Source organism: Pteropus medius, unplaced genomic scaffold, assembly GCF_902729225.1.
Source record: "Pteropus medius unplaced genomic scaffold, Ma_sr-lr_union100, whole genome shotgun sequence".
NCBI classification, from domain to species: Eukaryota; Metazoa; Chordata; class Mammalia; order Chiroptera; family Pteropodidae; genus Pteropus; species Pteropus medius.
The window spans coordinates 9,311,446-9,383,534 of NW_024351730.1; the positions used below are offsets into that span (position 1 = coordinate 9,311,446).

Here is a 72,089-nt window from a genome sequence, read left to right on the forward strand (position 1 = left end):
TCTGTGGCATTGATTGTAGTGTTTCCTCTTTTATTTCTGATTTTATTTTTTGAATCTTCTCTTTTTTTCTTAGTTTAGCTAAAGGTTTGTCAATTTTACTTATCTTTTCAAAAAACGAACTGTTATTTTTATTGATCTTTTTTATTGTCTTTCTAGTCTCTATTTCATTTATTTGTCCTCTAATCTTTATTATTTCCTTTCTTCTGCTATCTTTGGGCTTAATTTGTTCTTTTTCTAGTTCCTTGAGGTATAAAGTTAGATTGTTTATTTAAGATCATCCTTTTGTCTTAATGTACATATTTAATGCTATAAACTTCCCGCTTCAAATTACTTTTGCTGTATCCCAATTTAACTTCTACTGTTACTTAGTTTTTTTCATATTAAGTTTTACTATGTTGTATTTTCATTTTTGTTTATCCCAACATACTTTTTTATTTCACTTATGATTTCTTCTTTGACCCATTGCTTGCCCAGAGTGTGTTTAATTTCCACACATTTGCAGATTTTCCATTTTCTTGCTTTTATTAATTTCTAATTTCATGCCGTTGTGGTCAGAGAAGAAACTTGATATGACTTCAACTTTCTGAAATTTGTTAAGACTTATTTTGTGGCCCAGTGTATTATCTATCCCAGAGAATGTTCTGTATGTTCTTGAGAAGAATGCGTATTTTGCTATTTTGAGGTGGAATGTTACCTACATATCTGTTAGTTTCATTTTGTCTATGGTCATATTCAAATCTAATATTTTCGTTAGTACTTACGAGCTGACTCAGTTATTAGATTGACTGTTGTGGTATCGTAGTGCTTATGTTCAAATAACCCCTATTTTATTTAATAATGGTCCCAAAGTGCAAGAGTAGTGATGTTGGCAATTTAGATATGCCGAGAGCATGTGATATCTTGCTTCCCAGCACTGTCATTAGTTTGGCTCAAATAAACTTTTACAAAAATTCAAAAAAATTTAGATATGTCAAAGAGAAGCCATAAGGTGCTTCCTTTAAGTGAAAAAGGGGGAAGTTCTCAACTTAATAAGGCATTTTATCATCTCGCATCATCACAAGAAGGGTGAGTACAGTGCAATATGATATTTTGAGATCACATTCACATCACTTTCATTACAACATATCATTATAATTGCTCTATTTTATTAGTAGTTATTGTTGTTAATCTCTTACTGTGTATTATTTATAAATTAAACTTTATCATAAATATGTATGTATAAGAATAACCATACTATATATAGGGATGGTACTATCTGTGGTTTTAGGCATCCACTGGAGGGTCTTGAAAATGAATCCCTCACAGTTAAGGAGGGGAAGAACTACTGTATGATGTTTGCTTGGGTGTTCTATAGGTTTGTATGCTATCTTCATTCTTTTCCCTTTTTGTTCCTTGTCTTAGTCTGTTCAGGCTGCTATAACAAAACACAGACTGGGTGGCTTATTAACAACAGAAATTTATTTCTCACAGCTCTGTAGGCTTACTGTGTAGGGTTCCCACACAGTAAGATGAGGGCTTTCTTCTGGGTTGAAGACTTCTCATGGTGTCCTCACATGATGGAAAGTGCTAGGGAATTCTATGGAGTCTTTTCTTGTGAGAGCTCTAATCCCATTCATGATGGCTTTACCCTCATGACCTAATCATCTCTGAAAAGTTCCACATCATAATATTATTACATTGGACATTAGATTCCACCCATCAGAATCTGAGGGGTATATAAACGTTCAGGCCATAGTATTCCTCTAGCTGACTAATTTCAAATGACCTGTATTTGAGTTTGCTGATTATTTCTTCTGCATGACTGAGTATGCTTTTGAAGCTCTCTATTAAATTTTTCAGTTCTGTCTTGAGCTCTAAGATTTCTGATTTTTTTTAATGGTTTCTACTTCTTTATTAAACATCTCATTTTGTTAGTGCATTTTTTCCCTGATTTTGTTTAGTTGTCCGTTTTCCCTTGCTTCTCATTGAGCTTTTAAAGATGATTAGTTTGAATTCTTTGTCAGATAATTCATAGATCTCCATTCCTTTGGGGTCAATTACTGTTAGTTTCCTTTGGTAGTGTCAGGTTTGGCAGATTTTTCATGATCCTTGTAGCCTTACATTGGTGTCTGTGCATTTGAAGGGGCAAACACCTGTTCTAGCCTTTATAAACTGGTTTCAGCAGGAAAAGACCTTTTCCTGTTGGTGCCCAAGCTGATGGGATTGCCTCTAGGATTGTAGTTCGGCATGGTTAAAGCTGGTCCCATGGCTGCTGCCAGGTCCATAGTGAGGTCTGCAGTTAGTGAGTCTGTTACCAGGGGCTGGAGTAGGCATGGCTTCTGTATGGCATCTGGGTGGATGGGATTGCCTCTAGGACTTTGGCGAGTACGGTTGGCACTGGAACAAGTGTCAGCTTCAGGGTCCACAGACAGAAGGCCTGCTATCAGATTAGTGCAGATTAGTGTCGTTTCTGCTGAGTCCATGGGAGGGCTCTGAACAGGTCACTGGGCAGGACCCTGGGCAGGCAGAATCAGCCAGGAACCATGGGTGAGAGAGGCCAGGAACCATGGGTGAGAGAGGCTAGAACTGAATCACAGGGCTGCTTCAGGATCCACAGGTGAGACAGAGGATTTGCAGGCCTGCCTCCAGATATACAGATAGGTGTGCATCCTACCAAGTCCCTGGGTAGGCAGGGCCACTCCCAGACCATGGCTGAGAGGGGCTGGAGCCAGGTTACAGGCTGTTTCAAGCTCTGCAATTAGACCGAGATTGGTAGGCCTGCCTCCAAAGCATGGGCAGGCGTGACTCCTTCTGAGTCCCTGAACAGGCAGGACTGCTTCCAGACCATGGCCGTGAGGGGCTGGAACTGGGTACAGAGCCATTTCAAGATCTATAGTCGAACTGAGGTCAGAGACTCTACCTCTGAGGACACAGGCAGGTATGTTTCTTACTGGGTCCCTGGGTAGGCTGGACTGCTGCCAGACCATGGCAGTGAAAGGCTGGAGCCAGGTTGCAGAGCTGCTTCAAGATCCACAGTCAGACCAAGGTTGGTGGACCTACCTTTAGGAGCACAGATGCATGTGTCTCCTGGCAGATTCCCTGGGTGGGAAGGAGTGTTCCCAGCACACGGCTGAGAGGGACTGGAGCTGAGCTATAGGGCCATTTCAGGATCTTCAGTTGGACTGAGGTCAGAGGGCCTGCTTCAGGGGCACAGATGGGCATATTTCCATGTGGATCCCAGGACTGTTCCCAGACTGTCACTGAGAGAGTCTACAGTCAAGTTACAGGGCTGCTTCAAGATCTGCAGTCAGACCTGGATCCTAAAGTTCCCACAAAGGTACTTCTGTCCATGGATGGCTGTCAAACTATTGTTGCTGAGGGGAAATATAGCAGGGGTCTTCCTATTTCTCTATCTTGCTGACGTCCAGGATTATTGTAGACTAACGGCCAGAGAAAGATTTTCCAAGGTAGTGACTGTTGGGCTGAGATTGACCACAAGAAAGATCTAGCCATGTATAGTGTATTGTTTGCTGTAAAGCAAACAGAGGTGGGAAAGAGACAAATGTACTTTTAGCAAAATCATGTCATGGTTATTATTTCTCAACAAATAGGGCAAAAATCATATTGATAAAAATATTCTTGACTTGTGTAAAATCTGACTATGATGTGTTTATAATAGTTAATATGTACCTTTAAGGAACTGAGGGCGGATTCATGCCAGAGTCTTCACTGGTGCAGAGTGGAGCGTGATTGGATCACCCATATCTTATCCCTAATCATTGTACCAGAACCTATTGCTCTGCCTGTGGGAGCCAGTAGAAGTTTGGGCAGTAGAAAATCTCCATTAACACCTGACTAAAGGCAAAGGCACCAGAATTTGTAAGAAGAGGCAGAGGGCCAGGACAACTTGCTCATGTGGGAAAGGGTGGAAAGTCTCAAAGGAGGGTGAGAGGGAAACTCAGAGGAGAACATAACTACCAAAAGGAGACACCGTGGGCAGACTGTCCAATAATAACTGCTTAAACTTCATCAGAGCCATTGTGAAGATGCGGGTGGTAGAGGAAAGAACTCATGTTTTGCACCAAATAAGCTAGAGGTGGGGCTTGATGGGCATAGCCCTCTACCTCCACCAACCAGCAGAGAGACCTCCATACCAGGTTAGGGGATCCACAGGGAAGCAGTGCCTCCTCTGACCTATGGGAATGGACAGGAAGAGTCACCTGTGCCATATGCATGTCCTTGCTGTCTGCTGTCTGCGTGGTTCTGGCGCAGGCTGAGAGAGTCAGTGGTGAGTATTTTGTTCAATGTTTTACACAGCAGGAAGGAGGCTGAGGGTCCTCAGAAGCCAGGGTGTGCTCAGAGTGGTGAACCCAAATGTCGTAGAGAGCGTGGACTCTGGGAGCAGCCTCCTCTGATTCAGATCCCTGTTCTGTTAGCCTTTTGTAAAGTACTTTCTGAGCCTATTTCTTCAACTGTCACTGGGATAAAGATAGCACTTGCCTCCAGGGGTGTTGGGAAGATTAAATAAGAGGGGGCATGTGAGAAGCTAGTGCAGAGCAGGAGCTCAACAGACCTCACTTATTGCCTTTAGAAAGAAAGAATTCTTACCATCTCAGAAACATAGACTTTACTTTGCATCATACTTCTGGAGATATTAACAGAGCTTCTGAAATTAAAATTGATGGGTCAAACACAGGATAGTCAATTAAAGTTGAATTTCAAACAAATAACTAATAATTTTTCAGTATAAATATGTTCCAAATACTGTACAGGACTCATGCCTATGCTGAAAAATTATTTGTTGTTCAACTGAAATTTAGATTTAATTGGGCATCTTGTATCTTTAGTTGCCAAATTTGGCAACTCTACCTGAGACACAATTCATTTTACGCAGGCTCTGGAACAACAGTCTCCAGCTGGATTTATTAACACTGTTCTTGTGGGTTTCAGGGGACTTAGTCTAGTGCTGCCCAGCTAGTCCGGCAGACAGACTAGAACCCGAGGAGGCTAGACCCTCTGTCCAGGCACTTTCTTCCTGGACACACACCTTCTTCCACCTAGAACCTTCCTCTTCATCACTATCATGCCCCTTTTCAGTGGATGACTCTTGTCTTGTCATGATGTTGTAAGCAGATATTTTCCATATTTACTCCTCTCCTCTCCCTCCCTCCTCCTCTTCAACTCCTTTTTTCCTTCCTTCCTTTTCTTTGAGCATCCTTCCTTCCAGCCTTCCTTCCTTCCTTCCTTAATTTTCTTTCTTACTATCCACAACTAGTTTCTTTGCTGTCTCCTGGAGTTACCACTTAACCTAAGTGTTTTCTTCTCTGCATCTGAAAAGCAAATTTAACACTTTGCACTCACATTTCACCCCCTTGCCTGAATCATGCATTGACGCTAGATTGCTCAGAACAATCTATACAAGCAAATTGCTTTTTAATGAATAGACTTGCCTGATTCTTCCAAGTATGCTGTGATCTCCTGGTGATGGTCAGTCGTTACCCTTTGTTGAGTGCTGACTAAGGGCCAAGAACTATGAAGCAATGCATATACCTGATCTCACTGAAACTTGACTATACTATGATGTCGATGCTCTTATTTGTCTCTTATTTGTCTCTTATTTGTAGATGTTGAGAATAAGACTCAGATAAGTTAAGGAACCGGCCAAGAGCACACAACCAAGAAGAGCCAGGGATGGGGTTCAAACCCAGGGATCCAGGCTGCAAAAACCATGCTCTAACCTCTGGGTGTTTCAACCAGGAATGTTAGAACAGTGGAGAAGCCCTCTTCCTGTATTCTTGTATTTTCACACTGCAGGATTTCATCAAAATCCACGTCAGGTTTCAGTTCTATTACTTTTGTTCACATTCTCTCTCTTAAATTGCTTTAATCTCCAAATCCCTGTTATTACATTCCTTCTTATTACCACTCTGGCTTTTCTAAATATGCCTCGTATCGTGAAATGATTAAGGTCCTAACCCTAGCTCACATTTCTGAATCCTGAAAGCATAAAAGCAAAGATGCCAGAGGTAGAGACAAAGAAACTAAAATGTAATATTAGCATATCAACAATATATTTGGAGCCCACACAAAGAACCAAATGAGGTGTGATACATACAAAGACATCACCCTGTTCTCTAGATGGGGTCTGTTTATGAACTTTTAAAAGGGAGTGTTGTATTCTGAATACCGGAGCAAAGGAGTCTGTCTGCCTGAGCACCTAAGTCAATGAGATACATACAAGTTTTGCATCAAAGAAAGTTATTAGAGAGTTGCAAGTCCTGGAGACACAGGCAAGCTATCGCTCTCAAATACCTGGCTCCTTGGGTGTCTTGAGGGGATAGATTATATAGGGAAAAAATCCTTAGTCATGGAAACTAAGGGAGTAGGGATCGTGGGTGCTACTGATTGGACAAGGCTGAAGTAATTGATCATATTGTGTCCAGTTCTGGGATCATCCACAATGTCATCCCAGCTGGTCTGGTGGTTGGTTGGGCTGTTCTGCCTCCATGGGCCTGGGGCTGAAACACACCTGAAGCCAAGATCATCCTTAGTTTAAAGAAAACTTATTATCCTCATGATCCTTAGACCCAGGCTTTATTCTTAAAAAATTTGACAGTGGCCAGAACCTTATGTCCTAAGGCTTAATGATTAAGAAAGTAGGCATACAAAGGTGGAAGGATAATGGTGGATAAAGCAAGTGAGTCACAACACCATTATACTAGGCAAAACCTGTTTGAATGGGAGAAAAAGCTATCTTAAAGAAATGAAAGCTGTGTGCGGTTACATTCTCATCATGAATTTATCCTGAGATTACTGCTCTTGCCGATCGTTCTTGCTTGGGAGCCTCTGTGGTAGGGACGGCAGGAGACATTTTATTTTATTTTTATTACTATTTTTTTTAACGCCTACAGCACCTGGTATTCCTAGGTAGTCTCCCATCCAAGTACTAACCAGGCCCGACCCTGTTTAGCTTCCAAGATCAGATGAAATTGAGCACATTCAGGGTAGCATGGCTGTAGACTAGGAGACATTTTAAACTCGGAGGGAAGGTAGGTTTATCTCCACAATACCAAAGTCGTTCTCCCAGTGACTGCTCTAAGGGTGTCTGTTCTAAGGAAAAGGTCACTGATTATCATAGGCCAGAATAAGCTTGGAAGTTCTTTTCAAAGGTTACCTAACTCTGACCTGGCTGATGCCCCCACAGCTGTAGGCCTTGGGCCAAGGATTTCCAGAGCACTGGAGGCCATTGCTGCACTCTTGATAAAGGAATGGATCCCAGCTGTTAGGGGAGGCCCTGGGAGGGAGACTGGGAAGGAGCCTGTTCCACAGCCAAGATGGCCTGTGACCCCTTGGAATGCAATGCCCAAGGGTAGTTGTTAACCACCTCGAACCTGCTCAGCTTTCACCGTGTAGTATGAGCATAACTGTATGAGCCCATTGCCATATTCATTCATCCTTTCTTCCTACTTTCCAGTAATCAATTTTATGGAACAAATAGTTGTTGACTGCATCTTATAAACAAACAATGTGCTAGGAATGTAAGATACACATGATGAATGCAGTACTGTGGTTTGAGACCTAGCTGGCAGAGAAAAACAATAAATAAGTAAACACCTAAGTAGGTCATTATAATTAGAAGTATATTTGCTAGGAAGTAAATGAAACATAAGCTCTGGGGTAAGCTTCGAGGTCTCTGGTTTGCCTAGGACCCTTTCAAGGCCCCGAGGGACATTGTGTATGGGTTGGGGCTGGGGCTCAGGCTAGCACTTTATGCATAAGCTCACATGTTTTTGTAAAGTTTGCAAAAATATTATATTTTGGAATTCTCTTTTTTAAAGAAGGCTCCCCAAATGTACCTTCAGCCCGATTGCCATGTAAGGAGGAACTGAGCATAGATCACCACTCATATATGGAAATAAAAACTACATTCTGACCTTTTGGAGAATAGTAAATGTGAGGCAAGCCTGCAGTTGTTGTAAACAAACCCGTTCTCATTTGCCTATTTTCTTTCACAATTACTTCAGGTTTTCTTACATGCAAATAAAAGTCGGTAACACTCAGCTTAGGGTGGCAGAGAAACTTCTCCATCATTCTAGTAGAATTTAAAAACAACCATGAGAATAACCCATTATGAGTATCAGCTTATTTAGACTTTGTCTTTCTTTTTTTTGCTCTCTCAACTAGGGCGGGGAAAAAGGGCAAGAATGCCATTTTCTCCCCCAACCCAATCACTGTCCTCTTCTTCAAAATTCTCTAAAAGTAGAGCACAAAGTGGGGCTTGGAGGAGGGAGTAGAGGAAATAGACTGTGACAATTACATCCTCGGACATGTCAATTAAATTAAAAGTTAAAGTAAAATTCTGTATGGGAAGGAGAAAAAAGTGCCCTGAGGCATACTAGGAATTATAACTTTTCACCTTCAATCTCTCAGGAGAGTTAGGTAGGGAGAGTTAGAGAAAACCCCATTTTAGCCTTGTAGAAGCTCAAGAGATGAGAGCAGAGGCGAGTTTTAAAAACTTATGTCATGGGCATGGATCACGCAGAGCAATCGCTAGCCATCACCTCACATAACTTTACCAGTGAGTACTGCCTCAGTGTAGTTTGGCTGAAGGACTTCTTAGGTACTCAGAGTTGGCATAGGAACTATTTTCTGGTTTAAGTTCACAGCGTTTTAATTGATAGGACTTTGATCTAAGTTACCCGAGTGCCTATATTTTGGTCTTTGTTCTAGCCTGCCTTTTAGCTTATGGCTTACCCCAGTGATTCTTTTCCTTGGTATGACGGAGATGACTTATTATCACCACACAATCCATTTACCCTTTCTTCTGTGGTTTAGAAGTAATAGAAATTGGGATTGCATTTCCCAGCCTCCTTTGCAGTTATGAGTGGCCATGGGACTAGACCATTACCAATAGGATTTGAGCCAAATTTGTGACCTTAAAAAGAGTGGAAACTGCCCTCCTCTCACCTTGTTCTATCATCTCACTGAAATGTGGATGTGGCAATGAAAGCTCAGACAATCATCTTGTCCACAAGAAAGAATCCAGGGAAAGAAATGCAGAGCAACTATAGAAGAAACTTCCTAATCTGAAGATTGTGGAGCTACCCTGTCCTTCTTTAGTGGTTTTTCCTCCCGTCCTGTATTCTACTATGATACCATCAACTGCACCACTCCCCTCAAGTGCAGCAAGGGAACCTCAGCTTAAAAACTATACAAATGAGGTAGACACACATCCCATGCTCTGTTTGATGAACTTTTGTGTGCAGACGAAACGCCTAGGGTTCTTGTTAAAATGCTGAGTCTGTTTCTATAGGTTTGGGCCGGGACCTGAAATTCAGTATTTCTAACAAGCTGTGATACTGATAACACTGGTCTGACCACACTCTGAGAAGCAAGGATCTAAAGCACTGAACCTAGCTTCTAAGAGGTCCTTGCTAGCACTCCACTTTTAGACTGCAGGTCCCTTTAGGCCTTTGAACCAGGGCACATCTTCCCTTCCATCCCTCCTCCTACCAAAGGCCAGTCAAAGACGTGGGTCCTTTCTGGTGTGGTTCCCGGTCTCCTTTCATTGGCATCTGCATGACACTGCTGACACCATGTCTGTCTTGGGCAGAGTGAAAGGCGTGTTCAGATGTGCATTTCAGACAGCAGTCCTAGAATTTGGCAGGTAGTGTCAGAGAAGTTACTCCCAGGTCAGAGTCTTTATACAAATGCTCCCTTCTCAGTAAGGCCTTTCCAGGCCACTTTCTCTAAATTTGCAACCCTACTCTGACATTTTTTTATTCTCCCCATCCCCTTAAAGAACTTATCACCATCTAACATACTATATATTTTACGTGTTTATTTTTATTTGTTGTCTGTCTCCTCCCACTGCAATGTAAGCTTTTGTCTATATTGAGAGGATGAATGATAGACAGGTTTTGCTCAGTAACACAGAAACGGGAGCTCCATAAAGATGCCTGCAAGGAGTAGCAATACGAAATGGTACTGCTATCTGGGGTACCAAGCAGGTCACCAAGGCGTGTACTCAGACATCTCAAATGACACAGTGAACTCGAGATCTCCAAATATCTTGCTACTGTGCTCCTACCACTGCCGCCGATCCTCATTTGTGGGAATCTTTCTGTGACAGCTATCATCCTCCCCACAACTGGAGGGTAGATATTATTACCTCCATTTGATGGATGAAGATACTGAGGCTTAGAGAATGTAGATATCCAAGAGTTGGAATATCAATCCAATTTTATTTCACTCTGGAGATACAAGTATTGGATGTGGAAGTCCCAGCGTGGAGCTAGGTCTGCAGGTGGAGGTCAGATGGCTCCAGTTTGGGGGAAATAAAGGCCGAAGAGGCTGCAGAGCAGGCAATGCATGTACCTTCCAGAGTTCTCCATCCCAGCAATCCTGTTCTTCTCACTCTTTCTCTGACCATGGGCATTAGGCTCCTCTTCCAAGAAACTCCTTCATGACACTGCCAGTGTCCTTCCTTCTGTGAAACAGGTTGTTCTGATGCTGCTTCACCCTCACCCACTTTCAGCTCTTCACAACTCTATCTCCCAGAAATGCCGGACCACTGGGCCCACTTGATAGGCCCCGCCCCTTACATGCTCTCACCTGGAAGTGATGGCAAAGAAGCATAGACCAAGCGGGTTCACACTCTGCCACCCCTCACACTTGCCAATACATTAGGGGTCACCCCTTCACCCCTTAACTCATAATTGCTGCAAATGTCAGTAAGTATTCAGCACAGACAAAAGCATGGCCACTGATCTTCTGAGGAAGATAATTTCGTTAATCTTTACTTCCATTCAATTCTAGGAGAGTTCACTGACTGCCTGCCAGCGAACCTGCTCAGGATTCCCACCTAGGAGCGGGGGTTGCGGGAGAAAGTACTTCAAGCCAAGGGAAGGATTTCTGCCTTCTGCTTTGGTCTTTGCCCCCAAGCTGTTATTAAAGTTTGCACATGTCCTCAAACAGAACCCACACCTGTGACTTGCACCTTCTAAACAGTGAGTGCTCTGCTTCCATTATTAAAGTGTCTCAGCAATTACAGTGACAGGGGAGAGTGCCTGAGAGATGCGCTCTGGAGCCCCTGGACAACCTTGCTCTCCCTCTCCCTGTGACTGACACATAATCATGCCCTGTATTTAGAGATCACCTTTCTCTGAGGAACTTGAATGGCTTTCTAGACATAATCTCATTCATTCTCCCAACAGCCTTATGAGGCTGACCAGAAACAGGTATCCTTTGCCAACCTTTCCTGCCCTGTTTCCAGAGGAGAGAAGTGAGACTCAAAGAACTGAAGGTCAGCATGAGTCAGTGAGACAACTAGTAATAAAACCTGACTCTCTGTTCAGCAAGCTGTCCATTCATCCCTTTCTGACAGCCCGAAAGAAAAGGGGGATTTTTATATCTTTATATACAAGGACTTAAGAAAAAGGTTGGTTTTGTGAATGTGCTTTTCTTTCAGAGTAGAATAGGTAAGCCAGCCTAAATAAAAGACGGAGAACTCAGGGTTTAAAATAAGTGAAAAGCAAGAAGACTGGGGGCAGGCAGAAAAGTGTGGTGGGATGGGTACTAAAGCTCTGAATAGTTCAAATCTCAGTTGATTGTCATACCTGAGGTGTGTGCTCTGTATCTGGTGTGAAACACAATGAACCATGGTCCATGACTCATATGCAAGGACTGATGCCCCATTTATTCTTCAGGGTTCATTGATTTTTGAAATATTCAAAACAAAGGCAGATGGCTGTGGTTTATGGTTCTGCTTTCTCAGATATGGCTGCTCAGATGCCCAGGTTATTGGTTGATAAGTAAGGAGTAGAATGACAGTAACGGCTAACATTTATTAATCAGTTACTCTGAGACAAACATAACTATTTACATGCTTTATATTTAATCCTCCCAACAATTTCATGAGGTCATATTATTATCCCCATTTTACTTTTGAGAAAACTAGGCTTAAGGAATATAGTTAATGGGCTTTGCTAAACTGTTCCTCTAATATTCCCAGAGCTGTTTACATGGTTCTGCAGGGAAAGGCTCACTAATTCATACAGGACACAGTTCCCTGATGGATATTGGAATTTTCTCCTCCCATGAAAGCAAGTGAAATGTCAGGATGAGTAGTCAATACTAGGAAACATATCCTAATTTTTAAAATTCAGTGACAACTTCCTGTCCAGAGAACTTCAACTTCCTTTTGAAAACCTAGTGACAATTTCAAGCATTTAGAGAAGCTCTAACAAGGTCTAGCATAAACTGTTTTTTTCTTTAGTCTCATGGGAAGTAAGCTTTTAGCCAAATGATTCAAATAGTATTTTAGAAATAAATTTGCAATAGCTAGATTATAAGTCCTTCGAAGCAGGGAGTATATTTTTTATATTTCCTAGGACAGGCACTCACCTTTCCCTCACTCTGCACCTGAAAGGGCTAATGAGAACTCTGTACAGCTGCAAAGGCTGATAAGGCAGGCAATTCGAGAGAGTGGGAAGACCTTTAGATTAGGAATCAGGAGATCTTAGGCAAGTCATTTTGTTTCTGTGTCTCAGTTTCTTCATCTGTAAAATGAGAGTTCCGACAAACTATTATTCCATGACTCTAAGAGCCTACTCTGAGGCTCAGAAAATGTTTATTACTGCTGCTAAATGTCAGGGGAAGAATCGATGCCTCATTTTTATACCCTCTCTCTATTGCTTCCACCCCATGTATGTCACAGGGTCCCTCCACTGCTTTACTGCCTGTTAATAAAGCCAGAGACAAAGAAAATGGACTTGTTCATGTCACTTTTCTTTGACAGAACTAAAACTTCAGGAGGACAGGAACTCTGTCTGTTTTGCTCACCAGTGCATTCCCAGTGCTTAGCACGTAGCAACTATTCAATAAATATTCATAAAGAAAGAATGAATAAATATTCGTGAAAGAACAGGTGCATACTGGGACATCTTTGAGAAGTCAAGAAGGGGAGATACCTTTGATTACAAAGAATTCAATTACAAAAACTTTCTTGAGGACATTTTAGTTTAGAGATCTTTAAAAAAGGTTTATAACTTTGAAAGTAAATGGAAAAATATGGATAGATGAGATCCCGAAGAAATACAAATGGCCAATGAGAATATGAAAAATTGTTTAACCTCCAGTAAACAGAGAACCAAGAATGAAAAAACAACAACAAGATGCCACTTCTCTCTATCAAATTAACACACACATATACAAATAAAAAGACAATATCCACTGTTAGAAGAGATGCTGTTGATGGATATGTAAGTTGGTAAAGATCATGGAAAACAATTTTATGTTTCTCTCAAAATTAAATATGAATACCATTTGGCTATCTGCTATGGTCTGATGTGTCAACAAATTTCATATATTGAAATTTAACTCCCAAGGTAACAATATTAGCAGGTGGGGCCTTTGGGAAATGATTAGGTCAGGAAGGCAAAATCCTAATGAATGAGATTAGTGCACTTATAAAAGAGACTCCAGAGAACTAGCTCGCCCCTCCCACCATGTGAAGTTATAAAAAAAGACAGCTTTCAATGAGGAAGTGGGTCCTTACCACTTCCTGCACCATGACCTTGGATTTTGAGCTTCTAGAACTGTGAGAAATAAATGTTTGCTATTATAGGCCAATCAATTTATGGTATTTTTGTTATAGCAGCTCAAACAGACTAAGACATCATCAGTTCCTCTTCTGAGTATCTCTTCTATAGAAATACTTATCATGAACTTAGAGATGTATAGGAAAGATGTTTACTGCAGCATTTTATTTAATAGTAAAAAACTAGGAGCAACCTAAATGCCCAATAGGGGAGTGCATTAGTCAGAATGTACTTGGTTATGTTGTGATTTAAAAAAATCAATGGCTTAACACAGCAAAGGGTGAGTTCTCACTCACTACAAGGTTTGCTCTGTATCCAGGCAAACTCTAGGACAACTTCTTTAATATCGAGATTCAGCAGTCCAGGCTGTCTTGATCGTGTGGCTCTACCATCTCCTTGTGACCTTCCCCACTGTCACAAGGGATAGACTGCTGAACGGTCTCACACCAGCAATTAAATACTTCTGCCCAGAAGTGACACAAGGCTTTTCCACTCTCAATCTACTGGCCAGAGCTAGTAATATGGCTCTGAGTAACTGCAATGGAGCAGCAACTATAATCCTCTCACATATAATCCCCTCAGAGGAGAAAGGAACTTGATATAGGCGAGCACGGAAAGTCTCAACCCCAGGGAACGGCTAAATGGAATACACTGCTCTGGAATATTATGCAGCCATTAAAGAGCATTAGGTGGCTCTATATTTAGTGATAAAAAGATCTTTGAGCTTCGGGACTTTAATAAGTAAATGCCTTAACCAATTTGATCTCATGTTAAAATGAAGTATGTTTGTATACTTTTACATGTGCACAAATGCATAGCAAAAGGTCTGTCTAAAGGATTCACCCAAGCAGTGGTTAGTTCTGAGGAAAAGAGCTGGATAGGAGAAGGATCCATATAGAAAGTATTTTTCAGTTTTCACTGTGTACCTTTTTACATTGCTCACCTCTTTTAAAATGGATTGTATTCATATATTTATTGTAACTTAAAATTGTTTTTACACTTAAAAAAGATAAGTAAACTCATCTGAGAACCTTGTCTCTAGGAGCTCTTGAAAAGGCTTCAAAAAAATGTTTTTCCAAAAATGCAAATATATCAGTTTGAGCCATGGCCAGAAGTTCTTAGGCATAGACGATACTTAGAAAATAATTGTCTTAGGTCTATTCCTGGGAACAGATTCTGACACTCTGAGATTTCTTGGCAAATGTTTGATGAGGAGTGCACTCAGTCAGGAACAATACCTGCAAGGAATGACAGAAGGAAGATTGGGCAGAGAGTTACATGCAGTTCTGTCACGCAGTTACAGTGCAGGTCTCAGTCAATCATGCTGGTTACTCTGGCCCTTCCAAATTGAGGCAAGTGAGCCCTCCACATCCACCAGACATTAGTTGGGGTTGCTTAGGTTGGGGGTGTAACATTGTCCAAGGGTACCCAAAGAGAGACTGAGCTGAGAACTCTTAGCCACCAACACTTCCAGCAGCTGGGATAATGCGGGGGAGGTGGGGGAGGGAGGTGACAACTGGGACCTCACTACCATTGCACATATACCTTCACCTAGAGTAACAGTTGACCTAATTGAACAGTAAGAGCTTGATCTGGGGAGCAGGGATCTGGGTTTTACCTAGCTAGCATAGTGCCCGTCACGTAGTAGACATTTGGTGAATATTTGTTGAATGAATGAATGAATGAATGAATGGGGTTAGCTCTGGCCCAGGCTCATAGAATCCTGAGGAGCCTGTAAAGTGGTTCAGGTCCCAGGATCCCTATGGCTTAATTTCCATGCAGTGTAGAAACAAATCAAGTTGACTCTGGGCCTCAGACTCTGGGCCTCGCCCTGTTTTCTTTTAATCTCATTGTGCTGGAAGGAGTCTCTGGAGGCTTCAGGGAGGCTGAGAACCCAGATCATGGATCATCCGTGCTTCTAGCTTCTCTTCCTTCTCCTTCCTTCCATTTGCCCCCTCTCATCATTTCTCTGTTCCTCAGCACTTTCTTTTCTGGGCATCCAGAGGAAATAAAGCTCTAGACAGTTGCTTTGCTGCTAAAGGGTGGCCCTGGAGAAAATATTACAGCCATCGAAGCAGAGAGTTGGAGTACCTAAACACACCTTGAAATACATGCTCTGACTCATAAGACACCAGCTGATTACCGGTTATAATGGGCTGAAGCCTTGCAATATTCTAGAGCAGTGCTTCCCATATTCCAATGTGCATACAAATACCTGGATGTCTTGTTAAAATGCAAATTCTGATACAGAAGGTCTGGAGTAAGGCCCAAGATTCCATGTTTCTAATGAGCTTCCAGATGATGCCCATGTTTCTAATGAGCTTCCAGATGATGCCCATGGACCACACTTTGAGCAGCTGGGAATTTAGAAAGAGATTATAGATATATGTCATTGATTTATAGTCATCATTATACATTACCATTAACAATTGACCACTTTGAGCCTGCTGGGCACCGGGCTAAGTGCTTTGAATACTTTTTCTCACTTAATTTTTGAAGAGCCCTCCAGATAGCTATTGTAGAAGACAATTCCCATTTTACAGTAGGAGGGACCGAGGCCCAGAGAGATTAAGTAACCAGCCAGCATATGGTGAAGTCAGCCTTTCAAACCAGGTCCATCAGAGCTCCGGTCCTGAGTTCTTAACTCCTCTATAGAAAAGCATTGCTTTGAGCACCCTACCTGTGATTATGTTTTCTGGAAGGCCTCTGCCCTTGACTCTAGTTTGCTGAGAATGGAAAGTATTGGAGTCTTGAACAAAGTCTTTGCATGGCATCCAGAGTGGGAGATTACGCTGATTTGAGAGGCTAACCTGGCCGGATTGGCTGCCTGTGTGTAAACTAATCTCCCTGTGCGTCAATCAGCATTTTGGAGCCAAGGGCATGAGTGCGCCAGAGCCACACCGCCGGCTTCTGGCTGCGGAGCAGAGTGCGCAGCTGCGCAGCAATGGAGCCCGCGCGTCCCCTCTCCTCAGTTCGGCTGCGCGCTCATTTCACACATGGCCGCTGCGCCTGCCTTCCCGGAGCTCAGCTGAAATATTGCTTAGCTCAGCCTTGAAATCCAACCTAAATTCACCCCTTGGGCCGGTAAATACTTCCTCTCCAGATGCTCTTCCCCAGACGGAGATCGAGTAATGGAAAATGACAGGCTGAGCACCGGGACCTCGCGGGTAACGTTGAGCTGCAGCCAGCTAGCTGAGCGTGCTTCTCCCGGGAAGACCTGGACCCGTGAAGGGTGGAGCTGTTTTCTTGAGGCGGATACTCATAGGTCGAGGATCCACAGATGCACCCTGGGGGGAGCAGGGAGTTTAACTTATTTTCAGGCAGAATGCTTCTTCAGATTTGGAGGTTCTCATTGCTGGGGTAGCTCCTACTTCTTAGAGAGTGGGATGTGGGGAGGTGGGGAGTACTGGCCTCAACATCAGAGTCCACTGTGGCAAATCTTAACAGTTATGGGAATTTTCTTAGGGTTTAAAACAAATTGAGGTATGAAAAAACACATTTCCTAGACAAAATGTTTTTCTGTTCAGCCTCCAACCCATATAGCATTCTCGTCAGTTTTAGAAAAAATGCTTTTTCTGGAGCAGGGCAGCAAATGGAGGCAAGACAGGCAAGTGGAAGAGGTTGCGGCCAGGCACAAGGGTTCCGGCTCGGTGAGCAGAGCATGGCCTGGCTTTCGGCAACATTCGTGCCACTCTGTTGGTGCCCCCTTGTGCAGTGAACAACAGCTACAACCGTATCAAGTGACCAAGCTTCCTTTCCTCCTTTTTTTCTCTATATATTGTTTATTGAATATCTTCTCTGTGTTCCATACTCTCTGGCCCTTCCATCTACCCTCCCCATTGTGTCGGTAGTGAAAATCTAAAGACAAATAAGACACCGTGTCTGACTTCAAGAGGCTATAAGTTCAGTAAAGAAAGCAGCCATGTAAACAGATGAACCCAGGATTTTGATATTTAGGACTGAATGATTCATACATGTTTAAACTCGGAATCAGGCTGATGCATATTAGGAATAAGAGCCTAAGAACTTATCTCCTCAGAAACCACTGCTTAGTTGTGGAAGGTCTTGGAAGTGTAAGACGTTTGCTGTCTAGAATCCTGACTTCTCTCTGAGAATCTCAGTGTCAACAGAGAAGACACCTCTGCTGTATGAGCACCTCAGTGGGTTTGCAACAGCATGTTTGGGAGAGGGCTGAATTGCTCTGCTATTGAGAGAAGGAAATTAGAAACGGGTTGGGGACATTGAGGGGTGGGAGAGGAGACAGAATGACAGAACTCTTTGTGGAAGAGAGGCCAGAGAAAAATCCTCATGGAGGATGAATTTTTAAGTTATATCTGCTGTGAGGGGTGCTATTAAAATCTTTACTCCATAACGCCCCTTCTTGTGCCCACAAAAAACCCTATCATTATAGTCCACTCATAATTCCAAACTGCCTGGGGTAAGGGGAGGAGACCAAGGAAAAATTTAGTTCCTTTTAAGTTGTCATGAGTCAAAACCATAGGCGCTAGAGGCGAAGCGGACCATGAGAATATTATTCTATCGGCATTCACACAATTACTGGGAAAGTTAGATTTCTTGAGCTGTGGAAGTGGAGATTCAAGGCAATTTTAGGCAGCTCTTAAGGAGCAGGGAGGTTCTAGCTGATATCTAAGTTGGAGTAATAATATCCATAAAGTTGTTTGTCATGTTTTCAACTCAGAGTCATGTTTAAATGCATACAACAGCCAGGTAGGTAAATGGGTAAAGGAGGTTGGATCTGAAACAACAGGGAGTGGTGGGGACTGGGGCAAGAACACAGGTTGCATCAGAAGCAGACAACTGCCATCCAGATCTAGCTGAGCATTGCCTGGCAAGCACACAAACTGCCCGTTGTCAGATAGTCCACATTTTAAGAGATTCCAAAAATGTAGATGTTTGAGAAAAACCACCATTTTTTAAAAAGTTAACTAATCTAGAAAATATTTTAAACTTTAAGAGTCAAGCAAAAGATGTCTCATGCTATATGCAGTTTGTTTTAGAAGACAGAGAAGATCCACTTTCAGAGCAAGTAATGAAATGAATGGCATTAGTAAGTGAAAAATGGTAGGAAAATTTCTGACCTTAAGTCCTAAATTCAGGGGTCCAGGCTCTGCTTTGCTACTAATTGTCTGTGTGGCCCCAGTGAAATAATTCACAACCTCTGGTCCTTAGTCACTTTGTAAAATGAAGGTATTAAATCTGACACTCTTTTAGAGGTGGAGTTTCCATTATTAAGGGGGCAGAAAGGAAGTTTAAGCTCTGGAAAAACAAACCCGGGGTGTGTTTCAAAAAGTATTGAATTCATTGACGTTTCTTGTGTGTCTGTAATTCATCATGGAATTCTTGCTTACTTTGAAAAAGTAAACACAAACTCCCAAAACACCTTAATTACTTTGCCTGCCTGAGAACAATGCTTTCAAAGTAGGAGAAGAGCCCCCACGACAGGGAGCTGTGTTACTGACACTATCAGCTGGTGAGGTACAGAGTCTGTCAGTGATGATAAGAGCACTGGCATATTTCCTATTCATGCTGACACTGTTCCAAGACGGGAACTTAACTGATGTTTGTTCAATAATACCCAGATATGTCACAGAATCCAGGGAGCGGGGGAAGTTCGGTATCTTTTGTCAGCTTAGAGTAAAACCCTGGGGAAACTATGTCACAGACTGTTGCAGATGTTCTGAGATTAAATGATGTTTCCGTGAAAATGTATGAGGCATAGGCTACTGGTTTGCCTACTGGCAAACTGCCTTTTGTTGGATCAAGACCCTCATACCCTAATCCCCAGGCCACTGGAATAAACAGTCAGTGGAATCTAGGCCTCTGAGCTTTATGTTAAACACCGGGACAACCCTAGACTCTTCAGGAATTAATCAGGTGTAAGGATCCCAAAATGATGAGATAGGGGAAAGATGGAGTAGGCAGGAGGATGCGAAGCATCAGCAAAGACCGAGTGGGCAAGAGGAGACTCAAACAGAGCACTGAGATGGAGTAATTTTAGGAGGCAGTACTGTTTATGGAACATTTGCCTCTTGATAGCTACTGTCACATTCTAGTCATTAGACTGCATTTACTCGTGGGTTGTAGAAATTACTTCTCATGGGAAATGAAAGTAATTCTTTTTTCAAAGGATGCTTTGTTTTCTAGGTGAAGAAAGTAAAGCATATGATGGTGCAGCGTTCATAGCCGACATTCCCTGCTAAGTCAATCCTGGTTCAAATTCACTCTTAGCATGACCGTATGAATAAGTAACCAAGAAATAATAATGATAATAGTAACAGCTACCACTCGTGGAACACTTTCTATATGGCAAGCCTTAAGATGAACATTTACATATGTTTTTTTCAATTAATCCCTAAAGATAACCTGAGCACTCTCATTAGGCCCATTTTACAGATGAGGAAACTGAGGCTTGAAGAAGCTAAAATATTTACTCAAAATAACACAGCTAGGGACTCAAACCTGTCTGGCTCTGAAGCCCATTCTTACAAGTACTGATCTCTGAATATAGTACATTTGTTTGAGAAGTCCTGTGCCATTCCTGAAATAAAATCTCTCCCAGCAAATACTGTAGGAATGTGAGAAGTGATCGAAACATAGGAGAGCACAAAACAGACAACGGTATTTCTGAGATTGGAGTAATCCATGTGGCTTTCAGCTTTAATCTATTATATCCAAGAGGAGGCACCTGCTTCCCTTCTGCCCTCCACATATCAGCATCCAAAGCTTAAAATATCTGCAAATTAAAGTGAGACCATGCTGCTGTCTGAAGAAACGAGAGCTGTAGCTTCTGTTCTCTGCCGCCTCGGCCAGCCGAAATCCCATTCTTGCCTTGTTAGCATTTATATAAGATCTCTAGATGTAGCACCAACATACCGTACCTCACTGCCCTGGGTATTCTTGTCTTGATTCGTTGCAGTGAAGTCACAATAACTGGCTCCATTTCTTCCCTTCATACCCGATAGAATACCAGGAGCTCCCTGGGCTCTAACTGCAGTCTAGCGTCAAGCCAGGCTCAATCCCACCTGAGCGATAATGATCATTAATTAAATCCTTTTATCCTTTGTAACCCGTTTTGCAGTTTTCAAAGAGCTTTCAGACACATCTTGTTTTCCGTGATATAATTCGTCAATGGGACACCAGTGAAAAATCAAATGTGTCCCTGTCCATCGCACACCAAGAGCTCCTCTCTTTTCTCTTGAGAGGAGGGCACGTGGCTGGACTTCAGAAGGGTTTGGTTTTTGTTTGTGGTGCTAGAAGGAAGAGTGAGGGGCCAACTCTTCTCCCTCCCAACTGTAACTCTGTTGGGATCAGGAAAGTTATCAAAGAAGAAGAAGAGGCAAGAGCCACAGTGCCACTGGTGATGTGGCTTCTTAAGCTTGGGTTTCTCCTCTGAGATGCTCACTTCATGGAGGGCACAGGGCAGGGGCCTCTTGGTTCTCTAGGGCCCGCATTTCCCCTCCTTACACTGCACTCCCCTCAGTCTTCCAGCAGCTCTGAAGGATGTGTTTGCCATTGGCCAGCAGTCTCTCCCTGGGCTCAACGCATGGGGTCTTCCCAGCCCATGGATCCCTCGATTCCTAAGTTGGGCTCCGTGTCATCCTTAAATAAAAGAAGAGAAACGTTTCCTTATAGGAAACCATACAGAGAATGTCGTGCATTGTTTAGCCAAGCATATTAATGACGCTTTGGAGATGGCAAGGGAAGCCAGAGTCGAATTTGGAGATAGATGCCAGAAGAGTTGAATTGCTCTGCAAAATGGTTCCTGGAAAATTTTTCTATGCTGCTGAAAACCAAGAAGAGGGCAGAGCGTGGGGCATGAATTACAATAGAAGGCAGTTACCGGTTGCCAGAAATGGCCAAAGTGATTCGCAGAAAGTCCAATATTTAACTTTTAATTGTTTGCAGGGCTGTGATGTGAAGTCTTCTGTTTCCCCAAAACCAGTGTAGCCTGATTTATTAGCATGTGCATGAAGCGAGAAGGGTTTCATGACTAGAAGCAGAGGAAGAGAACCACCTCAAGAGTGAGAGGTAAGCGGGGCAGAGTTTGAATGAAGCCAAAGTTTCCATGGAAATGTGATCCCACCCGGGCATGGGATGGAGAGGGGACATGAAATAGCAGAGTAATGGGGACACTTTGGGGATAACTCATTGGTCCTGTGAGGAAGACAGGGTCAGCGGTAGTATATCCTCTTTTGACAGGTAAGAAAACCAAAATCCAGATAGATTACAGTACTTGCCCAATGTCACACACCGAACAAGTAGGGAAGTACAGATTAGAATGCAAAACCATGTTCTATTCTTAGCTTAAAAGTTCTCATTATTTGCCAGCTAAAAGGCAACCAGAAAACAATAATCAAAAAGTAAATAAATGCCTTCTATATAATTCATTATAACTCATTACATCACCAGCTTTCTCCTTACTGTGTCACTCTACTATAAACTCCACCATCAGTGAGACTTGGAGCAGAAGGGAAGGAAGGGTCATTTCAATGCAAGAGACATTGCCAGAGCAGAAACACTAGGCAGGACATCATAGCAGCAAACATGGGATGGGTGGGCGGAGGATTGGGAACTTAATGAAGCAAGTGGGTGATCTGCCTTGACCAGGTCACAGCTAAGCCCAGGGGAGATGGGGGTCTTTACAGGGCATGTGCTATATATCTGTTGGGAAGACAAGAAGAGATTCCCAGTTCTCTGCATTTGTTTTTTTGCTCTGCAGAAATCCTGCTGGGGTTCTCCCAGTTTGGCACAATACTCCATCTGACAGGCTGCCTTCTGAAACCTCCTTTCAGCCTTGTGACCTTCTCCTCCATTGACTGTTTCCTCTACTCTGAGGACCCGTGATTTGGGCTGTTTGCTTAATCTTTCACCACTAGAACTTGTCTCCTAGGCTGAGTTCTTTGTGGGCATTACTGGGTAATTGCTGGTTGATTCACTGATGTTTTCACCATGAAACTTGTGATACTCACATGATTCTGAACAAGAACCAGGCTGAACCCGTGTCATCTGTCACTTGTAGGTAGCCTTGTGCATTTCTCCCAGCTACACACTCCAGTAAATAAGCATGGTGCTGTCTCCTGATGGCTTCTGTCCCTGGAACTGTCCCTGATGGCTGCTGTTCCCGAGGCTATCACCTAATGACTTTCTTCCCAGAGGCTGTCCATAATTGTCTCTGTCCCTGGGGCTGCAACCAGAACTCTATCTGGTGCTGAGAAAGAAGAGCAGTTGAGCCATGGAATTATAGGAGAGAGAAGCAAGGCCCTCTGAGTTGGCATAGGACTCCATGGTTGGGTGACCATACATCGTTTTGTGTCTGGGATGCTCCCACATAAGTCTGTTGTCCCACTGTAATTATTAATAGCATCTCCTTTCCAATCTCAAAATGTCCCGATGGGATGATAAAATATGTACGATCACCTAACTTTAGTGATCATCTAAAGGAGTAGTTTTCCAGCTTTTATTTAGCCTGGAAGACTTTTTCTTCAACTTACTCCCAATGCCTGATATGTAAAACAGAAATAGGGAAGCTCTTCTGACTGAAGGGAGTAGAGGAGGCTGACCCCCCCAACACACACACACATCACGTGACCCCTTCATTACTGTCGCTCCCACCTGCTGTGCCAGCCCCAGCCAATGGGAGTCTTAGAGCTCAATGCACCACCAGTGATACCTGCTATTTTAATTTTACACATGAGGGAACCAGAACCCATAGAGAGGTAAAGGGGTTATGTAACGTTGTACCGCTAGTTAACGAAAGAGCCCAAGTTAGAAATCTATAGTGATATCTCCACCAGGCCACGTCTCCTTCCAATTTGCAAATGGTCTTAAAACTAATTGGCTATCTGCCTAATTTTGTGCTAGAAGTCCACAAAGCACAATAGGGGATTGCTTTGTGCTGAGGTAACTTGCTGTGAATTGTGTATGTATTATTAAAGTAAACAGTGCTTGGGGACAAATGCCTTTTCTAGAGACTGTATCCTTGAAAATATTTGGATGGACTTCATTAACCCCAACAAGCAGCCCTCAAAAAGTCAAACAGGAAGCAAAGCTCATGCTCTTGTACAAAATAACACACTTGTCCCTCACAAGGCCTCCCCAGCACAGAACCCTCCCTTTGTCCTAGCTCTTCGTTTGGCAAATCTAAATGGAAACAGTGCCCTATCATGGAAGCATATGGCTTCTCCAAGCCCCTCGTCATTTAAATAGCTGTCCACCTTCCGCTCTACCTTCTGCTCCCACCAGCCCTCACCTGGAACCCAGCCAGGCAGTTTCAACTTGAACCCTGTGCAAGAAAAGCAGATACTAAATGCAAATCAGAAAGCAATGCAACCATTTTATGCCCTAAGGAAGGCCAGCAAGAGGCAAAGTCATGTGCAAGGCAGCCTGCTTGTGGCAGCTTCTGGGTGAAGGGTAGGGTTCTGTTTCTTTTATTTTAACCTTGTTTTAGCTTGATCCAGGCACCGATTGTCAGGGGAACACGAGCCTATAACTCTGGCCCACACAAACCAATTTGTCCTCAATCAGAAAGCAATCATTTCCTTCTCCTGTGTAGAAGAAAAACAGCTCAACAAGGTGGGGCTGCATACAGGCTTGTCCTTGCCCTTCTTACCTGCTGACTCAGAGTATTTGCATAGCTGGGATTCTGAGGAAACACCCAAGTCCATCAGTGCAAAAGTTCTGGGTAATCTATGCAAAGTATGTTTCTTTAGTTTTGAGGCAGAGAGAACCAATGGGCTGACATAAGAAACAATAGTAGAAATAAAATCTAACACTCTGGGGTGGTTCCACTACTTCAAGCCTGACTAAAACCCTCTCAGGTGAAAGCTAAGGAACAAGATTTAAATAAAGATGATTTCCCCAGTTACTCAGCAAAGAAGTGGTAGCATGAGGTTTTGAGCCCACGGAGCCCAGATCCAGAGCCTGCACCATAACAACCAAACCCGGGAAACACGTAAGCCTAGCAGAGGCACTCATAATCACTAGAGGCGCTTGTCAAAATGCATGCTCTGATTCAGAAGCTCTGGTATGTCAGACACCCTGCATTTCTAAGAGGCTTCCAAGGGACGCCAGTGTTGCTGCTGGTCTGAAAGATCTAGAACAGCAATCAGCAAACTTTCTGTAAAGGGCCGGATAGGAAATACTTTAGGTTTTGTGGGAGAGGTATCGTCTCTATTGCATATTATTTTTATTTTTATACTATCTTTGGAGTATAACATCATCCTTAGCTCTTGGCTAGGGCTGCATTTGGCCACAGCAGCAGTGTGCTATTCCTTGACCTGGAGCTCTGTAGGTGGTGAGGTCATCATGCTGACAGGCCCAGGTGGAAACTATCTCCAGACAGTGTACATGAGCAACAGTCGGATTCTTCAGCTAGGTATGGTCCTGGGGACATTAAGAGCCCAAGCAGGCTGTCTACACAGTGGCCAGTTTTGGTGACAGAGAAAAGGGAGGCTGACCTATGCCAGAAAGAATCCACTGAGATGGTGAGGGTTCTAGACTCACAGGCATGTGAGAGAGAGAGGGCAGGAGGACTAGGGGACACAGGGCTGGAGGGTGGAGGAGAGCAGGAATTTCCACACACATTACTGGGCTTTTGCCTCTGGTGAAGCAGTGGCGGAAGGTTATCTAGGGGCTCCAGCCACTGGTGGGAGGGAAGTCAAACCCCAAGACCCCATTCAACTCTGAGTTTAAGATCCTGTGATGCTAACGTGTGAGGCTAATCTGGTGCTGTTATGAGATAATCTGCACACACATGATCTGATTCTCCTGGTGTTTATCAGGAACCACATCTCAGAGCAGCTGCTGAGTTGGTCCCTTTATCTCTTGGCCCAGCCAAGGAAAAGGAGGCCGAAATGAGGACCAAGCTCCTGAGCCTCCACCGCTCTGGGGAAGAAAGGAAATAGCCCCAAGTTCCAGGCTCAAAAGTTATAAGTGAGGATCCTCTGCTCAACAGCCTTCTCCAGCCCCTGGAGAACACTGGTGCTTTCCATCTCACTCATAACTTAAGAATGAGGTGAAATTATCTAAATTCCAGGAATTCATTCTATAAAATAATTATGAATATGAATATGGATTTTCCCCTCAGTGCAGAGAAAGGGCTGAGTAATTCATACACCTCTGTGCTCCTCTCTGGTTTTGTTTGTCCTTTTAATCCCTCTCCTTTCTTTAATTCCCCTTCCTTTGACATAAGCAACCGTGCTGCTGTGTTCAAAGTGTATCCTTTTGTTTGCATGGGCTCTTGCAAAATGCATCTTTTGTATGCATATATGTTTTCATTCGCTTAACCAATATGGGTACATAACTTATTCTATTTCTTGCTTCTTCAACCACCACCATGTTTTTAGGATCCAGCCAGTAGCTATGCATAACAATATCTGTTTCTTCTAAATTCTTTATGAACTCCGCAGGCTAACAAATTTTGCTTTTACACTCTTGAGTGATACCCACCCAAGTTATCCCTAACTTCTCGGGATCACATACAGAGCTGTGATGAAAACTCATACTTGTCCTTCTATGGGCATGGTTAAGAAATTCCTTGTGGTATCTATTCAGGAGTGAAATTGCTGGGCCATCCGGTGTGTGCACATTAAATTTGCTTGATCTTGCCAGATGACTGACTCTCCAGTAAAGCTGCACTAGTCCATACTCCCACCAGCAATAGATCAGGGTTCTTATCCCTACATCTCTCCCAGCACTTGACATTAACTGCCTTCTAATGCTTCTAGTTAATAGTTGTACTCATGAATTGGAACATTTCTGCATATGCTTTTTAGCGTTTGGGGGTTTCTTTTTTTGTTAATTGTTGGTTTCTATCTCTCATCTGTTTTTCTAATGCTGCTGTTGATTTTTATCTTCATTTGCAGGAGTTTCTGGTATAGTCTAGAATCTAGAGATCGATCACTAGTGAGTTTTAGGCATCGCTGGTATCTTCTCCCAGTCTATGCCTTGTTCATAGTATTGTTTATCGGACAGAAATCCTTAAAATTGATATAATCAAATATATTAATTTTTTCCTCATGGCTTATTTTTTTTTTTTTAGTATTACACACAAAGTCCATCTACGGTCACAGATCACAAGCTATTCTCCTGCATTTTATCTTATTGTGTGATTTTATATATCACATTTAGGTCGTCACATCATCTGGAGTTCACTCTTTTTCTAAAAAAGGTAATTAATTAATTAATTAATTATTTTTTATGCCTACAGCACCTGGTCTTCCTAGGTGGACTTCTATCCAAGTACTAATCAGGCCTGACCCTGCTTAGCTTCCGAGATCAGACGGGATGGGGCGTGTTCAGGTTGGCATGGCCGTAGAGGAGTTCATTTTTTAGCGTAGTCATAGAAAAGGTTCTAATATTTTTTTTCCCCAGTTTTCCCAATATTACCTACCTAACAAACCTCCACTTTGTCATATATTATGTTCCTATATATACATAGGTCTGTCTCTGAGCTGGTAGGAAAGACTTATTGCTAGTGATATTCATCATATTATTTAAATGTTTTTATTAAAGTATAGTTGTCATACAATATTATATTAGTTTCAGGTATACCACATAGTGATTCTACATTTATATACCTTACGATGTGATCACCACACTAAGTCTAGTAATCCTCTGTCACCGTGTAGTTACTATACCGTTGACTATATTCCCTGTGCTGTACACTATATCTCCATGGCTTATTTATATTATAACGGGAAGTTTGCACTTGTTATTTTTTTCACCTTTTTCATCTATTTCCCACCCTATCCCCTCATTGTAATATTACTTTAATAAACTTGCAAACAACCCTGATGTGCAGCAGCTGAGAACTGATTAAATCAGAGTACATCCATACAAAGAAACTACCATGCAGAAATTAAAACTGATGTAATAAAAGGATGCATAATGAGATGGGCAGTTCTGCCTTGTTGCTAAGTAAAAACAGCAGATTCCAAAGTAGCTTATAGTGAATGATCTGAAGTATGTAATACACCATCTATGCACATGTACATAATTGGTAGAGTAAATACTCAAATAATATTGGTAGTTCTTTATGAACAATAGGATTGTGATGACTGTTGCGTAAAGGAAGGGCCTAATGAGAGAACATTAGAGAAATGTGGCTTACTAGTGGAGCCACATTCTCAACTGCAAAGTCCCACAGTGGTCTACTGTTATCAATGATAAGGTAAATAGGCAATGCGGTATTGGAGATCGAAATTTCTCAAACTTGAAGGTGCCTATTATTACCTGGGAATCCTGTCAAATTGCAGCTTCAGATTAAGTAAGTAGGGAGGGACCTGAGCTTCTGCATCCCTAAAGCACTCCCAGGGGATGCTGATGCTCCTAGTCCGGAACCACTTTGGGTAGCAAGACCCTACATAGTCGATTCAACTATGTGTCTGCTTACCTCACAAGAGAAGGCACTGAGGAAAGGAGCCAACAGCCTTTATAAGTTACTTGGACGCAAAGACTCAGAATGGAGGCTTAGTTTATGTATATTTATGTTGTCTTGAGGTTATTGTTTTTGGAGGGGGCAGAGCATGGGGGTACGTATATAAGAATTAAAATATCACTTTCATCAACAGTAAATATAGCAGACATTTTCCTGACTTCTTCCCCTTTTCCTCCCCAAAGTTGGGTTTAGCCACCCAATCGCCTTCCCAGTGAGCCCTGAGGTAGAGATAAGAAAGAAGGTAAGAGCCATTTGGCCCTAGGCTCGCAGCTGGCCTCATGACAGGGCTCACCTGGGTAAGGCAAGGAGCAACTATAAGCCCCCTCAGAAACATGTCCCCTGATGGTGAGATGGGTGCATACCAGCTTCAAGTCGAGGTCCCAAATTATCACTGAGAAAGGGTCGGTGACCTATATCCACCCAGGTGGTTAGAAAGCCCCTCCCTGTTCACTACCCTCTCTCTGTCCTGCTGTTGCTTTCCTGCCCTGATGACTTGTTTTAAATGAATGTAACCACAATTTTATTTCCTTTACCAAACTTCTCAAAATCGCCAGTACGTGCATATTCTTCTTAACAGGCCCAGCAATTTTAACTGTCAACATGGGCAAAGGGAACACACACAAGAAAGAGAACTTGCACGGTAAAAATCTGTTGACTGGTTGTCAGCTCACTATGCAGACTCTACAGAACCCCCTATAACATTTACTCATGGGCATCTGGAACCTGGTCATCAGCATATACAAACCCACGTTGTCATTACTATTTAACCAACACTTATGTCACATATCATATGGGCCAGATACAAGACTAGGTACTTTCAAATTTGTTATATCGCTTCATCTCTAAAATTCGATAATATAATGAAAATATCAAGGTTCAGAGAGGCTAAGTAACTTGCCCGAGGTAACACAACGTATAAGTGAGAAACCCCCAATTAGTAGAAAGAAGGTGACAAGTGGATTGTGGGAATATGTTGGTGAGTTTGTCTTTAGCGGAGTACTTGGCTCAGAGCCATGGAGAAGCCTGGGAGGTAATGCGTTCCTGTACTTCTAACTGGGATAGACTGTCAGTAATGTCCCCTAGGCTATGGGAGACACTATTGGTTTCCTTGGTTATGGAAGAAGAGTCACTCCCACCTCTTCCTTACTAACAGAACTCCGGTTTTGTTCAAGTGACAATACTTAAAGCCCCAGGATATGATCACTATAATCTAAGCGAGTCTTGACAATCTCCTTCCTCTTTACCACTGATTGATTTAGTTGTGGGCACCTGACCAGACATGAGATGAAAAGATCTATGAGGACTTCTGGGAAACCTTTCCTCCTTGATAAGAAAGAGGTCCAAAGAGAAAGTCCCTTTCCCACAATCAACCTCCCTCCCTTTCTGCTTAGGCTGATGTAATATAAAAATGTGATACTTTGCACTTAAGTAGCCATTTTGTAACCTTGAAGAGAAACGGCCTAACACTCCAACGATGGCAGAATAAAGATGGAAAGAGTCTCTGCTTCTCGATGATCTTGTTCAACAATCAAACAGCCCTGGAACATCCACCTCTAGATTTCTCGAAATGTGAGATAATTTAGCATTTTTATAATTTAGCCTACCGTTGGTCAGATATATTGTTACAGGCAAAAGCACCATACTGATTCAAGGAGCATTCACCCAACTCCCCTTCTGGTAAAGGGCTAAGTATTCCCATACAAATCCCTCTGTCCTAGATTGAGGTCTTGGTCTATAACACTGACAACTGTGTGGTCCTTGGAGAGCACATTCACAGCCTCTGCAGTGAATGCAAGGGCTGTTGGGGTCCTCAACAGTGCCTCCAGGTCCAGTGGCTAGCGACCAGGGCTGGCAGTGGTGGTGGCAAACTTGTGTGCCACACACTCTGCTGTGGGGGCCAGCTGCAGGTACCTGTGTAGTGGTAGGGCTGACTGCAGGCATACACATAGTGGTGGGGCCAGGGCTTACAGCAAGGGTGGGAGCCAACTGTGGGCATAACTGCAGCTGTGGGGGCCCTGGCTGTCAGTGTGCACTCTGTGGCTGCAGGGTCTCACCACGAGTACGTGCATGGTATTGGAGGCCAGTGATGGAAGTCAGGCCTGAGGTGTACACAGTAGGAGGGACTAGCTCCAAGTGTGCACACAGCAATGAGTTTACCTGCAGGGATCTAGGCTGGTGTCATGCACATTCTTAGCCACAACGGCCAGGGATGATTGCCAGTGTGCACCCTGGGCTCCAGTGAAGGGGAGGGGAGGAAGTGGAGAGAAACTAGGGGGCTGGCATTTGCAAATTCAAAAACCTTTGGTGGGAAGGCCTCAGTGGTGAGATCTGCAGGGCATCCATAGTGGCTATGCTGGGGCCCTCTGCAGAGCAGGCCACTGGGAACCACAGTCACTCCCAATGTATAGCTTATACTTGCAGTCCCTGCTCTCATCTGTCATCTCTACGCCTCGCAGCTTTGTGCCTCTGAGTGAGGTCCTTGCACAGTGTCTTGAAAAGCTGGGAAAGCTGGTTGATCACCCCACACTCCCTTTCCCAATGAGGGGAACTCTTTCACCTTGGAAAGTTTATTCTTGAAGCTCTCAACCTAGGGGATGGGCTGATTCAAACAAGATGAAGTTGTTCTTCCTTTTCGTGCAGTTATTCTCTGGTGTTTTCTTCCACTGCATTGCTAAAGTTTCTTATGAGGACTCCTGAGCTCTCCCAAAGCTATTTTTTATTTGTAGATAGCTGTCTAATTGTTGATTAGGGGGAATGAAGGCTGGGGTCTCCTACTCTGCTATCTTGGTCAGGAATGCTTTTAAATGAGTGTGCCTCTGCATCCAGTTTGGAATTGAGAGGCTGTGTGATGTAGTGGGAAAGATCACAGACTCCAAGCGAGATACCGTGGGTTTGAATCCGAGTGGTTGTGTGACCTTGGGTACACAATTCAGCACCTTAGTTCATGATTCAGCAACTTTGTTCAGCTTTTCCCAGGGGCAGACTCTGAAATAACCAGTTGAGAGTACAAGTAGTTTATTTGGAGATGATTCCAGAAAATTTGCATAGAGGAGTGGGAAAATAAGACAGGGAAGGGAAGGAGGCCAACACATGTATGTCACTAAGCAAGTTACTGTTGTGGTCAGCTAAAGTGTAAGCCACTTAGGGGGATCTGGGGACACAGGTGGTACACATGCCTCTGGGTTACCATACTCAAGCGGAGAGGGAGTCAGGGGAATTATATACCAACTCCCAGCAGTCATTCATTGCAGGCTGCTTTTAGTAATTCCCCTGCATGTGTGGCCTGACAAATGTGGCCAGAGAAAGCACTCAGCACAGCAATGGTGGCAGATGGAACTTGGGCTGGCATGCACTGAAATGGTAATGGCCAAAGGGATATGGAGAGGACCCCACAATGACTGCTACGTTTAGATTTCTCATCTTTAAAATGGGACAATAACCTGTCTACCTCATAGGATTATTGGGAGGTTTGTGTAGGTTGACAAAATAAAGTGCTTAGATCAGAGCCTGGCACAGAGTAAGCACCATTTAAGTGTTAGTTATTATTATTTGAAGTTCTTTATCTTTCTGTGATGTAAAAGCTTCTTTTTTTCCTACCACACCCTTCAAATGTGTTTAGTGAAGTTTTTAAACTCACGAATGTTTTGGGAGGAGAGAGGCTTGTGGAACAAGAGGAAAGAGATAACATTTATCCCTGGTCCATGCCACACAGACAGAGGTACTCCTCGCGGAAGCTGGAGTCACGCAGAGAGGACACAGAGGCTGTCAACCCTCGGCTGGCAGATTGCACACAGTCCGGAGGGCTTGGGCCTTCTGTGAGGCATGGATTTAGGAATCTGAAGCCAGCTCTTCTATATCCCAAAGGCCGTGAAGGTCACGGCTGTAGTCTGTGTTATGTAATGGACTGTGTGCTCCCTGAAGACAGAAACTGTGTTCATTGCTGGAGTCTCTCTGGCTCATGGTAGACCCTCAATAATTGAGTGTTGATTAGATGAGCATGACAGGAGCTCAGAAAACCAGAAAATGTTTGTTTTCATCTAAAATCCTGAATAATTGATACCATTTCCATATGTAGCCCCTTAGCTAGTGGCTCTTTCGTTTCCTCTGCCTCTCAGCCACCAGCACCCAGGAAGCAACCTGCACCTGAACCCATGCTGACGTTGGCAGCTTGAGTGAGCTCTTTACTCTCAGTGGTGTCATTTTGAAGACAAAGGACAAGCTGTACATATTTATACCAACAAATACATTTTAAATGGGTCACCACTTGTTCTTGGAAGGAATCCAAAAACTCTGTTGGAACTGAAAACATTTTATATTTATGTATTGCCAGTTATACAGGGAACGCAGAGTACTCTTGTTGGTCCTCACGGCAGCCCTGAAGGAAGAAGCTAGAAAGAATTCTTATTCTCATTAGACAGGTAATAGTATGAGACTCAGAAGGCCAGGTAACATGTGCCAGAGCCACCAAGTGGATGATTAAGGGAGTCAGGATAATGGCAAGAGAGTGGAAAACTCAAAAGAGAAGGTATAAAGACTTTTGTCTTATACGATAGCCCACAGGGTGTCAAAAAAGACATGACCTCCATGTTCACTGCAGCATTGTTCGGATGAGCAAAACCCTGGAAATAGCCCAGTGTCACTCAGTACAGGACCTGATTATTGATCATATTATGGTACAAACTATGAAGTATTATCCAGCTGTTAAAAAAGATCTGTATGTTCTGACGTGGAGAGATGTCCAAGACATTTAAATAAAAAATGCAAGTTGCAAAAATATATACATAATATAATCTTCAACTATTATAAAATAAATGTATAATATTAAGAAAAAGGTCTAAAAGAATGTACACCAAATTATATGTGAAATATAATTGTATGTGTCTTAGTATGTTGGTATTTTCAAGGATAGTCTAAAAGAATGTGTGACAATGGTTACCAGTAAAAGTTGGATTAAAATTACTTTTATTTTTTTAATCATACATTTGTTAAATGTTGGAATTTTTTGCAATGTTGCATCTTTTTCTCTGGTAATCAGACTAAAATTTTCTAAATACCAGGAAAAAAAGGAAATCCTTTGTGTCACCCAGGAAGTATTAAAAATAAAATATAAAACTATTAAAATATGCTCACATTGTTTTCTTTCATTAAAAGATAACACTGGAAGTCTTTTCCTTGATGTGAAGAATTTGGAAAAATTCCACTAGAGTTTCTATTTAGTATCTACTGCAGAGTAAAATTTGGATCAGAGACTATTTTGTAAACATATGGTCTTGCATTTGCAAAATCAAAATACAGCATAAAAATTTTCTGCTTTTTCCTTGATGTTTTTAAACATGTGATGGACCTGACTGTTTAGCACGTTGGATAATAAGCTTCAGTGGAAGAGAAAACAACCCCACCCCCGCAAGAGATTCAAAATGTCAGCAACTAGACATTTTCATGAGCTATTGGACAATAGGCATAAATGGTGGTATGCCATTAAACTTTAACTTTAAAACCCCAGATTGTTATGTTCTATAACAAAGTGAATGTACTTAACAATACTGAACTGTACACTCAAAAATGGTTAAGATGGTGAGTTTTATGCTATGTGCTTCTTAATATAGTAAAAATGAAAAAAGAAAAACAAAAAAAACACCAAAACTAAACCAAAACGAAACACAAAACTCAGGTCACTGAAGTCTAAGATATAGTAGGGTGTGAAGAAAGGAGAGGGTGGGGTCAAGTAGAACTGAACTCAAATTTTAAATCTTCAAATCTGACTGCACTGGGCCTTGGACAGATTGCATTTCTTCATTCTTTTCTTTTCCACATATCCGAGTGGCACAGAGGAAGACACTGGGATATAGTGACCAGCAGTATGGATGGAGTACCTACCCTGGTGAAGGGACCTAACCTCTCTTAACCACAGTGCCCACCTGAAGATAGGGAATAATATAACATAGTCCACCCTTGCTTCTTGATAGGGTGAGGATGTACTACGGAAGCCAGAACTTGTTTCGTGGAGATTAAAATATATCAGTTTCATCTCATGGGGGACAGATAAATGAAGCAATACCTGAATTCAGATGATCTTCCCCCTCAGGAGCAAGGTCTAGGCATGGCCTCCTGCCCTTCCAGCTGGGCAACGACTTGTGAGGAAACAAGAACAAGAAAGGGAAGGTGAAGTGTCATTTGTCCCCTCTTACCAACAGAGTTGGATTAGGTATTAGTTTAGGATGCAAAAACAGTAAAGGTCACAGGGAATCTTCTGGTGAATTCACAGGGGAGGGACATTTCGGTAAGAATGATGCAAGTGTAAGGGAATTACTATGTGTCAGGCGCTGTGCTGAGCGTGCACATTATTACCACGTATCCTCATGACCCCCCTTTGAGGCAGTCTGGATGGTATTGACGATGACCATGGCCGTGTTTAGAAGTGCTTTACCTGTGCTGACTTGTTTGATGCTCACAACAAACCTGTGAGAGAAGTTCTTTTATTATTCCCTTTTTACAAGTGGGGAAACTGAGATGCAGAGAGAATTAGCTAGTTAGTAAGTGGTGGAGTCGAGATTCAAACATAGGCATAAAAATGTACAGCTTAGGGTCTTAACCATTATATCCTATTATTCTTCAGATTTGATGGATAATGAAACTGCCACTCAGAGAGGTTAAGTGGTCTGCTCAAGGGCCCACCTAGAGAGCTAGGTTTGGCTCCAGCCATTTCTGACTTCAAAGCCTGTGCTCTGTAAACCATGACCATCCTCTGTCATATCCTAGGGAATGAAAATCTCCAGGACAATGAGGACCCACCTCAGAACTGTCACTGATAGGAAAAGCCACATAACCAGCCCCATTCCATGTCTGGCTAGGAATAGAGACTGGGGAGGGGTAACGCTTGCTTGGCTTTCTGCCCGTGACAGATGGGGCTCCTTCACCACCATCTGTGAGTGCCTTCATTTCTAGTCCCTGAGCCTTTATCTGGATATTCATTCATTCATTCATTTATTCATTCATTCTACAAATATTTATTGAACTATTTTAGGCCCTGTTCCAGGTGCTGGGGATGAAGTAGTGAGCTAAACTGTCAAAAATGATTTTGTACTTGGGTCCCAGGGTCTGGGAGACCACATTCTGCCTTCTTTCTTCTCACCCCATCCTCATCTGCATCTTACTCCTTTCTGGAAATGAGTCACTGACTTTCTGTCCTGTAAGTCACTGACACGGTCCATCTGCAGGACTCAGCTAGCCCATAGGGTGCTGGATACTTGCAGCCTGATGGGCTCCCCAGCTTGGAGAATGGAGAGTGGGCTGAATTTCAGCTCCCCTCTAACCTACAGACCAGGCATCTTTGGGCAGGGGACAGTCTACATTATAGCATGTAGCAGCCCCCTTGTCCTAACCCTTCCAAGGACAATGCCTTCAAGTTCCACCTGACCCCATACCCTCCTGCTTAGCCAGGTACCCCATCCACTTCAACCCCTATAGGTGGGCCCTGCAGGCCTCCAGGTCTTTATCCATCATCCATCCTGTAACCTCCCCAGATCCCTTCCTCTTCCTCCTTTTGTCTGTCAGCTTCCGGGATCTCCCCCTCCCAGTGGGCTCTGCCCCTCCCTGAGGCCGGGGTCCAGCCATCCTGAATGTGGTTATCACATTCACATTCAGGACTCATTCTAACAATGAGGCCATTGTGAGAGTGTGCCAGTCCCTCACTTTTGTTAACAAAAAAGCACTGCAGACCTGTGTCAATGTCAGGATGGTATAAACACATAATTATCAGGATATCCTCATTCCTGACTCCATTCTGATATTAGATGGAGATGACATTTAATTAACAGGAAGTTGTTTAGGGGTAGCATTCCAAATATACAACAAATAAATTCTTTCTCAAAGTTGGAAAGTTGTGACTTTTAAAATCTAATATTTTTACTTAACCTATGATTTGATCATTCACCTGCTTAACTCCTACTGAATCGTCGGGTCATTTCTTCCAAGAAGCTTTCTCAGATTGCCTCCCCTCCACCACCTTAGGCTCTGGTTGGGTGCCCCATTCTGTACACCTTCCAGAGCACCAGAACATGCCCATCATAACACTCATCATATTGAATTGTAATTACTTGTTTACTTCTGGACCACCCCCTAGTGTAAGTTCTGTAAGATCCAAGGACTAAGCCTTTATGACCTCAGCATCTAACACAGAACCTAGTGGAAACTTAGTAAATGTTTGTGAAATAAATAAAAGGTATTTATTTGTATGGGAAAAAAATTGGTGTACCAAAATGGAGCTTTCCCCAATAATGGAAATCCTGCTTTCTGCTCGGAAGAGTGAGGGAAATGAGAAGCCATGGCTGCTCTCAGGTCTCCCAGGCAAACCCGTATAAGTCCCAAATTAGAACAACATGTAGCAATTCCATCCATCCATTCATTCATTCACTCCTTCTAGGCATTTACTGAGCATTTCTATGTGTCTAGGCACTGGGGATTCTACAGTGAAAAAGACAGTCAAAGTCCCTGCCATCATGGAGCTTATCTTCTAGTGGGAGTGTGAAGGTGTTGGACAAGGAAGGGTGTATGGGGAGGGAAGACAGACATCGATACATTCCCTAATCGGTAACTTATATTATAGTGAAACATAATTTGAATGACTTCAATTCCCCCAGCTACTTCTTAGAATAGTATAATGGTTAATTTGTCAAGCAGTAGAGTCAGACAGCTTGCAAGCAAGTTCTGAATCTATGACTTACTAGTTAAATTACCTTTGGGCAAGCTCCTTGAACCCTATAAGCCTCAGTTTCCTCCTGGGGTGATAGTAACAGAACCTACTTCCCATTACCTACATGCCTGGTTAAAAGGGACTCCAGTAAAAGTCAGCAATGACTATTCCACATCACTGATGTTCAGGGCATCAATTTACATGCACTATACTAATATGAAAACATCGTTTTGTAATTCTTTACTCTCATTGGTTCATACTGTTTTGTTAGGAGGTAACTGGCTTAATTTAGTCTCCTGGGTTGTGTGATGTTTGTGTATGATCTTTTGAATCCATGCTCAGTTTCCAGAGGCCCTTGCAACAGATCAGATGCTGTCTGCAAGCTTCAAGCAGGAACATAGAATAAGCAGTGGTGGGGATCCAGCACGAAGGACTCGGCTTGGGTTCTGGCCATTGACGCTATAACCCAACTGACTATCGTGGAAGTCCTGGAACTAATTTCCCCTTATTATTGAACTTGAAATAGCTAGGACAAATAAAACAGATTTTAATCAACTGCTTTATAAACAAAAGGCACAGATGGCAGGGAAAGATTGACTGACAACAGCAAAGGCCCCTAGGCACTCTTGAACACCCTTGGTGGTGGTGGGAGGGCGTGCTAAAGACTGTGTCCCTTGCTTTGTTTTGCTTTTGCATTTATGAATTCCAGGAACTCCTTTCCTTGAAGTATATAGCTGCCATCAACAGGATATGGGTGAATGCTCTTTGAAGCCACAGAGGAAAAAACTCTCAATTAGGGTATGAATAGGTCAAGAGGGGCAACTGTCTGTCCAAAGGGTATGCAGCAGCTCCTCATTTTGCCAGGAGAAGAGATCAGTGTTCAAATGAACGAGGAGAATACAAACATTGTTGAGTCCAGAAAAATGGAATAAGCAGAGGGGGCAATAGAGAGAATGATGAGGGAAGTTTAATAAATCTTTTAACAGGAGATTCTGGATTTGCCCCACTGCTCTTTACCCTTCTCTCCTACAGAGCACACACACGTACACACCCACACTTCACACACATACACACCAACCTGCCTTATGACTCAAATCTCAAGAGACTTTCACTTATTCCATATTGAATCATGATTTGCCGTGATCCTAACACCATGGTCACTATTGTTTGGTCCAGAAGGGATCAGCTAACTCAAACAAAGCCAACCATCGTCCTGAATTCTGACCCTAATATTTAGCCAGAGTGGAATGGCATGAGGTGAACCAATGAGAGTTCTTTCCCAACAGTTTAGAAGTAGAACTAAGAAAGTGAGTCATTTGCATACTTAATACTTGAGGGCATAAGCCAGATATTTCAAAGTTAAGAAGGTGAAAGAGAGGTAGACTTTGTAGAAATGAGTCTGAGATGAGAACTGACTGAAATACTGGGGCTTGGTTAAACTGGATTCTCTGGGCTATCCAAAAATGCATGGGTCAATAAAATCAAATATTCTAAATGGCTTGTTTCCTGCAACTCATGTATGTTAGAGAAAAGATGGTCCACAGTAGAATAGAGCATGGCTCCAGGCCCCCTGAGCGGGGAGGTGGTGGATACCAAGACTGCAGAATCAGGGGATCTACAGAGTCAAAGCTATTTTCATAATAATACTAAAGTATTATTTGCCTCTCGCTCTCATTTTTTATGAGCATACAGTGGAGTTTTTTAGAGGCTACATGACATGATGAAACAACAGACTGAACGAAGAAGCAAGTATGAGAATCCAGCTATCTTCTATCAAGCCAGATATTAGAGATTTGCAAAAACCGTAGAGCAACGTGACTTTTCTCATTATATATTTTTTAGTTTTTTTAAATAGTTATTTTCATAAAAATTATATTTATGTTAACCTACAATATGTTCATTATTGTTATTCCTGAACAGATCGATAAGTATTTAAAATTTTTTCACTTTAAAATTTAAAACAGCCAATATTCATAGACATAACACAAATCAACACATATCAACAAAAGCTCTTTGGTGTCTCAAATTACTTTTAAGAGTATAAGGGGGTCCTGAGACCAGATAGTTTGAGAACCTCTATATTAGAAGATTTGCAAAGTGTGGCAATACTTTTTTCTAGCACAGAAACAATGTATAATAAACTCAGATACTTGTCTATAATCCCCATCAGCCAGACATGACAAAGGACATTTAAAAGGGAAAGAGGAAAAGAGGTAGAGAAAAGGCTCTTGTATCAGCAGCTATGGTGCAAACTCAGATCACATCCCCTTCACTTTGGTAAAATAATGTCTTGGACTACAAAGATGGTCTCAGGGAAAGCCTGGTTTCTGATGGTTCCTGTGGAGTTGGAGTTGACTGCATCAGGGAGCTGACTAGTAGCTGCCTTCTGCCTGGTCAAGCTGTTTCCTGCTCGGGAAAGATGCACTGCTGAGTGTGGAAGCTGAGGAGGAGTCTCCTACAGGCCCTGGGACTCACCTTGCCTGGGAGACACAGGCAAATACCAGGCCCTACACAACAGGCTGCTAATTTAACAGCCTCTTCTGTCATCATTAGTAATCAGACATGAGCCTATTTGGTGTTTAAAAAAATAATAAATAATAACAATAAACTCGGGTGTACATTGCATGTGTGCAGGAGAGCTCTTCCGCCTGTGGGAAAGTGCAACACAGCTAACTCCTTAGGTCAAGTAGAAACCATGTGCCAAATGGTACAGGGACAGTCTGAGCTTCCAGTTAGTATCTCAGGCTCCGGTTTGGTGCTAGCTGGGTGGCTCTGTCTTTTGCACACAGGGATGGGATCCTGGTCCAGCCAGGGGCCTCTGCTACCAGCTTGGTGGGTGGGAGGATCCCAAACCTCTTGGAAACTCTGCCCACGGGACCTGCTTCTGGTCCTTGCAAGGCTAGCCTCTGTTAAGTAATTAAAACAAGTGTCTAATCGATTTCAGAAAACCCCTCGAGACTTGAAAGGGATCAACAGCCTAGATTGTATTAGGCTTCTTTACTTCTCATAATGGCAATAAACTATTCACTTTGATGGTTAAGAAAAACAAAATGAAGGTGTTTTTTAGGCATTGTACCCACTTGCTCAATAATTAGCCAATCCAGGAAATGATTGAGGAGCTGGGAAATGGACTCAGGACTAGTCATTTTGTTAGTGAAGCAATTAATTGCTGTATTTATATTCCACCTTCTCAAAAAAAATTTCTTAGCTTATAAAAATACACAACAAGATCATCAAAACAGAGGAAGTTAAGCAAATTACTTTTTAAATACTGCAGACTCTCAAATTTAATGAAAATAAAGGAAAAGGAAAACTTGGGGTTTTCCAATGGAGGAAGATATTTAGCTCCAAAAACAATCACCAACATTTCTGTGGAATCATGAACTTGGATCCGGAAACTTATTAAAATGGAAAGGAAGGTTAACCTACAATAGGTAAACATATTTACACATATGATCATCTAGATTTCTTTTGGAGTCTCAATAGCTTAGTCTTGTATACATATTTACATATGCTTTAAACCTTAATTTTAAATTTTCTTTTAAAAAGACATCTAAAATAAATAGATGAGGCTATCAGGCCAAGGGGTCAATAATATCAGAAAATAAGAGAAATCTGGGAGTAAGGTCAGTGTACAAACCGGTTATAGATGGAGGGTTGGTTTCACCTTGAGCTTCCAACACAAAGAAAAGAACATGATAAGCCAAATATTTATTGAGGTTTATTAGATAAAAACAGACCATCTTCAAGGCAAGGAGGCAACGAGGTTCAGCTGTTTAATGGGATGACTTTTTTTTATCTGAATAAATTGAATGTTCTTCATTCCTTATTGAATAGAGATGACTTTAATAACTTAATAAATTTAGTAAAGTAAGAAAATAAATATACAGCCAACTTGTGGTCATCAGCTTTGGGTATATGATTTTCTTCTATTTTCTTCCTGGTAATACTGGTTACTTTAACCTTCTAAATGGAATCTGGTGAAACAGAAAGCCTCTGGGAAAATGAAAATAAACTATTCAAATGAATGAGGTTGTTAGAACTAATACTGAGAACTTTAGAGCAGGAAATTTTGTTAAAATTCTGGCTTTGACTTGTGGGCTGTGCCGTCTGGGCATTTAACCTCTCTGAGTCTTTGTATAGTCATCTGTAAAATGCTAACTATAATACTACCTACCTTGTAGGGCGGCTGTGAGGACTAAATAAATAATGTAAAATAGTTAACAAGTGCCTTATCTGTAATAAGCACTCAATACACATCAGACTGTGATCCAAAGAACTTTCACTGCACAGACTCATTAAATCCTCACCATAACCTTGTTGGTTAAGAGAGCATTTATTATTACCTTACTCTGGAACTGAGATAGAGACATAATTTGCCTAATACACACAGAACTATTTGGTGAAGACAAGGATTACCTATGTGATCTAAATAAATGAGCTACTCTGGAGGCCCTGTGATTCTACAATTAGAGATTTCCTCTCTTGCATTAATCTCGTTTTCTTAATGTGAATAATAACCCATGAGTGGTAGCACATTAAGAGTTTATGGTTTTATTGGGGAGGAGGGATGTGGGCTGCTCACCACAGTTTATAATATATAACTAGAATATAGTAATCTTGTTTTGCTTTCATTGTATTTATTTTTATAGGTAACTTCTATTAATGACAAAGATACTGGTTGTTCCTTTATAGTGGTGATATACAAATTTTTTTTCAATAAATATATTTGAGTTTTAGAGTTGGTTGACTTAAAGGAGAAGATTAAGTTTTAAAAAGTGCAGTTGGTGAATGGATATGGCAAAAAATCATGGTGGCAATGTTTGGATTTCAGCAGTTTGGAAACGGCTACTCTGGGGGGTGAAATATGCACCCTTGGACTTGTCTTGTGAAGCCTTCTCTGCTGCAACCTCTGCCTAAGTCTCCGGTGTCTTTCCTCAACATTCTTGGTACTATCGTCTCCTAGAACTACTCGTTCTTCCTCCTTTTGGAGCTTTTCTGGATCTATATGAGCTAGTTCCACTCACTGGAGCGCTCTTCCCTTCTTCACCTCCTTGACAAGTGAAGTTTTTCAAGTCCTCTCTGCACAACCTAGCCAGACAACACTAGTGACAGCTGCCCTCAGCCATTCTTACCACACAGAGTGGATCGCTTATCCGGTTGCGCTGCTCAGTCAGAGGACAGCCCCACCAGAATATGGCACTTTCTAGTGACCCTGATCTGAGTGTGATTATAAATAATGTATAGTCTCATTTGTTAAGTGTAGGAGTTTGTAAATATTTATGTCAAGCTGTAATTGTGTATTCAAGTCTTTTGTACCTTCTAATTTGTGCATTCTTTATCTACTAGTGTATAAAAATCTATAACTATTATGATAAATTTGTAAATTTCTCCTTATAATTTTACATATTTAGTGTTTTTGTTATCATGGGATATTATTCAGTGCCCACAAGTTCACAATTGGCATCTTTTTGGTTGGTTTGACCACGTTCTATTGTATCTAACAGGTAGCTGGATGTTAATTAAAGGGCAGAATTTGGTAAAAATTAGTACTCTACAAGAGGTTCAGAGAGCCTTGTGGTCACAGGAGAAGAAAAGCATCTGCTAGTAGCAAGATGTCCCCTTTAGAAGGCATAGACTAGGTTCCAGGACCACTCAGCTTTTCAAGGTCCTATAGAAATGGGGAACTATAAAGAGAAAAAAAATTGCCTCCCCAATATGTGAATAAAAACTATAAAATCAAAATGATTATTGTCTTCAATAACAGTTAAATTTAATATTCATAAAATTTTATTATAGATTGAAAATAATCTACAGAGTAGATTTTCTTACCTTACAAAAATTCCCAAGAATAAACAGTAATTTGCCAAAAATTATAGCCAATTGTAAATTAAATAAAAATTTAAATAATAAATAATTTGATAAGCAAAGCTATATTTAAATTTTCTACTGCAAAAACATTGTACTTAATGTGCATTTATTTTAATATCTTTGATGTAAAGGGTGGTAGAAAAGTACAAGAAACTATGAGAGTCTTAAAATGGCCCAGGTTGAGGGAATTTTAAAGATACCTTGAAGAAGGTGGCATTTAAACAAACCCCTAAAGAATGGGTAAGTTTTTGACTGAAACAGTTGAAGAGGAAGCGGGCATTTGCACAGAGAACAGAGGCCAAAATGCACACTAAGATGTGGAAGATGGAGAGGACTTTGCTTGGGAAGAGAGGATGGAGAATGAAAACCTCAAACCCTGAAAGGCCTTGAATGCCTTGGCCGGAGGTTGAAAATTCACTATTTGAGATGTGAGCAACAAAGGACACCCCCGGACTTTGGAAATGCCTCCCAGGGTCATTACACGCTAGAAACATGCTCTAAGGTTTCTCTTCCCAAAGTGAATTTGTTTTCATTTAGGTCTGGGCCATCTGGCTTCTGACAAGACATACAGTAGTGAGAAATAAAGAGGCCAAGAGGCCCGAATACATGATTGCTCCCTGCTCCCTTCCCCACCTGGCTACTCCCCTAACTCCTGTACATCCATCCATTAACACACAATTAATCTGCTGGCTTTTTTAAAGCCTATACCTCCTACCTCTCCCACCCCTTGGAATTAAATCCCTGGCAGTTAAAAAACCAGAGAGAACAGGTGTGTTTCACACTCGGTTTCACTTTCCTGCAAGGTGCCAGACGGGCAGCCTCAAAGACCACAGACTTTTTTGTTCATTTAACAGCATCGGTTGGTTGCCAGACAATCTCTTGGCCTGATGTTAGCCTCAGGTGTGTCCAGGAAAAGTAGGGGAGCCTCGTTGCTCCTGCTATTCCTCTACTTCAAGGCTTGGCATATTGAGAGAAACCCCACCTGGGAAGGTGGCATCCTGAGGGCACTGCTCTGCCCTAGGCATGCACTCATTCATTCATTTATTCATTCATCAGTCAGTCAGTCAATCAACACCATTCACTGAGCCAGGAGAAGCCCGCCATTCAACTACTATATGAGTGATTCAATGTGAATAAGAAATGATCCTGCCTCTTAAGAGATTACAGTGTAGTAAAGGAGATGCAAACACAATTTAATATAACATAGGAAGTCTAGCAATAAAGAAATTTATTTGCAGTTTATTTATATTGGTTGATATACAGCTTATAAACATATATAAATGTATATAGTTCTTATTGTATCAAGTCACCTGTGCCCCTTAGCCCAACTCCCAAATGGTCATCATTTATCAAAAGTATACTGAGGCCCAAATTGGGGCTGTTCAGGCTGCAGGGGTGAGTGGGCACTAAAATCCAACCTAGTTCTGATCAAGGGTTGGCTGCATCAGCTCCGGGGAGAAGGCTTTTAGCAATTGTCTGCCTTTAAAGGAGCATAGTTTTTCTAACTCACACAAAGACACCATATGTGCCTGCCACTGTGCTGGATGCAGATATGCCTTTGGTTGTAAGACAAAGATATGACCAAAAGCTGCTTTAGAGAATTGAGATAATAGACTAAAGTTTCCTAACAACTTCTTTGGCCTTGGTTGGCCTCTTTCTCCAAGCCAGCTAATTACCTGGTTTAGGTTTCACTGTTCATCTGGTGGAAGAGCATTACTTCGAACAAAGAGGAGTGGCTAAGCCTTGAGAAAGGAGACTTTGTCAGGAGTCATTCTTGGCATACATCTAGGGAAGACAACACCACACTCCTTAGAAAGAGTGAACAAGAGACACCTAAATCATGTGGGAAGGACTCCTTGGAAAATATAACATGAACAAGGATCTAGGGGCTGGCAGTCAAGTCTCCTTGTGATTCTTTGAGGTTATGGGAAGAAAAAAAGATTGTAAAGGTAGCAAAGTATTGGCGAGTAATAACAGTTCTCAACCCTCTCCGACCCTGTTTTAGAAAACCAGAATACCAGAGACTGGGTAGCTTATAAACAACAGACATTTATTTCTCACAATCTGGAGCCTGGGAAGTCCAAGATCAAGGAACTGGGAGACTCTGTCTGGTGAGAGCTCGCTTCATGCCGTCTTCTCACTCTGCCGTCATGTGACGGAAGGGGTGAGGGAGCTCTCTGGAGCCTCTTTTATATGAGTACTAATCCCATCATGGGGGCTCCACCTTCATGACCTAATCACCTCCCAAAGGCCCCACCTCCTAACACTGTAACATTAAGGACTAGGCTTCAACATATGAATTTGTGGAGAGAAGGAACCACAAACATTCAGTCTATAACAGACCTAAAGTCTGTTTTTAGTACAAATATCATGTAACTCCTTCTTTATTTTCTTGAAATAAAATGTATGGCTAATATAACCACCATTACACATCATTTTAAAAAAATCAGTATAATACATTAACTATAATATAAAAGAGAGAAATAAAAGGAAGGTAGTTTGTAATAAGGCAACATCTATTTCAGTCCACAAGTGCTTATGCACAACCACGCCAAGATATGTAATGATATCATTAGGTTGCATATATTTTTACCTAGAAGTGCTCTGAATACGGGGTCACAAACGCTGACAAATTCAGCTGAGTGGTGCTGGCAACTTGTATACCATGAAGGGTGGGTGTTGCCATTGGTGACATAATTTTCGAAGATGGTAAACAATTCTTGTTAAAGTTTCCAAATAATCCAAGTGCAATTATCCCTCACTTCACATGACCATTATATTCCTGAAACGATAAGAATATAATAAAATGATGCCCCATGCTCTGTGTTTATAGGTACAACCAAGTTAGTTTGCAGTTTCATAAGCAGAAAGAGGTTTTTCATCTACCTGCATGGCCGGACTGTCCTATGCATTGCCAGTAGAACTCCCTCCATCATTATGGCAGCTAAAGATACCTCGCATGTGTCCAAACCCTTTCTAGGGCTGGTCTCACCCTTGCACTAAAACAATAGTATAAAGTTACTGTGGAAATCGAATAAAACTTATAAAAGATCAATTTCCATATACTCACTTACTCATTCAAAAAACGTTTGCAAATACTTGTTTTGAGTAAGGAAGTTATCCACCTGTTTAGCACTTTATGCTAAGAACTAAGGGTTATCTCAAGATAAGGCTTGCTCCTTCCTCTCAAAGGCTTTGCAGTCTAAAATTCAAGGTAAGTTTAAATATAAAAATAACACATAGTAAGAAACATAATTTTTGGTCTTTGGCCACCCTCCTCTTCCTTAACTGGCATTCAGTGCTTAAAACCCTTCTGGTACCTCCACTGATCACTAACTTTTCTATGTGAGAAGTGTCTTTTTATATGCTAATGAGATGACAGGTAGCTAGGGGTTCCTGGAGAGCCTCCGGCTGGGGGCTGGTTACCAGAGGAAGCAACCACGTGATTATGAACTGGAACTTTCAGGCCCACTTCCTGACTTCTAGGAAGAGAAAAGGGGCTAGAGATTGAGTTCAATCACCATTGGCCAATGATTTCATCAATCATACCTATATAGTGGAACCTTCATAAACACCCTAAATAATGAGATTCAGAGAGCTTCTAGGTTAGTGATCAGTAGAGGTACCAGAAGGGTAGCATGCCCAGAAAGAGCATGGAAGCTCCATACCCTCAGCACACCTTGTCCTATGCATATCATATCTGATCGTATCCTTTATAATAAACCAGTAATCTAGTAAGGAAACTGTTTTTCTTGAGTTCTCCGAGGCATTCTAGTAAATTGTCAAACACAAGGAAGGAGTTGTGGGAAACACCGATTTATAGCCAATCAGAAGCACGGGTGACAACTTGGACTTGCAATTGGCGTCTGAAGTGGGGGTGGGCAGTCTTATAGAACTGAGCCCTCCACCTGTGGACAATTGGTGTCAGAACTGAGTTGAATGTAGCACACTAAGCTGGTGTCCACTGAGAACAAGAGAATTGCTTGATGTGGAAAAACCCACACATCTAACATCAGAAGTGGTGTGAATAGGGATATAGAGCGAAAAGAGTTTACTTAAGCATTCAAATAATAAGTTACTACAAAAAGTAAAAAATGAAAAAGCATAAGATGAGTAGATAAAGATTCATTTGATTGATACTTGCTACTGTACTGCACAGAGAAGTTAGAGATTCTAGTTTCCACTGACCAGGGTTCCCCAACTCTCCCTACCATGTCACAAGGAATGAGATTTCTAGTATTTTGTCACATATGCAACACTCAAACAATACATGCACACATATATATTCATACATCTTTCATATACTTGAGGGTTCCTAAGTTCTGTACCTAGAGGAACTTAAAACAAAAATCTCTGGGCTACAAAGTTGTGACCTTGCTTCCCTGGAGGGGACAGGAAAGCAGAAATACAACTAGAAGACGGCTCAGGATAAAGGAAAATATCCCGTCTCCCTTGCATCTTGGGAGGCTTGAGACAGAAAGATGGTACCTCAACTTCCCTAAGAAGTCTTCCCGGGGGTCCTTTCCACTCCCAGGCAGAACTCTTCTTTCTGTCACAGTATCCAAGACAGCGCCTACACATTTTGTTACACTTCTTTCTTCTTATGTCTGACTCCTCATACCAAATTATGAGGCATTTGGAGGTAGAGGCTCTGTTTACTTTTCATTATTTTAACCCAAGAACCTGGTTGAGAACCTAGAAGGAGTACAGAAGGTAGTCAACATATTTTTGTTAAATGAATAAAAGGAAGGAAGGAATGAAGAGGAAAATCAGGGCGGGAGTGGGGGGCACATCAAACACTTCCTCTGTAGCCTTTCTGTCTGAGTTCCCCTAGATATGCTAACAGGACAAAAAGAGGGTTACTGTCAGAGGCAGTCTGACCAATGAGCTCAGAGGCAAGAAGAACAGAGGATGGATGGATGGATGGATGGATGGATGATAAATGATAGACAGATAGACAGATAGATAGATAGACCATTCACTTGCTGCTGTTTGAGATTCTTTCAGTAGTGAATAAAATCTCTCATTCTGCATTTAGAAGGAAAAGGATTTAAAACACAAATTCCTGAATGAAATATATGTTGACATGACTGAGTTTTAGGCAAAGTATAAATGATAATAGTAGATTTTTTCTTATTTTGAAAGGTTATAGTACAGTCTATTTGGTGGGCAAAGATGATTCTGAAGAGGTGAATGTTCTCAAAAAGGGACCCCGGCCTTTAGAGCCAAACTACCATGTGCACCCTCCTCTGTGCACACAGGTGCTGGCTGCCAGCATGGCCGGTCGTGCTGTGCCACCCTGAGGGGCCCCTGCACCATGCCCACCTCCACAAGCTTCTGCTCCTGGCAGATAATAAACTGTTCATGAAACATTTTTAAGCAGTTGCTTAAAAAGACAGCATCGCGTGACCCTGGCAAGGCTGCATAAACCCCAGCATGCAGAAATCTTGAGATAAGCTTTCCATTTTACTGAGCACTGCTCAAGCACTGTCTAGAATATTGTGTTTGAGCCCTGTAATTAAAGAGGAAAGAGGAGGTCTGGGAGAGGTTCTGAGTAGAACTGTGAGGATATTAAAGGGTTGGAGACAATAAAGCTTACAGAAAAAAGGTCGAAAGAACTGGGATTATTTAAACTGAAGGGCAGAAGGTCAAGGAGCAGAATAGCAATAATCCTCAAATACACTCATTCTGGCATCAGGGAAGAGGGCGAAGTCCTCCCTGATAAAGTAACCTTCTGAGGCCTGGCTGCTCTCTCTGTATGGACTTAGCAAATGAGATAGAGTTCAGCAAAATGAAAACACGGAGTGGTAAGGCTGCCACAGTATACCTGACTGGCCCAGAACTTGGCCATGACCCTCTGGGGGGCTGTAGGGACCCTGGGTAAGCAAGAAGCCTGGGAGGGGGTGCAGTTCTTTCTAGATACTGTAAACTCTTAGCATTAGTGAAAACCTTAGTGTGGGCCTAAGAAGTATCCCCCACCAGGTTTATTTATCCATTAAACAAAAGTTTATTATTTTTCTCATTGTAAAAGTAATACACACTCTTTAAGGAAGCCAGCTGCTTCCTAAATAAAAACAAATCTAGATCTTCAGAGCTGCCAATGGAGGGAGCACTCTGTGTGTGTGTGTGTGTGTGTGTGTGTGTGTGAGAGAGAGAGAGAGAGAGAGAGAGAGAGATGGGTATGTAGAGTAGATGGGGCCAGAAGAGGGTTGAGGGGTGGTCGGGACATTAAAATGAGGCTTTACTAAGGTCTTGAAATAATCAAGAAACTTGACTTACAACAACACAATCCAAGTCCACAAGGCATAGTTTTCTACTCTGCAGCCTGAGGAGCCTTGCAAACTGCCCTCCCACCTGAATCCCACGCAGCCATTGGGAGCGAGGAAGCCTGCCAGCTCCTGTAATGACAAGGTTCCATCCTGTTGGGTGACATCAAATGGAGTCCTCAGAATGGGAATCAGCCATCCATTTTGTCCCAAATCTCTTTCCCAATACTCTCACCATTTCCAACCTTAGGGAAACTGGAATCGATTCAATTAAGAAACAAACATCAAAACCACTTAGGAATAAGAGTGAGGGGAACTTTCCCAGTCTATCATATGAAGACATTTGTACTTGGTGTATTTCTTTATAGTATTTTTTTTCTGTATTTCTACTTTGTTTTACATACTTAATCTGATGATACACACACACACACACACACACACACACACAATTTTGCAACTTTTCTCACCCGTTTTAATTAAGTTAAACTATTTGAAATGGCACATATTTCTGAAACCCATTTTTATAAATATGCATATATAGGCATACTTACATTAAAATGACTATGGGGAATTCAACCAAAATACAACTGTGGTTACCTCTAGATGTGTGATTATAAATTATTTTATTTTGATGTTGTTATTTGTATTCTCCCTCATTAATATATTTCACTTTCATAGAAAGAAGAAACACACCGTTACACAATTATAACAAAAATTTCCATGTTATTATGAACTCCATGAGCACACCTTTTCTAATGGCTATTTGGTCGAAGGTGTGCTCAATATTTCATTTATTATTACTCCCCACATTGTTGAAGTTAAGTTGTCTCAAATAAAAGACAGATTCTCCATAGGATCATGTCCTTGAGCTGGATCTCCAGAGGGGAAACTACTACATTAAATGACATGAATGCTGCTCAGTTTCCTGGCTAGTTTTTGACCACCCGCTCTCTTTGATGACAAACAGGCTCTGGTTCTGATCATCCTGTCTTTAGTTCTCATATTTTTTTCTATCTCTCTTTTTTTTCCATCTCCTGCTGGATTTCAGGCTCACATGATTTCATTGTCCCTGCCTTCCTGTAGTAGTGACGCGGTGGTTCTTCCTGTCCCATTTCTCTCCCTGTCTCCCTTGTGGATACCTTAAGGCACCCGGTGTTACGGTTTTTCCAAGGGCAAGCTTCCTGCCAATGAGATGACACTATTATTAGCATCCAAACCTCCACTTCCATCTTCTTGAAATTTAGGACACAAGAAAGCAATAACAAGCATGCTGAAGTGTCAGGACCATGGCACCTTCCCTGAGGGGCTATCACAAACAATAAATGCTTAACTCTACTAACACCATGAATAGCCTTTAAAAAAATGAATAAACCTCAAGTCATTTACATACTTTTGATGATATTTCTTTAATGCCTTGAATACAGCATATTGTTTTTCATGCCTATCTAGATAGGAAGCCAGAAAAGATGGTGGGTTATTTTTAAGTTTCTCTATTGCATGTGACTTAGACTACTTACAGACTATTATAGACTTAAAGACTCCACTTTTTGCCTGAAAACATTAGCCAAACTGTTCTAGTATGAATGTAAGCATAAGGACCTTGACTCAAACAGATTTCCTATTGCTGAAAGTTCATAATCTAGGCCAGGGACTTCCTTGGCTTTTTTAGAGTTGTGCTATTGTTCATTTTATGTAATAATCCCCATTTGTTGCATTTCCCATCTTCATTTCACAACCGATTCATGGCTTTATTACTTTGGTTACGTTTATAGAATTTCAGAGCTATCAAAAACATTTTTCTAATTGAGGTGAAATTCATATAACATGAAATTAAACATTTTAACAATAAACAATTCTGTGGCATTTAGTACATTCACAATGTTATGCGACAACCATCCCTATCTAGTTCCAAAACATTTTCATCACCACAAAAGGAAACCCAGTATGCATTAAATAGTTATTCTGTTTTATCCCCTCCTCCAAGCTCCTGGCAATCACCAATCTGCTTTCTGTCTCTATGGATGTGCCTATTCTGGATATTTATATAAATAGAATCATACAATATGTGATCTTTGTATCATGCTTCTTTCACTTAACATAACGTTTTTGAGGTTCATCCATGTTGTAGTATGTATCAATACTTCATTTCTTTTTAAGGCTGAATAATATTTCATTATATGGATATACCAAAATTTGCTTACCCACTGTATTCCATTGTATGCATGTATCCCTATTTATTGTTACAGGATGAATATTCCTTGATAGGAATATTCCACCTTTTGAATGTTGTAAAAAATGTGGCAATGAACAAGTATGTACATATGTCTGAGTACCTCTTTTCAATTCTTTTGGCTGTATACTTAGAAATGGATTGTTGGATCATATTGTAATTATCTGTTCAACTTTTCGAGAAACTGCCATAACAGCAGACTCATTCTATATTCCTGTGGGCAATGTACAATGTCCAGTTTCTCCCCATTCTCAGTAACATTTTTTAGAAATTATTATTATTATAGCTATTGTAGTAGGTGCAAAGTGGTATCGTATTGTGATTTTGACTTCATTTCTCTAATGACTAATATCATTGAACATCTTGCCATGTGCTTATTGGTTGGTTGTATATATTCTTTGGAGAAATGGCTATCCAAATCCTTTGCCCATTCTTGAACTGGATTGTTCGTTTACTTGTTGTTGAGTTCTAACAGTTCTTTACATATTCTACATACTAAACTTTTATCATATATATATATTCATATGTATATATAATTTGTAAATACTTTCTCCCATTCTGTAGATGCCTTTCTATTTTCTTGATAATATCCTTGATGCATGAAAGTTATCAATTTTAATGAGATCCAATTTATCTATTTTATTGTTGTTATATACTTTTCGTGTTATATTTTAAAAACCATTGCCAAATCCAAGGTTGTGAAGATTTATCCCCATGTTTTTCTAAGTGTTTTAAGGTTTTGCCTCTTATGTTTAGGTGGTTAATTCGCTTTGAGTTAATTTTTGTATTGGTATGTGGTAATGAGCCCAGCTTCATTCTTTTCCCTATCAAGGACCTTTTAAGTCATTTGATCCAAATCTCTCATTTTATAAACTACTATATTCTGCTGCATTTCCTTCTGAAAATAATAATTATTGGAATTGTACACATATTCAAGGTCCTCAACTTTTTTTATTCCTTTTATGCTTCAAAGGTAAATGTTCAGGTAAGCGAATGTGTTAGCTGACAACCATCATAGAAGTTTCAGGCACTGAGCAACAGTTTGACCAAATTCGTGCATGGCTGCCAACTCAGTAATTATGAAAATATCCTATGGATTATATTATCTTTCTAATCCCAAATGGAAATTTGATTTTTAGCCTCTGAGAAAGAAATAATATTTTTACAATTTCTTAATCACATTTTAAAACAGAAAAATATCAATTAAAACTTTGGGTCTGCTAAATTTAGAGGATAAAACGTTAATATATGGCATTTTTGGAAAGTAACAACTCTGAGACAGCTCTTTCTAATGCTAAAATTTGCTACCAGGAAGCATCACTAAGATTTTTCAAGTGACTCATTTCTGCTAAGGAAATAAGAATGTGGACTTTGGATTCAGTAAGCCTGCTTCGAAAGCTCAGCTCCACCTCTATGTGTGAGTAAGTCTTTATGCAATGACTTCACCTCTCTAAGCCTTAGTTCTTCATTTGAAATGAGAGTAATGGGAATATGTGTGCCTAGCCCATAAAAGACCATAACATATAGCAGTGATTATTAGAATATTAATTATTCCAGGGAATTTGTATTTATTTGAGGCTCCTGAGGATAAACAACCTCCAAGACACAAAGAAAGAAAGACTTTTCAAATTGCCCTCCCCAGAAAGCTTCTCATCATCTTGCTTATAGTATACATATTTTGAGAACTCTGGTTATTGGTATATAATCATTCAACTTGGCTGGATTAGAAGTTGGTTTATGCCCCAAGAAAGTTCCATGTAACCTACTTTATGTAATCAGACAGGACAAGCCAATCTCAGGTTGTTCTCTGTGGCTCACCTTTCATCTCCTGTGAAGACACCATTTTAAATATCTAAAGGGTTGCTTTGTGGATATAAGCGGTAGACTTCTGGTTCAGGAGGCAAATTAGAACTACTAGGTAGCAACTTTCTAGAAACAGATATGGACTCAGCGGAATAGAAAGTAGTGATTTCCATGTCAGTGGAAGAATTCAAGAAAGCTAAGTTATTATAGGCCAAGATTGGTGGGCACGATATTCTTGCTTTAGGTGGAACTTGGTACATGGGACTGGATAGTAATGATAATAAGAAGAGTAATAAAAATTGTGGTTCCTCTGTATTGAAGCCATGTGACAGCACTGTGCTAGATGCTTCACATATTTTAATTTATTTAGTCCTCATAGGAATCTTTCCAATTTTATTGTAGTATTCTTTTTATAGATTACTAAGCCAAAGCCCAGAGAGGTTAAATTTTTTTAACGAAACACACAGCTAGAATAATTAACACTCAGATTTGAGTGCAGATGTGTGCTATTATTTTATAATTTCATTTCATATTTTATAACTTCAAAAGTAATGCTATTACTTTAAAGTTTGTTATAAAGTCATCTATGAGAACAATGAGTCTGTTCATTGAAGATAAAAGATTGATATCTGATATTATGAATGACAGATATCATTTCTTGTCAGTCTCAACATCCAATTATATTTTTATTTTTTATATTGTGGATGGTATAGTGTTTTTACTGTCCTCTTTGATATCTCTGGATACTCTTCAGTTGGACTAATTCAGAAGCTGGAGAGAAGATCAGAACATTTTGTTTGAAGTCTGAATCATTAACAGTATCTAGCAACCACATGCCTGCCTTATCGTAATACAGAAGTCAGACTAGAAGTACCCAAAGCTTACAGAAACTGCTAAAACAATCTATGATATGATATGATCATCACATGGCAGTTACTTATTCAACAAATTCTCTTTTTGAAAGACAGAATACGTTGGTTAGGACCATAAGCTTTGACCGTGAAGTTGCTTAGCACCACCACTAGCTAGTAAATTGACCCTGAACAAGGTTATTAACCTCTTTCAATCTTCGTTTTACAAATGAAGATCATCATGAACTGACCAAGCCAATATGGTTGTTTATAATTACTAAGTTCTTTCCAGAAGCTAGAGGTAACCTCTTATAGAAGTAAGTATCCCCTACATCATCCTAGATACAGAGAGTATGTTATAATGACCAAGATCTGCCAAATATACAAGCAATTATTAAGCAGACATTCAATTTTCTTTATGTAAGCTTAGGGAAGTGCCCCCTCTCTGCCTTTTTAGACACTTTGAAAGCACCTTTCCTGAAAGCTGCACTTCAAGCAGGTATAGCAATATTTTGGTAGCAAAAGTCAGCTAACCTTCTAGTTAGTCAGGTGACATAATCCTCCATTAAAAGGCTGCATTCAGAAGAAATTAGAATCCTAAGCACAGGTTACCATTTGAAGGGTGTAGGCTATTAGGCTAGCTAGGCTTTTATTTCCTATTTATTCAAGGGCAGAAGTACCTATTTAATATTTCTAGTCAGTTTATTCTTGAACATTATTCATTTCTCCAATGAAATGTCATTTCTAACATTCACTATGCTAATTAGAAAACCTTCTGGTGTTGATCAGAAAAAATAACAGTAGAGTTTGAGTTTTGCATTAGAGTTTTTAAAATGCTAACTAATCCCCTGGATTATATATTTTCATTTAGTGAACTACAAATGTTAACTAACTTCCCAGGATAGATTAAAGTTAACACACACTATGTTGAACTATTTTAAAGTGGATTATAGATAATATAATAGGAGTGAACATAACTCCCACAGGAATATCTGTGAGAATTAATATACATTGCATGCTTACTATGTGCAAGTACTATACTCAATAGTTTAAGTTTCTCTTCTCATTTAATTGTCATGAAAACACAGGAGACAATATTATTACATAACTTATGATTAAAAAATCAAATAGTCAAATATTTAATAGTCAAATAGTTATTTGTCAGCTGACTATTAGTTAGTTAGGATTATTCCTAGTACATAATAAGCACATGATAAATGGTAACCATTCTCATTTTGCAGTTCTGATTATTGTATTCACTTATAGCACACATTGTGTTAATGGTCTCCAATGTGCTAAATTTGGCATGTTGCACATTTCAATGCAATGTATAGTTTTTTAAAACCTCTGGTGTTTAAATGTTTATAAATTTTTTAAAACTGAAATTTAAATCAAACATTTGTGGAGTCCTTGGAGCATTTCACTCCATGAAATCCCAGTTTGATGACCTGTGGCCTAAATAACTAACTGGCATCCAGGGTTTATCTCAGCGTGAAGATTCTGTGATTCTATTATCACTAAGAGCAAGAATCTAAGACCTGAAGAGCCCAACCTTCCACCCGATAAACAAAATCCAGCTACTCTTTATTTTAAATTCTAATCAATGTAGAGAACATGATGAATAAGATGAATCATTATGGCTGTCACTCACATTTTTCTTGTCATTGAATAAACATGATTATTTGCAGTTTGCTAGTCATCTCTCTTTCTCTTATGCTTTATGGGTTCTTGTATTTAAACATTAGAGCAATTTCATAAAGTATCATGATCTACAATTTTCAAGGAGTCATATACTCCCTACTCACAAGATCAGGCAAAGTATCACAATGGGGAGGACATGTCTTTCCCTAGAGCTTCCTTAACAGCAGATCAGAAGCTTCCAGGTTTGAGACCAGTACTTTCAGTAGCCTCCTGATGAGCTATTTTGTCTTCTTTCCATTTTTTTTCTGGAACTGAAAGTCGTGATCCTAACCTTCTTGAATCAGAGTGGGCCACTAAAGTATCAGGAACGAGTGATGCCAAGAGAAATAACTTCTTTCAGGAGACGGTAGACATCAACGTAAAAAGTAAAAAAAAAAAAAAAATTAACAAATAACTTCAACAAGGCACAGAATGTGCACTTTCCTGAAAGTAGAAGCATGTGACAAAATTTTTTAAAAGTCTGGCTTTATAACTCTGGAGGGAATTAAAAGCTAAATGGCACGGGCATCATAACAAACTGAGTAGATACAGAAGACGCAGACAGCAAAACGCTGAAGGCAACCAGCGCATTCAAAAGGAAAAGCTAATTCAAAACCATAGATGTAATTACCTAGATTAAAAGAGCAAGTGCCTGACTTAAATTTTCAGAGGGTGGCTATAAAATTCACATAATTTAAAGTAAAAGATACCTTTTGATGTGAAACATGCAAACCCTGAAGCAAAAAAGAGGTAATAGAATTAATTTTTAGATCAAATTTTGAATTAAGGGGAATATTTTGCTTTTGTTTGTCAAATTTGCAAACATTATCAAGCATTTAATGACCCCTAAATCCAACAAAGTTATTACCAAGCTAATAAAGACAATCATAGCCAAGATCTAGTCAACCCAAAGATGAAAAAGACTGAATTAGCTAAATGAATCACACAATAGATTAAAAAACAAAAGAAAAAAACCCACCACTCTCTTTAATGGAAAAATTAAGAAAACTGCTACCAACTTCTGTCATTTTCTGTCACCTCAGGCCATCCCTGATCCCTGTTTTGCCTGTTGATTGCCTTACTTCGATTACAAGGCACTGAGGCAGGACACATCTCATGTCTCCATTCCACGGTGAGCATTTCCTTAGCATTAAATGGAATATATTCTGTGGATCATTAGTTCATTCATCCAGCAAATAATTACTGAATGCATATTGAGAGCAAAGCATTGATTTGAGTTTTCTAGTTATATAAAGATTAAAAGATAGGACCCCTGCCCTTGGAGGAGCTAACAGTGCAGAGAGGGACGCATACATAAAAATAATTACAATGTGATATGCATACATACATAACAATAATTGCAATGCAGAAGGGCTTTGAAAAAGGTGTAATGGGAATTAAAGGGAAGGAGGCTGAAGGCTACCTGGGGAGGAGGTTAAGCTTCAGCTGAGAGTTAATGGCTAAGAAAAAGTTTGCCATGAGGATTAAGGGGGTGTTGTGAACTGACTAAAGCCCATTGGGTCATACATACCTTTAAATTCAATTTGCTAAATAATTGCTGCTGAAGAGTTTGAGACAAGTAAGAGTTAGATATTCCCACAGTCTACCACAAAAGCAAGCCTCAGAAAAAAATCTGCCAAACAAACATTTTGTTAAAGAAATATTCTCTCACTTATATGTGAAATCTAAAAAATATAATAAAAGAACAAATTGGTGGTTGCCAGAGGTGGCAGTGGGAGTGGACGAAGTAAGTGAAGAGGGTCAAAAGGTACAAACTTCCAGTTATAGAATAAAATGGTCACTGGGATGTCATGTGACTATAGTTGATAATACGGTATCACATATTTCAAAATTGCTGAGAGTAGATTTTAAAAGTCCTCGTCACAAGAAAAAATTTTGTGACTATTTGTGGTGGCAAATGTTAACTTACTGTGGTGATCATTTTGCAATATATACAAATATTGAATCATGTTGTACACCTGAAACTATCATAATGTTATATGTTAATTATACCTCAGTTAAAAAAAAAAAAATTCATTACCAAGAAAGCACAAAGCAGTTCCTGTCTGTTAGTTAAATGAAGTGATAGCTCTGCACCCTTTGATGTGCTTTGCGTGCTCAGACTACCACTTGCATGAGAGTTTCAGTTCAGGCAGACAGAACCACATTCCAGAGGTAAGATTCTGTCAGCATTCGTTTTGGCATCAGGCCACCACAAATCCTCCTAAACCAATGATTGGAAATGAGATAATTTAAAAATTCAGCTTCAAGTGCCATCCCTACAGATGCAAGCTATAGGCCTCCTAATTCTTATACCCTGTGCACATGAGAATGAGAAGTGTCTCTGAAATGTTTCAGCCACTCCACATTTCTTTACTACCTTTAATTTCTCCCATGAAAGTTCACTTTAAATATTCATCTTGTTATTTAAGAAGACATCAATTTCACCAATGAAAAACAATGTTGAGCATTCACTATGCTGATTTGCACAATGTCAAGTATTAATTGAGATCTCATTACCAGGAGCACTTGTGGTAAACTCTCTAGAACTGTACTTACTAGTACGGTAGCTGTTAGCCATATGGGGCTGGGGAGTTCTTCAGCCAGGCCAAACCCAGGTGTTCTTTAAGTGTAAGATACACATCAGAATTGGAAGACTCAGTACAAAACGAACCAAAAAAAGGAAAAAAAAGTAAACTATCTCAATCATTTTAGGTTGGTTACATGTTGAAGTAGTATTTTGTATATATCAGGTTAAGTAAAATATGCTATAAAAAGTAATTTCACTTGTTTCTTAACTTTTTAAACATGGCTGTTAGCAAAGTTAATATTAAATATATGGCTTACATTGTATTTCTATTGGACAGAGCTGCTCTAAGGTATAGAATATTAGAATTCCAAATTAGTGTGCTTGCTGGTTTTTCCTGGACTCTGAATTCTGGCAAAAATATCAGTAGTGTGAGCTATAGTTGTATATCGCTTAACTTAGGTGGCATGTTAAAACATCAAACTATATATGCCAATGTGTTTTAAAGTAGATTGAGTCTACGGCCACACTTCCCTGAACAAGCCCGATCCCGTCTGATCTCGTAAGCTAAGCAGGGTCGGGCCTGGTTAGTACTTGGAGGGGAGACCACCTAAGAAGACGAGGTGTTGTAGGCATCAAAAATAAAAAATAAGGGATTGTAAGCTGACAAGGTCCTTGCAATCTGTGAGATCAACCAAGGGTTGCCTCACCTAAAAAATAAAAATAAATAAATTAAATAAATAAATAAAGTAGGTTGATAGATTGATAGATTGATTGATTGATTGCCTGACAAGACAGATATAGTCTGTACTGACATGGGGATTTATATTCTTTCTGGGGTAGACAGAAAGTAAGAAATAAATAACAAAAAAACAAAATCATAAACACTGAGTAGAGAGTTAAAATGGTGTGGTATGTTAAAGAGTGGTGGGCAGCTTAAATTGAATAGTCAGAGGAGGCCTCTCTGAGGAGATGACATTTAAAATCATAGATGAATGACATGAAGGAGCCAAACATGCAAAGATGAGGATGGGCAGAGGGGGCAGGGGGTGTGCCAGGCTGGGAAACAGCTAACACACAAGTTCAAATGTGAGAATGAGCTTGGTTTGTGGACAAAGTGAATAATACATAAAGATAGTATTAAGATCATGGTATTCTCTAAGATCTAGGGAGCTTATTCCATAATAGATAGAGAAGTAGAAGGGCCCCATCTTCAAGCCCTGGAGAGCTTCTATATTAGATATTTAGCAGAAAAAGAGACATCCACAAAAAGAAAGAAGAATTAGGAAATTTGAAGGAAAAACTGAGAGACTGTGGTATCACAGAGGCCAAGAGCTTGTTCTCAAGAGGAACAAGAAGTTGTGTTGAAAATATATGGCCGAAGGTTAGGTAAGCTAAGGGCAGTCGACTACCGAATGCTACTTCATGGAGGCCATTGGGCACTTCGCAAAAGCAGTTTCAGTGGGCACTGAGAATGGAATCTATTAAAAATAGGTTGAGCAGAGAATATAAAGCAATAAGTGGGGACAAAGGCTCTAGTCAGCCCTTTCAAACATTTTCTCTGTACTGGGAAAAATGTTGGGTCTGAGGAAGAGTAGACATGGTTGAATGTAGGTAATATTGAGCATGTTATTGCTGGCAAGGGAGGGAGCAAAAATAGATGGACAAGGTCACATGGCAAGGGGCATCTTGTGCCATAATAGAAACTACTGAAGGCTATTGACTGGAGGAGCATAGTGATCAGATATGAGTAGAAAGGGGAAGAGGAGGAAGAACAGCAGGACAACAGGGGGTTTTGGTCATAAGAGGCAGGGATCTTCTGTGTCCATTCTCCCTGTCATCGGAGAGGTCTACAGACCTCATGGAAAGTTCTCCGGGAAGGTTGTTATGGAGAGTCAGCACTGTAGAAGTCCTTTGTAGATGCAGGCCAATTTACCAAAAACCAATTTACTTTAAGTCAATTAAACAAAATTCAATTTGCCAAATGATCGATTCACTTAATTCACCAAATTTTTCAATTAGTCAAAAAGATTTTATGGAATCCACTGAAAGCTAATTTGCTGAAAGCCAAATTGCTAAAACCAAGCTGCTGAATGAATGGCCAGCTCACTAAATTATCAATTCATCAACAATTCTGTATTATAAAATGTATAGTATAAGTGGTAAAATAGGCAAAGGATACAGACAGGCAATTCACAGAAGGGAAAGCCCTAATGGTTAAAAAGCATATAAAGAGATGTTCAAATTTACTAATAATCAAAGCAATGCAAATTTAAAATAAAACACCAAGATTCTACTTTACATACAGCAGGATGGCAAATACTATACAGGAAGATAATACTAAATATTGGCAGGTGACACAGTTGAAATCTTTGGGTAACAGACTTTCAGCTTAAGGTTAACATGCAAGACATTTATTAGAAAGTGCTGGTGAGCCCAGCATCTGTGGAAGGAGGTGGGGAGGGAGCATTAGACATGAGCTGCATTGCTGCTCCAAAGCTAGCCCCGCAGGGAACACTGAAGCTGGGTTAGCTCCTCAGAGCTGACCCAGAATAGGGGTAAAGGGACCAGTCATTTGTATCCTCTCAACTGGATGATTGGTCACTGGTAGTTTTTTCTAGTTGAGAACATTCCTAATGACGGTTGGTGGCTGAAGACCTTATTCTAGCACAATTCCCAGCAGCTGGAGACTAAGTTCCTCATTACAAATATGCAAAACACTACTGAGGATATCTGCATTTTGAGAACATAGAGCAAACACATTAGAATGAGTCCCTGCGAAGGCAGGAAATGGTTGTAGTACTGAAGATGAAGGCAGACTGTATAAAATAAAGCATGAGAATGACCTTGTTTGGGTCAATGATGACAATAGTTTATGAAGTAAGGAGAATGATTAACTCAATTGACTATACTGTATGGACCAAAATAAAAAAAATATATAATTGGTTTTTAAAATTTAATAGCAAATTAGGTTATATGGAATGGTTTCAAATGTCTTTAAGGGTTGTGTGCTTGCTGTTGAAGTTGTGGTTTGGATTTAGTTTTAGGTGAATTACAGCTGGTTCACACCAGCTGTTTTGCAGCAGATTTGTCAGTCCAACTCAAATGAATTTCAATTTTGTGTGACTCACATTTCGGACACTAATTACTTCTCAAGTGCTTGAAATACAGGCAAAATTTATTGAATAGGCTGATTTACAAATCTGTGAATTAAGAGATTATACAAAAAGCAATGAACTGGAGTAAGATGTATTGGAGTAGAGAAACTTGCTCTACCATTCACAAAAATCCTTGTCATTCAAAATACATTTAATCTAATTTGAAATACCAATAAAATTCCCGAAAGTCACTGACCCAGAATATAGAAAAATTTGGAATATACTGACCTTTGGCCACAGAGGTACAACTAGGCTATACTAAAAAGTTAAACCCAAACAAAATAAAACTTCAAACTCTTCAACTAATATTTCATGAAAATCTTTTAAATCTGCTAAAAATAATTTCATCCAAAAAATTAAGGAATAATCATGAATAATGAAAACAAACAGGTACATTGATAAACAAGGCAAATTTATTTGAAAAACTGGCTCATCGTTTGGAGATATAATCTTCAATGAATTGACCTGGAGCATAAGAGACTAATAATTTCCTCTTTCCTCTTCACATCTGCCTTTAACATTCATCAGAACTGTGGGCACCTGGTTTAAAATGCTGGGGCACGGGATTGGGAGAGGGGTGGTGAGATTGGCCCCAAATCTGTTCATCTTCAAGGACAGCCCCAACAACCAAGTGGCGGAATTCCAATACATCCCCATCTCCCTGAACCTGATTGCAGGAAACCAAGTGGAAAAAATTAACCTTGGGCTGAATCCAGTCTGCTTGCAGCTGCAGCCCAAGTGGCCTTTTTAAAAACATACATTTGATCATGCCACTCCTCCATTTAAATCATTTCAAGGACGCAGAATCAAGTTCCAACAGCATCTTAGGGCTTACAAGTCCCCTCAAAATCGGCCTGCCTCTCCAACAGCAACTGAAGCTCCCCTCCTCATCCCTACTTTTCTGTTCCCTACCTCTAGCTGTACTCAGCTCTTAGTATTTCTTAGGTGCTCCATAGCTGCTGGGCTTTTAAATATTCATTCATTCTTTCATTCATTCATTTATTTATAATAATTTTTAAAAATTTATTTATTTTAATTAGTTTCCAGTATACAGTACATTGGTTAGACATTTATATAGCTCGCAAAATAATACCCCCAACTGTACACTTCCTCCCTGGACCCTCCACCTAGCTAATGTATTAATGCTAACTGCATTCCCTCTGCCATGCTCCTCATCTCCGTGACCATCCATCAGCTAGTAATTTGTACTTAACCATTCACCCCACTCTCCCAGCCCTCAATCCCCCTCCCCTCTGTCCATCACCAAATTGTCCACTATATTTGTGAGTCTGTTTTTGATTAGTTTGTTCTTTTTATTCCTTAGATTCCACATATAAGTGAAATCATATAGTGTTTATCTTTCTCTGTCTGACTATCTAAATACCTTCTAGGTCCATCGAAGCAATATCTTTTTCCATCCCCTTCCTTTTAGTCTATGTGTGTCTTTTAATCTGAAATGAGTCTCTTATAGGCAATATGTAGGGGTCTTGTTTTCCTTTCCATTCATCCACTCTATCTTTTAGGTGGAGCACTTAATTCTTTTCCATTTAAAGTACTTATTGATAGAAATGTAGTTGTTACCATTCTTTATTCCTGGTCGATACATGTTTTTTCTTCTTAAAAAATTCCCTCCAACATTTCCTGTAATACTGGGTTGGTGGTGATCAATTTCTTTAGCTTATTTTCATCTGGGAAGCTCTTTATCTGTCCTTCAACTCTAAATGATAGCTTTGCTAGATAAAGTATCCTTGGTTGTAGATCCTGGATCTTCATCCTGTCAAATATTTTTTGCCAAGTCCTTCTGTTCTGCATAGATTCTTTTGAAAAATCAGCTGCCAGTCTTATGGGTTTTCCCTTATAAGTAACTGTCTGTTTTTCTCTTGCTGCTTTTAATATTCTTTGTATTTAACCTTTGGCATTTTAATTATGATGTGTCTTGGTGTGGGCCTCTTTGGATCCCTGATGTTTGGAATTCTCTGAGCTTCCTGGAGGTTTACGTCCATTTTCTTCACCAGTTTAGGGAAGTTGTCCATCATTATTTCTTTAAACAGCTGTTCAACATCTTGATTTTCTTCAGATATGCTGATCAGATGGATATTTAGACCGTTAATACTGTCCCATTTGCTCCTTAAATTTTTTTTTATAGTCTTGGCATCTTATCTCTTGGCATTCTACAGTGTGTCCTTGGCTTTCCCATCCTCCAGATAGGATATTTGATCTTTTTCTTTATTCACTTTGTTTATTCCTTATTTATTCCATTTAATATACTTCTCATCTCAGATAATGTGTTCATTTTAGACTGGTTCCCTTTTACAATTTCCATTTCCATTTTTATGTTTTTTATCTTTTTGTTGAAGTTTTCTACTTTCCAAAACTCACTGAGCATCTTTATAACCAATGTTTTGAACTCTGCATCTTGACTCCATTATATCTGGATCTCTGTTCTGTTCTCTCCTATGGCTTTTACTTCTTTGTCTTCCCATTTTGGCTGCCTTTCCATGTCTGTTTCTTTGTACTTAGCAAAGCTCCTAAGTCTCCCGGTCTTATCAGTGTGGATTTGTGTAGTAGGTGTCCAGTTGCACAGTCCTGAGAGGAGTTCAGCTGCAGGCCAAACTTAGCCCACGCCTCTACTCCTCTGGGGCCACCTGTTAAGATTTAGCAAGCAATCCACAGATGCTGTGCTTATACTTGCTTCAAAAGGCCACACCAGAAACCAAGGCCAGCTGCCTCCAGTGTGAGTTTAGGCGTTGCTCAGCAAGGAGCACTTGACTCACTGAGGATATACCTGGATGTGGCTTAGGTGGAGCCGCAAGTTGGGGGAGGCGAGGTTTCAGGGAATCCTCTGGGCAGAGCAACCTCTGTTATCCAGTTTGATGACATCATGACGATGCTGTGTTTGCATGCTGGGAGCGGGGAGGGCTCAACAGGCAATAATGGGTACCACCTGCACCTCTGTACAGAGCAAGTCTTGCCTCAGCCCTCATTCTGACAATGTCTCCCTGTAAGTTCCTGGTGCCCCCTGCACACAGCCTAATCGGTACTGGTGCTCAGAGCAAGCAAGTCCATCACTGTGAAAATCTGTTTGCGGATGCGGTCCCTTTAAGAGGCTTCTGCCGCTGTTGCAGCCTCTGTCTTACTCAGCCGCTGGAGACTGGGCAGCCCCTGTCCTCGCCCCATCTTACCTTCTGCCATTGCAGGGTGATTTCTTGGATTTCTATGTAGTTGTATGGCTTGTTCATCTAGATCTCAGGTGATTTTTCCTTGCTGCTGCTCCTTGTTTCTGTCACAACTTCGATTTGGTCATCAGAGGGATGAACAGAGCTTCTACCATCTATGCCATTTTTTTCATTCTCAGCAAAGCATTTTTTTTAAGTATTCAGTGCCCTCGCTCTTGGGCCCATGAGTCATTGGCAAAGTCTCGTCCTCAACTTACTCCATTTCTGCAGGGCTTTTTAAAAATCCATTTCGTTCTTTCTACCAGAAGCATGCTCTTCCAATACCTCTGACCCCCACATACCTGCCTGGTTAGCCTTCCATCACAAATGCCTGCTAGCTAACTTTCATGGTTCCCAATAGACATGATTTCCTTCAGGAGGACCTAAATTAAGAAAATTACAACCAATACTATAGACTGGGAGACAATTACCCATGAGTCTCTCACATTTATGTACATTCTGCAAGCAGAGACATTCACGGCCCTTTGTTCCAGACTAGCTTTTTAAAAATCTTTGTATAGCAAACAGCCTAAGAAGATAGAAATAATGTCTGCCTCCAAAGTGAATGGCAGATATGCTTATTGCCCATCATAATATTTGAATTCCCCAAGCAACCCACTTCGTGTGCTTGCAATGATCTCGGCCCATCCATGTTGCCCCCATAGGATCTGGAGGCAAGAGGAACTGACACAAATATGTTGTTCATACCACTAGCTGTGCAATGAGTAACACAGTCTTTTATCTCTGATCCAGGAGATAAACACCTTAGTGTTTTGTTTTTTTTTAAATAGACTTCATTTTTTTTAATAGACTTCATTGTTTAGAGCAGTTTAGTTTTCCAGCAAAACTGAGCAGAAGATACAGATTTCTCATAGAGCTCCTGCCCCCACATAGACATAGTCCCCTCCACTATCAACATCCTGCACCAGAGTGGTACATTTATTATAAGCAATGAACCTACATTACACATCATAATCATCCAAAGTCCATATTTTACAGTAGGGCTCACTCTTGGTGGACATTCTATGGGTTTAGACAACTGTGTAAAGACGTGTCCACCATGATGGTATCATACAGAGTAGTTTCACTGCCTTAAAATTCCTGTGTTTCACCTATTTATCTTTCTCCCAGCCTCCTAACCTCTGGCAACCAGTGATCCTTTTACTATCTCCATACGTTTTGCCTTCTCCAGAATGTCATATAGTTGGAATCATACAATAATGTAGCCTTTTCAGATTGACTTCTTTCACTTAGCAATATGTATTTAAATTTTCTCCATGTCTTTTATGACTTGCTAGCTCATTTGTTTTAGCACTGAATAATATTCTATTGTCTGGGTTTACCATAGTTCATCTATCCATTCACCTATTGAAAGATATCTTGATTGCTTCTGGGTTTTACCAATTAATAATAAAACCGTAATAAACATCCATGTATAGGTTTTTCTGTAGACATGAATTTTCAGCTCCTTTGGATAAATATCAATAAATACAGTTGTTGGATCATATGGTAAGAGTATGTTTAGTTTGGAAAGAAACTGCCAAACTATCTTCCAAAGTGACTGTACCATTTTGCTTTTCCAACAGCAGTGAATGAGTATTTCTACTTCTCCACATCCTCTCCAGCGATTGATGTTGTCAGTGTTCCAGGTTTTGGCATTCTAATAGTTGTGTAGTGGTATCTCATTGTTGTTTTAATTTGCAACTCCTTAATGACATATAATTTTGAACATATTTTCATATGCTTATTTGCCAAATAAGCTTATATGCTTATTTGCCAAATGTATCTTCTTTGGTGAGGTGTCCATTCATGTCTATTGCCCATTTTTAATTGGGTTGTTCATTTTCTTACTGTTGCATTTTAAGTGTTCTTTGTATATTCTGGATAACAGTTCTTTATCAAATGTGTCTTTCAAAAATATTTTTTGCCAATCTGTTGTTGGTCTTCTTATTCTCTTGACCGTTAACTTCTTACTTGATGGCTTTGACATCCATTGATGATTATAGTCTAAATTCATTATTTCATTAGAAATTCCAAAAATGATGATTTTATGAATCAATTATTCCTTTTGAATTCAATAGCTGTAATTCTACAAAAAAAGATCTTTTTCTCATCAACTTTATGGTTGTCCTGAAATTAAGTTTATACAGGAAAAGCAGGCAAAAGCGTTTGATCTAGCCTTTATTTTCAGAGTACTTATTTGTTGCCCCATGGAGTGACCAAAGAAATTTGCTTTGATTGTTTTTTTCAAATGAGTTCATAATTTTTATACATTTAATGTTTTTGATCCATCACAGTCATTATTTCTTTTGATGCTCAAATTGACCATTGCAGACTAGTGTCTTTTTGGATTGTCTTTTTGACATGATTTTATTAGATTTTTATTGCTTCCTTGCTTTGGGCATAATAAGATATTACAGGTTCATCTTGGGCATTTCTTGCCCAGATCTGCAACCAGCCATCTCTCTAAGGGGATTTGACACCTTTTAGTAGAGAAATGGTATTAAGACGCTGTAATCTAAGAGCTAGAGGTATTTGTTGCTACTAGGTTGTCATTAATCCCAGCCTTTTCGGTGGATAGAGCTAGGACACATGCATCAAATCATGAGTTCGTGCTGGTATTTACAAGGTTTACATAACTTCTTTAATTTTATCCTTTTTCTCATATACTGAAAACCTTGGTTCCTAACAGTTTTAACACAATTATTTATTTAACATATACTACACTATATGGTACTTATAACATCCTACATCTGTACTATAACAATTTCAGAATAACAACACTCCAATAAAACACTAAGTCTTAGTACCAATAAGTTTACTAATTACTGTTAAATATTTCTTAGTGTTTTTTATTTGTCCTTAGAATAGATCTCATTAGAGATGCGCTGTTGGAATAGTGGATTTTATAATCACTTGTTAGAGTGAACAACTGCCTTGGTTTCCCCAGACTGAGAGGTTTTCCAAGATCTATGCTAAAACCTGGACAGTCCTGGTCATGCCAAGAGGATTGATCACCTCACTTGAAGTAATTCTCTGCTCTGTGTGCTTAGCCATCAGCTGGACATAGTTAAGTTCATTTGTTTCAGATTGCTTTTAACTTTTGAGGAATTCCTTTTTGAGTTATTTTCTCATGCAAAACACTGAACATTGTTCGAAAGCCCAAACCATAAAATAAGTCTTATTCAGAGCAGTCTAGTTTCCATTTCGATCTCCATTTTATTCCTTCTCTCTCCCTAGAAGTATCATTTTCATTAGTTTTTACTTGTTTATTTGTTTATTTAATCATTTTTGAAAATATAAGCAAGTATATGTAGTGCTATCTCCCTGTCTTACACAGAAAATAACATTCTATAAATACTATTTTTATATACTGTTTTTTAAAGGTTCCCCCATATACTTACATAATCACACCTGCTATCCTCAGAATGGCCCTAAACTAAAATTCTAAAATCGGGGGGGGAAAAAAGTCCAGCAAACTATGGACAGAATGATATGAATAAGCCAGTTTAAGTGGTAAGAAAATTCCAAATTTTCTCTGCACACCATGCTCCTAGCATGACCTACTCAATCCCAAATAGCTTTTAAAAATTATTGCTGAGCTCAGACTCAGGCCATGTAGAGATTTAATAAAACGATGAGTCTCAGACGGTGAGAGGAATTGCTTTCAGTTTCTAGCTGCTCAGGACGGGAAATGGGTGATGCGAGGGCAGTAGTAAGGGCCTTCTCATTTCGGTCAATGTTGCGGTACCAGTGCACAAAGTGAAATGCACGTGGGCTGCTCAGCCTTCTGGTGGGATGGGGCACATGAAAGGAGTCGGGAGCATAAGTGAGCTGCTTGCTTGGCTGTGCAGCATTCCACACAGGAGCTCTTCACATAGTTTGTGTTCAGTAGCATCACAGGAGAAAAGAGTTAAGGGCTGAAAGCCCTTATTTATGAGAACCAATGATTTCTTTGAATGTAAGAGAGGAACAGACTCCCACTTTTTATTTGTGAGATGCCAAGCTTACCTCACAGCAAATTGCACCCTGCACCTACAACCTAAGCACAGGCCACCTGTGGTTGTCAGAGTGTCTAGGTAGGGCTGCCATCATTTGTGCACCCACACTGATAACTGGCTATCTGGTGTAGTTTAAGGAGCACCACAAGCTCCCCTAGCCTTCTCACACTTCCTTCCTACCAAGACCTGCTATCCTCCTCCTCCTTCTATTTGGGCAGGACACGCTCTCCTGGGCTCTCTTTGACAACAGAAAGAGGACATCATCTATTGAAGTTATTCTTTAAATGCATTTTTGCCAGTAGGGAGGAGATAAGGAAGCTCTAGCCAAATCCAGTAGAAAATTTAGATTCATGTGTGAAGGTAGAAGAGGAAAGCGGTTAGAGAAAGGCCCCAGGAGACTGACCTCATGGGTTTGCATCCTGGCTTTGTTATTCTCTATAGAGACCTTGGGTAGCTTGCTCATCTTTTCTGTGCCTTAGTTTCTCACCTGCAAAATAGAAAAAACTAAGGGCTTTCTAACTTGAAGCTGTTATACACCTATAGTGGGTTGAAAAATGGCCCCCAAAAGATATGTCCACCCAGAACCTCAGAGGGTGATCTTATTTGGAATCAGGGCCTTTCCATATATAATTAAGAATCTAGAGATGAGATCATCCTGGATTTAGGCTGGGCCTTAAATACAATGACCATTGTCCTTATAAGAGGAAGAGAGGGAGATTTGAGACACAGAGACACACAAAAGGAAAGCTATGCGAAGACAAGTCAGAGATTGGAGTGATGTATCTACAAGCTAAGGAACAGCAAGGATAGCCAGCAATCACCAGAAGCTAAAAGAAAGGCATGTAATGGATGCCTTGATTTTAGAGTACTGGCCTCCAGAACTGCGAGAAAGTAAATTTCTATTGTTTTAAGCCAAATCAATGGTAAATAGTCACAGCTGCCCTGCGAAACTTACACAGAACCATAAGAATAATAAAGCCTGTAAGCAGTGCACGTAGTAGGCACTCAGTAAATAGAAGCACTTAAAACAAGAAAGACAGGCAGAGAGGAGGGTATTTCAGCTGGATGCTGATGGTGGGGAAAAAAGCAAGAACCAGGTAGGGAGGACCAACTTTCACAACTTTTCAAGTTTTTCTAAGATCATCCATTCATTATCACTGTTGCTCAAGTATGCAAGAGAATATGATTCAATTCTTGACCTCAAGGAGCTTATTATCTAATTGTCAAAAAGCACCTAAACAGACATCTCCCTAAGGTATGGCGATCATTTATGTTCCGAGGAAGACAAATGTCCGTTTAGTGTAGACGTGTTGATTAACTCTAGATGTATGGAATCACACGAAGCTGGGCTGGAGCTTCTCATCCTCACCTTCCTAGCTGGTGAACTTGAGTAAATTACTCAAATCTGTGAATCCCTGTTTTTTATGTGTAAAATAAGCTGAAGAATATTTGCTTCTTGGGTTTTTAAATGAGAACACATATTTAAGGCACCGAGTCTGATGCTCATCACATAGAAGTGTTGAGAAACATTAGTTCCTTTCACTCCTCGTATCCATTTTTTTACAGGTTATCCAATAGAAACTTCACAATTAATATGTCCCAAAGTGACCTTGTTTAAGCCCTTCTCCTTTCAAAACCTGTATTTCTCCTTAATTTCCTGACCCAATTAATGGTATTAATATCCTACTCGATCTCCCAAGTCCAAACCTAGAAATTATCTTAGGTGCTTCCCTTTTCTTAGTCCTTGCATCCAGATACTCACAGATCCTGTTGATTTGACCTTTCAGGAGCCCTCAAATCTATCCCATTCTTGCCAGCTCCGTTGCCACTGCCTTCGTTTGGACAGGTATCATTTCTCAAAGTCCTTCCATTCGTCCCCCTGCTCGATCCTAACAACTATGCCCCAGCTCCCAGCCCCTAGTCCTTCCTCTGCTTCACCACAGAAGCTATAGTCTCCAAATGTGCTTTGTTAGTCTGCCGTTTTAAATCTTCCAATTGTTCTTGATAACCTAGATGGAACATAGGTCAAGACCGGTACGCTCTCTGAGAACACGGGAAACCTGGGAGTCTTAAAAGCTGACAGGACAAATCCCGGATACCCACATGCCTAAAGAGAGAGAGGAAATAAGGTGCAGGAGGTAAAGCAGGGCAGCCAAACTCAGAAAAATTCTCTGTCCCACTTATCTTCTGCGTGTGGGGCTGAGACTTGAATTAACTGTAAGGAATGGTGCTGTAGGAGAGTTTAAGCAAGATTATTCTCTGCTCTCTGAGTTCAAGGCTGAGAACCACAGAGCCAGGTTTAAGTAAAACAAGGAGGAGAGTTTTCCAAAGTTAGAAGGCTGCTGCGATCGTCTTGATTTTCTGAAGCGTTAGGTTTCAGTTGGACAAGCGCTTGAGCTGTCAGCTGCATCAGTTGTACATGCAGTTAGTCAGAAGTAAGAAAATACTTCCCTGCCATTTTCCCACCTTTCTTGAGTAGGACACTCCAGTCACAATTCTTGCGGTTTTCCAAACACATCACAGTGTTTTATGCCTCAGAGCGTTTGCATGTGCTAGTTCATATTTTTTTAAAAAATGTGATTGTATTTCTTCATTAGAATGTAAACTCCAATGAAAGCAGATCTAGAATAATGCCTGGTGCATAGTAGGTGCTCAATAATTATGCACTGAAAGAATGATGCTGTTCCTTATGTTTGGAATATACTTCTCCCTTGTCTGCCTGGGGAACTCCTATCTATTCTTCAAGACTCAGCTTCTACTTTGCCTCTGACAAACTTCCTTGGTCCAGACTCACCCCCACCTCTCCTAACTCACTCCCTCTTGTGGACCCTTTAGGTTTCGTCAATGTTTCTCCAGGATTGCACTTACCCTGCCATTTATAACGGCATCTTTGCACATCTGTCTCTTCTAGTAGACCATGAATCATAGAGGGCAGGGGCCAAGTCCTGCTGACTGAGAGCCCCAGTTCCTAGCACAGGGACAGTCATGGAGCACTGTTTGTAATGAATGTTTGGGGAAAACAGAAAGGAGCACCCAGCTCTGCCTGGAGGGTGTGGAGAGATGGGGTCAGAGAAGGATTTCATGTCAGAAGAGAGATTGGAGATGAGTCTTTGAGAGGGACAAAAGGTCATTCCAAGAAAGACAAAGACATCCCAAGGCCTACTTCAGAGTCTATTGAGAAAAATGCTACTACTGACTACTGGGCTGGCCAACCTGAGTACAAGAAAGGAGCATTAGAGGGTGACAGCACCATCCAAGAAGCCCTCGGTGTTCTTTACCTGGAGCCAACAGCCATCCCCAGCAGGCCATCTTCGAAGCTTGGGTTAGGAGGGCAGAACAAGAACATGCAAATTGCTATTCCAGTACAGTTTTGCCTGCCAGCAATTTCTGAGACCACACAATAGAAGTTTTCAAATAGATGGTTTCAAGTATCCACAATATAATGAGATCAAGACTCCAAGACCACCAGCATGTAGCACAACAGGAAAAATATCATTTATGGCAGGGTCATAAATCCTATTTGCATAAAACTTATGAACTCAAAAGCACACACTCCCTATGCAGTGAAAACCAAAGAGGCCTCTCCTAGTTTTTGTTTTCTCTGGATGGTGGCCTCAGGTAGGCATGCCTTCGTGATAAAAAGTTTCTCTCAAGCTGAACACAACTACTTATAATGGATTTCTAAATATATGAAAGCATTCATTCAGACATTCTCTTTATTGCTTTTATAAATAGAAAGTGAAGCTTTTACAAAGGC

General features: G+C 40.7%; 3 pseudogenes; 1 reads left to right on the forward strand and 2 right to left on the reverse strand.

Moving 5' to 3' along the window:
* Positions 1-6,881: 6,881 nt before the first annotated feature.
* Positions 6,882-7,000, reverse strand: LOC120588711 (uncharacterized; annotated as a pseudogene).
* Positions 7,001-26,799: 19,799 nt separating this feature from the next.
* On the reverse strand, positions 26,800-26,918 carry LOC120588540 (uncharacterized; annotated as a pseudogene).
* A 31,556-nt stretch (positions 26,919-58,474) lies between these two features.
* LOC120588465 (uncharacterized) lies at positions 58,475-58,593 on the forward strand (annotated as a pseudogene).
* Positions 58,594-72,089: the final 13,496 nt, after the last annotated feature.